Source organism: Rana temporaria, chromosome 2, assembly GCF_905171775.1.
Source record: "Rana temporaria chromosome 2, aRanTem1.1, whole genome shotgun sequence".
In the NCBI taxonomy this organism is placed as follows: domain Eukaryota; kingdom Metazoa; phylum Chordata; class Amphibia; order Anura; family Ranidae; genus Rana; species Rana temporaria.
In genome coordinates, this window is record NC_053490.1 from 231,002,052 (window position 1) to 231,074,140 (window position 72,089).

General features: G+C 45.2%; 1 protein-coding gene across 1 annotated transcript; it reads right to left on the minus strand.

Annotated features, from left to right (window-relative positions):
• Positions 1–16,496: 16,496 nt before the first annotated feature.
• LOC120926541 (putative uncharacterized protein DDB_G0271982) lies at positions 16,497–51,010 on the minus strand. Its single transcript, XM_040336600.1, has 3 exons — positions 49,630–51,010; positions 23,173–23,237; positions 16,497–16,862 (listed from the first exon to the last, which is right to left on the minus strand). Exons 1-3 carry the CDS (start codon positions 49,782–49,784, stop codon positions 16,522–16,524), a joined length of 561 nt encoding a protein of 186 aa, XP_040192534.1. The 5' UTR covers positions 49,785–51,010; the 3' UTR covers positions 16,497–16,521.
• Between the last annotated feature and the right edge of the window lie 21,079 nt (positions 51,011–72,089).

The window sequence follows — 72,089 nt, forward strand, 5'->3', positions numbered from 1 at the left end:
GTGCCCTCCTTGCAGGCCAGGAGAGCCAGGTACAGAGCGTAACCCTCGTTATAGCGCACACTCTTCTGCATGATCCCGAGCCATAGGATACTTGCTCGAGTATCACGCAACGGTGCAATCAGTGCCCGGCACCCCGCACCGTCTGTCCCCGCTGATCATTTTGGGACAGTGCTGTGCCACCAATCGCTGCACAAGTGGCCCCTGAATCTCCTGTTGCTGCGCTGTCACTCAGTCTTCAGTGCAACAGTGGTATCGCTAGCTTTCATAATTAGGGATTTAGGGGGGGCACATGGGGGACAGGAACAAAAGTAAGGGGCCCAACTATAATATATATATATATATATATATATATATATATATATATATATATATATACACACACACACAGTGCCTTGAAAAAGTATTCATACCCCTTGACATTTTCCACCTTTTGTCATGTTACAACCAAAATGTATTTTATATGGATTTTATGTGATAGTCCAACATAAAGTGTCAGGTTAGGTGATATACAGTAGTGCCAGGTTAGGGTGGTAGAGTGCCAGGTTAGGATGGTAGTATTATGGTGGCAGGTTAGGGTGGTAGTGCCAGGTTAGGGTGGTAGTGTTAGGGTGGCAGAGTGCCTGGTTAGGGTGGTAGAGTGCCTGGTTAGGGGGGGTAGAGTGCCTGGTTGGGGTGGGTAGAGTGCCTGGTTAGGGGGGGTAGAGTGCCTTATTAGGGTGGGTAGAGTGCCTGGTTTGGGGGGTAGAGTGCCTGGTTAGGGGGGGTAGAGTGCCTGGTTAGGGGTGGTAGAGTGCCTGGTTAGGGGTGGTAGAGTGCCTGGTTAGGGGTGGTAGAGTGCCTGGTTAGGGGGGGGTAGAGTGCCTGGTTAGGGGTGGTAGAGTGCCTGGTTAGGGGGGGGGGGGAGAGTGCCTGGTTAGGGGTGGTAGAGTGCCTGGTTAGGGGGGGGTAGAGTGCCTGGTTAGGGGTGGTAGAGTGCCTGGTTAGGGGGGGTGGTAGAGTGCCTTGTTAGGGGGGGGGTAGAGTGCCTGGTTAGGGGGGGTAGAGTGCCTGGTTAGGGGTGATAGAGTGCCTGGTTAGGGGTGATAGAGTGCCTGGTTAGGGGGGGTAGAGTGCCTGGTTAGGGGGGGTAGAGTGCCTGGTTAGGGGGGGTAGAGTGCCTGGTTAGGGTGGTAGTGCCAGAGTAAACACATGACAACATGACTAGATAACAGAATACTGGTTCTATTCTCCTCTTTCTCTGTCACCTGCATTAAAAGCACAAATCTATGACTGCTGCTGTAGAACCTCCCCCTCCCTGAAGTAAACATAAAGAAAAAACTCACATGGCTGCTGCTGGCACACTGAGGACTAATTCTGGGCTTCTTCTTCTTCATGGAGGTGGAGTCAAAATGTGGCGGGTGGGAGGAGCTGCAACTTGGGTAAAGTATTATTGGCTGAGGAGAGGAGATGCAAATATCCCCCTCCTCCCTGTGATAGTCGGGACACTGAAATATCATCATGTAGCTGAGTCCATAGCTGAGCCCTTCTCCTCACAGTACGGAGCGATTCTCTGTGTGTCTATCCCTCCAGCAGCTGAGAGCTTACAGGAAGGGAAGGGAGACACACAGAGACAATCGCTCTATAATTGGCACGACTCTTGTTGTAATTGGGGGGGGGGGCACAGCTGTGCATCAACTCTATTCTTCTCATGTGCAGTAGCTTCCTCATGCTGCCCACCCGTGTACACTGCACGGCCACGGAGAGTGAGCGCCCACCACCCTGCAAGGTGAACATTGGGATGTGCCAAGGGGGGAGTCACCTGACCCACACACTAACATGCTTTCAGAGACCTTCCCTGAAAGCAGAGTACTGACTCTGTGCTTTGCTGGGGGTCATCTCTGAGCCGTGTGTAGACTGCCAGCCACTCACCAGCGCCCCCTTTACATGTCGCCCATGGCACGTGCTATGCCTGCCATACCCTGGATACGCCACTGATTGTCGCCGGCGACGCTGCCGCCCACTATTCAGGGGGTCGGACCCCTGGCGAGCGCCGGCATCTGAATAACGGCAGCTGGTTGGCTGTGTGGAAGTGTCTATCAGAGCCACCGGCTCTGATAGGCTTTCTGATTACAGCCTATGGGCTGTAATTGGCTTCCAAATAGTTAACCAGGGGAAGCACGGTGCGTGCATTCCCTGGTTAACACTGACACGCATCTCCGCCAATCAGGTTCACCGGATCTGGTTACCAGTAACCTGATTAGCTGAAGCAACATTGAGGGCGGGAGAAGACATCGAGGGATCGTGAAGGAGGATGGCTGACGAGAAAGGTAAGTGCCGGGCGGGGGGGCAATCTGGCGTCATTTTAAGGGGCAATCTGCCGGTAATTGATGGGCACAATGGCATGGCACAGTGGCTGCGTTTGGCATGGCACAGTGGCGACAATGGCATGGCACAGTGGCGACAATTGATGGGCACAGTGGCGAAAATTGATGGGCACAGTGGCTGCGTTTGATGACATGGCACAGTGGCGACAATTGATGGGCACAGTGGCTGCGTTTGGCATGGCACCATGGCATGGCACAGTGGCGACAATTGATGACATGGCACAGTGACGACAATTGATGGCATGGCACAGTGACGACAATTGATGGCACAGTGGCTGCGTTTGATGGCATGGCACAGTGGCGACAATTAATGGGCACAGTGGCTGTGTTTGGCATGGCACAGTGGCGACAATTGATGGCATGGCACAGTGACGACAAATGATGGCACAGTAGCTGCGTTTGATGGCATGGCACAGTGGCGACAATTAATGGGCACAGTGGCTGTGTTTGGCATGGCACATTGGCAACAATTGATGGGCACAGTGGTGACAATGGCATGGCACAGTGGCGACAATTGATGGGCACAGTGGCGACAATTGCTGGCACAGTAACTGCGTTTGATGGCATGGCACAGTGGCGACAATTGATGGGCACAGTGGCATGGCACAGTGGCTGCGATTGGCATGGCACCGTGGCGACAATGGCATAGCACAGTGGTGACAATTGATGGCATTCAGGGTTTTTTTCCCCACATAACATTCAGGGTTTTTTTTTTCCCCCACATAACATTCAGGTTTTTTTTTTTCCCACATAACATTGAGCCCAGGTTCACACTGGGTACGATTTGAGATGCAATTTCACATGTGAAATCGCATCTCAAATCGGCGGCATTTGCCGGCAATGACACTGTCCTAATCGGTGCGACGCCGCATCTGCGGCGCTGCACCGATTTCAAAAAGTAGTTCCTGTACTACTTTTTGCGATTTCTGGCCGCGATTTACATTGACATCTGTGCAGAAACCTGCACAGATGTCTCTTAAATCGCGGCCGAAATCGGGACTGCCAGCGGGAGTGAAATCGTGCGAGTTCAGCTGAACTCGCACGGCTTCACTCCCGCAGCCCAGTGTGAACCAGGGCTCAGGGTTTTTTTTTTTTTTTTTTTACCACATAACATTCAGGGTTATTTTTTTTACCACATAACATTCAAGGTTTGTTTGTTTTTTTACCACATAACATTCAGTTTTTTTTACCCACATAACATTCAGGGTTTTTTTTTCCACATAACATTCAGGGTTTTTTTTTTTTTCCACATAACATTCAGGGGTTTTTTTTTTTTTTCCACATAACATTCAGGGTTTTTTTTTCCACATAACATTCAGGGTTTTTTTTTCCCACATAACATTCAGGGTTTTTTTTTTTCCACATAACATTCAGGGTTTTTTTTTTTTCCACATAACATTCAGGGTTTTTTTTTTTTCCATATAACATTCAATGTTTTTTTTTTTTTTTTACCACATTCACCTCATAACATTGCACTGGCAAAATGCGATCTCACCGCTGCTGTGCCGCTCTCCTCAGAGTGACTGACGACTCCACCCCCTCTCCCCCCGGAGCAGGGAACTTCAGCAAGTAGCCGCTCGCGGACTACAGCTCCCATGAGCATTAGCGGCGGCCGTCTCAATGACGTCACCTGACGTCTGACTCTGATTCAGCGCCGCGGGCGGCCAGTGTTTAGGAATCAGACGCCGATACACAGCTTCCCAGCGGGGCCCCGAGTCAATCCGTGGGCCCTACGCAGCTTGCGTAGTCTGCGTATAGGGCGGATCGGCCCTGTCTGGTTTTATAGGTCAGAACCCACAACATGACTTACCGGTAGTACCTCTACTACTAATGAGGAGGGGTATTAATGACAAATGTCTGTCATTTTTATTATGAACTTGAGCTTTGTTACAGACTATTCAAAAAGTAATGGTTCAGCTTGGACTGTTGTATCCATGTAGATCCGCTTAAGGACCGCCTAACGACGATATATGTCGGGAGAGCAGAACGGCTGGGCAAAAGGACGTACAAGTACATCCCCCCTTAAGAGCCCAGCCGTGGGTCGTGAGGTCCACAATCGGGTCACAGAGCTGAAGAACAGGGAGAGATAAGTGTAAACAAACCTTTCCCCGTTCTTCCTAGTGAGAGTGCCACTGATCGTCTGATCCCTGTCATAGGGAGTGACGATCAGTGATGTCACACGCCACCACAGTAATAACCACTCGCAAGGGAAAAAAAAGAAGGAAGAAGGAGGAAGAAGGAAGGAGGAAGAAGAAGGAATCATGGGTTGTCAGCACCAAGGCAAGACAAGTAATTTGCGCCCCTAACCCACGGATATTTAGCGCGCTCCGAGTCCCTTCCACACATATAGTATAAAAAACCCTTCTAGTACATTTTAGGATGTACCACTCTCCTCCTTCATTTCCCTTTTTAACTCTCTCTATACTAATTTCTTGTTTTTTCCCCCATCCCTCTCTCTAGCCATGTTTTTTGTTCTTTCTCCTATTCTTTCTCTCCCTTTTTCTTTGTTCCTCCCCCTTTTTTTCCTCTCCCATGTATTCTCAATTTTTTTTAACAGAAGGATGTATTCTCTAGTTTTACTCTCTTACTCCTTGGTGGGGGGGTGGGATCAGGGAGAGTGCTGGTGGGGGGGATGGGATGAGTGGCAATGCTGGGTGGAGTTCTCATTAGCCAACTTAGGTGCTCTTGATCAAGGTCATCTGCTGATCTGAGAACTGTTGTGGAGACTTTTAATGGCAACTATAATCACAAGTAGTGTTTCTCACTGTGTCTCTGGCATTACTTTGTCTTCTGTATAGCAGAGACAATCCGCGCTATCCCCATAACAACAAAGTGCACTGGTGCAAATTTAAATTAGTGAACAAAAAGTGAAAACAATTAAAAAAGTGACGGTGCTGCACCTAAATACGAAAGCCTAATACTGGGCTTTAGACATGTATGAAGGAAAAAGGTGCGCTACCAAAATGGGCAATGAAAATGGCATAAAAATGTTCAAATGCAGAAACAAGCAAAATAATTAAATCAAGTGTCCTTATTCCTGTATCAAATTAGGTGAATGAGTGAGTCCTTGCGCAATCGCATCGATGCGCTGGCTCATATGCGATCTCAATCCTCCATTAGGTGACTGAATGGATGCAGGTAACTTTTGAACAAGAAATCCACACGCATAAATAAATGGATGGCCGCTTACCAGATCCGTCGGACCCCCACAGGGATCAGAAAGACTTCAGAGACTGAGGCCCCGTACACACGGCCGAGGAACTCGACGTGCCAAACACGTCGAGTTCCTCGTCGAGTTCAGGGATGAAGCCGCCGAGGAGCTCGGCGGGCCGCCTTCTCCCATAGAACAACGAGAAAATAGAGAACATGTTCTATTTTCTCGACGAGTTCCTCGGCGGCTCCATCGGGCCAAAAGTGTACAGACGACAGAGTTTCTCGGCAGAATCCGGGTTTGACCGAGTTTCTCGGTGAATTCTGCCGAGAAACTCTGTCGTGTGTACGAGGCCTGAGATGTCCTCGGCTGGATCAAGGCAGTTATTCCCGGTCTTCTCCTCTATTGGAAATCCCGGAACAGATCTGCCGTTGTCTCTCAACTGTTATTCCACGGTAAAGTAGCCTCACAAGGTGATGTGGGAACGTGTAGGTTAAAGGGAGAAAAAGTACTTCATAGTGCAGTATTTCGTTAAAATTTTACTCTTTATTTCACTTGAAGGAAAAAAAAGGGAACTGACATCTAAAAACTGCACTAATTACAAAGTATCAAGATAAGACTTGAAAGCATGTACAAAACAAAACAGCCTCGGCTCAGACCGATCAGCTGTGGGCGTGGTAACGTCAGCAATTCTCGCTCCACCCGACGCTGCGTTTCTCCCGAATGGGCATCGACAGAGAAAGGAGGCTGTCGATCTTCACCTTGTGAGGCTGCTTTACCGTGGAATAACTGTTGGGAGACAACGGCAAATCTGTTCCAGGATTTCCAATAGAGGAGAAGACCGGGAATATCCGCCTTGATCCAGCCGAGGACATCTCAGTCTCTGAGCCTTTCTGATCCCTGTGGGGGTCCGACGGATCTGGTAAGCGGCCATCCATTTATTTATGCGTGGGTATTTTTTGTTCAAAAGTTACCTGCATCCATTCAGTCATCTAATGGAGGATTGAGATCGTATATGAGCCACGCATTGATGCAATTGCGCAAGGACTCACTCATTCATAGCACACCTAATTTGATACAGGAATAAGGACACTTGATTTAATTATTTTGCTTGTTTCTGCATTTGAACATTTATATGCCATTTTCATTACCCATTTTGGTAGCGCACCTTTTTCCTTCATCACTTTGTCTTCGACTTTGTGGTGTCCCGCAGCAGTGACACCTATGCCGAAATCAGGAGATAGGGTCTCCTCCAGACCCTCCCACTTCACATTCCTCACCAGCCAACTGACATCTAGTCTCTAGGCTGCGAAGAGGCTGAGTGAGTGGCCACAGGCTCCAGGAACAGCCCTGCTGGGCAGCCATGAAAAGGCTGAGAGAGCGGTGGTGGATTCAGGAACAGCCCAGGATTTGTGACCCCTGGCAAATTGTCATTCGAAACCCAGGTTGAGAACCACTGCTTTAGAGTAGAGCTGCACGATTAATCGCGAATAGATTGCAATCTCGATTATAAGCTCCGTTTCGTGTTGAAAATAACTTTAAATAAATACATTTTTGAAAATCGTGATCTTCATTTTATGCAAAAGAATCGCGATTCTCATTTTTCTTCAGAATCGTGCAGCTCTACTTTAGAGCAAGGCATAAGGATTTTAGGACAACATGCTTGAGGTGGATTACTTAAACCACCCCGAGGAGAAAGGATGGCCTTGGAGTGCAAGCAAACTTGTCATTTTAAAGTATGAGAAAAGGCACTTAACAGGAAAGGGCTGCTAGTTTGAAACATTTCTGACTAACAGGATGGCAACCAAAAAGGCTACTTTATAGGAGAGCCTATGGTACAGGGTTTCAACTGGAGCTCCACAAAATCCTGGGGTTTCACAATTAACAGTTACGGTGGATGCAGGGCTTTTTTTTTTTTTAGTCAGAGCATGTCAGGACTTCGTTCTACTACCTCCAGCACTTGCACTGTGCTCACCACTTACCACTGTTACTTGAACACAGAAGCTTGACTTCTGAGTTTACAAGCGACGTTGCATCTCTCCCAGTGGTTCTCACAGAATCCTCCCTGCCCCTGTATGCCGGGTAAGGACAAGGGAAGGACAGCTGTCCCAAGCATAACGTGTTTATGGGCTGGAGAACGGTGTTGCGTGGTAAGCTGCACCCTCCATAATCCCCATCTCTTGCCTGGTGCTTTACTGTTGGCCAAGTAGGAGGGGAACAACAAATAAGTGTGCAGAGGTACTAGAGCCAGGCTGGGTCTTTTTTTTTTTTTTTAGTTTGTAAATGGATAGAAAACTGGCTGAGAGACAGAATTCAGAGAGTCGTGGTTAATGATTCTTACTCTGAATGGTCCAAGGTTATCAGTGGTGTACCCCAGGGTTCAGTGCTGGGACCCTTACTTTTCAATATATTTATAAATGATATTGGGTCTGAGATCAAAAGTAAAATTTCTGTCTTTGCAGATGACACCAAGCTATGCAGTGGAATAACGTCCTTGCAGGATGTCGCCAATTTACAAGCCGACCTCAATGCTCTGTCAAATTGGGCGACTGAGTGGCAGATGAGGTTTAATGTTGATAAATGTAAAGTTATGCACTTAGGGAATAAGAATATGCATGCATCATACATGCTAGGGGGAGTACAACTGGGGGGATCTGTAGTGGAGAAGGATCTGGGGGTCTTGGTAGATCACAAGCTCAATAATAACATGCAATGCCAAGCCGCGGTTTCCAAAGCGAGCAAAGTCCTTTCTTGTATTAAGAGAGGTATGGACTCCAGAGACAGAGATATCATTTTGCCCCTGTACAAATCATTAGTAAGACCTCATCTGGAATATGCATATCAGTTTTGGGCACCAGTTCTCCAAAAGGATATCGGAGAACTGGGGAAAGTGCAGAGAAGGGCAACCAAACTGATAAGAGGCATGGAGGAGCTCAGCTATGAGGAAAGATTAGAGGAACTGAATTTATTCACTCTTGAGAAGAGGAGAATAAGGGGGGATATGATCAACATGTACAACTATATAAGAGGTCCATACAGTGGACTTGGTGTTGAGTTATTCACTTTACGGTCAACACTGAGGACAAGGGGGCACTCTTTACGTCTAGAGGAAAAGAGATTTCACCTCCAAATACGGAAAGGTTTCTTCACAGTAAGAGCTGTGAAAATGTGGAAGACTCCCTCCAGAGGTGGTTCTGGCCAGCTCAGTAGATTGCTTTAAGAAAGGCCTGGATACTTTCCTAAATGTACATAAAATAATTGAGTACTAAGATTTGTAGGTAAAGTTGATCCATGGTAAATCCGATTGCCTCTCGGGGGATCAGGAAGGAATTTTTTCCCCTGCTGTAGCAAATTGGATCATGCTCCTGCTGGGGTTTTTTGCCTTCCTCTGGATCAACTGTGGGTATGGAGTTGGGTGTATGGGATTGTACTGTGTTTTTTATTTTGTTTGTTTATTTTTTGTGGTTGAACTGGATGGACTTGTGTCTTTTTTCAACCTGACTAACTATGTAAGCACATGGAAGGTGGAAGAGCTTTTAAGGGGAAAGGAAGGATGGAAAAGATGATCGCAGTGGGCAGTGGAGAGGGTTTGTGCAGAGGTCAGAGCAGAAGAGGAGTGCAGACCCGAGATGTGGATATGGGGGGGGGGGGGGGGGGGGGTAAAGTAAGGAGGGCTAAACCCTGCGTATGATGCACTTGTGAACCTTAGCACTGTGTGTGATGCACTTCTGGTTTTATTTTATGCCACCTTAAGATGCACCGGCGTAAGTGCTACGTGAATCCGGGCCTAAATCTTTTCTGACATGTGCTGCTTACAAGTAAAAACTCATAGGTAGATTCACGTAGGGGCGCCTAAAATTAGGACGGCCTAGCCAACTCTTTTTTTAGGCTACACCGCTGTAAATTATTTAGGTTAGTAGTGATTCTCAAACCACTTACCTTCAAATTTTCGGCGGCGCAGCCTAAAACGAGCGGGCGTAAGCGCGCCTAATTCAAATGACTGGGAGGGGGGCGTGTAGTATTAAAAAGAGGCTTGACCTCACGTTTTTTACACTGCACATGCGCCGGGCGACTACATTTCCCAGTGCGCATTGCGGATAAGTAGGCCATACGGGCCTATTGATTTCGACGCGGACGTAAACGACGTAACTCCCGATTGACTTGCGCAAACGACGTAAAAAATTCGAACCTCGCGGCGGGAACGGCGGCCATACTTAACATTGTTATTCCACTTCATAGATGGAATAACTTTAGGCGGCCTATCACATACGGAAACGACGTAATGCGACAGTGTAGGCCCGGCGTACGCTCGTGAATCGGCGTATCCCCTCATTTACATTTACATAATCTAGGCTGGCCGCAATGGAAGCGCCATCTAGCGGCCAAAAGAAACATTGCAATCTAAGATAGGCTGGCTTGCGCCGTTCTATCTTAAATATGTTTAAGTGTATCTCTGTTTGAGAATACACTTAAACATAGGCCGGCTTAGATTCAGAGTTAGGTCGGCTTATCTGTAGATAAGCCGACCTAACTCTTTGTGAATCTACCTATCAGTATTTTCTGCTAGGAAATCACTTAGAACCCCCAAATTTTTTTTTAGCAGAGACCCTAGAGAATACAACGGCGGTTGTTGCAATATATTATGTGACACTATTTGCGCAGCGGTCTTTTAAACACAATTTTTTGGGGAATTTTTTGGGGAAAATATACACTTTAATGAATATTAAAAAATAAAAAAAACACTAAAAACAGTAAAGTTAGCTTATTTTTTTAATTGAGTTTTGATTACTTGTTATTGTGTATTTAATATTTAAAGCGGGGGTTCACCCTAAAAAAAAATTCTAACATTACATTCAGCTCACTACCAACATTGCAGATATGCAGATCTTTTTTTTTTTTTTTTTTTTGCCGTACATACCTCGTATAGCTATTTTCTTAGTCTGCTTCCGGGTAGTGAATCCCGCGGGAGTGGGCGTTCATATGCAGCAGTTAGTGATTGACGTGATGACAAAAACTACCCACCCCGTCGCATAAGGAGCGTCACGAGTTGCCGAAAGCAGCCGAACGTCGAGTCGGCGCCTGCGCACCGACGTTCGGCTTCTTTCGCCAACTTGTGACGCTCCTTATGCGAGTGGGTAGTTTTTGGCATCACGTCAATCACTAACTGCTGCATAAGACCTGGTTGACCTCTTTAATGAAAAAGACAATCAGATGCGCTTGAGCAGGATAATGCCTGCAGACATATAAATGGACTGGAGCATGTACGATACCTCACCCTCGGAATGTTGAGATTTTAGAACATGGAATACAAACAGAGAGCTTCCATAGTGCAACGCTATTTTATTAAAATGGAATAAAAACACCAGCCAATTGGCTACTCACATAAAAAGTGCCCTTCTCCCGGCACTGGGGCTGCAAGCTTTGATAAAAAAACACTGGCTCTCCCACCTCCGTGGCGGCGTGCGTTCCACCAGCTGCTGACACTATCCAGACAATCGGGAAGTGACGAAGGACATAGTACACGTGACCAGGTTCCACCGCCAACGTACATTTCGTATAGTTACGTTTTCAAAGGGCTTGAAACGTACGTCGGTGGCGGAACCTGGTCACGTGTACTATGTCCTACGTCACTTTACTAATTATCCAGGTGGTGGAAGATCAATTAAGTTTGCACGACCGGAGACGGTTTTTGTATTACAGCAAGAAATATATCTAGAGGATATTCGAGCATTGATGTTGTATCTTTGTTTACACCAATGGGACTTTATTATTTACGATTGATTTATCACGTAAAACAGGACACATTTTTATTAATTTACTTGTTGTTGCATATTATAGGATAAGTTATTACATATTACTCCATAGCGCCCCCAGTACACTTTTTAGCACGCATTAGATAGAAGTCACATACACGTCATCACTTTCTAGGGGAGCAGCTTAGCACACATTGTGTGTTTGGGACCTTTACATGGGCACCCAAATTATTGTTTAACCACTTGCCGCCCGCCAATGACAAATTAACGTCGGCAAAGTGGTTGTAGAATCCTGACTGGACGTCATATGACGTCCTCAGGATTCTGAGCCGCTGCGCGGCGATCGTTGTTGCAGGGTGTCAGTCTGACACCCCGCAACACCGATCAAGGTAAAGAGTCTCTCACGGAGACTCTTTACCACGTGATCAGCCCTGTCCAATCATGGCTGATCACGATGTAAATAGGAAAAGCCGGTAATCGGTAATCTGTCAGACGTGAGTAGAGGAGAGGAGAACGGCTGCTCCTGTGACAGGGGGGGTTTGTGCTGATCGATTATCAGCACAGCCCCCTGAGGATGCCCACTGGACCACCAGGGATGCCCACTGGACCACCAGGGATGCCCACTAGACCACCAGGGATGCCCACTAGACCACCAGGGATTAAAAAAAGTATGCCACCCTAGACCACCAGGGATGAGGACACAAAAAATGGATGCCAATCAGTGCCCACAATGGGCATCACTGATTGGCAGGCATTGTTTGGCACTGATTGGCATCCATTAGTACAACACATACAATAGTGCCCATCCGTGCCACCTATCAGTGCCCATCCATGCCGCCTATCAGTGCCCAGCCATGCCGCCTATCTGTGCCACCTATCCATGCCGCATATTAGTGCCCATCAATGCCACCACATCAGTGCCACCTCATCGGTGCCCATCAGTGCTGCCTTATCAGTGCCCGTCAGTGCAGTACCATTAGTGCCCATCAGTGAAGGAGAAAACGTACTTATTTACAATGTTTTATAACAGAAACAAAAAAAATTATAAAAATTTAGTTTGGGTACAGTGTAGCATGACCGCGCAATTGTCATTCAAAGTGCAACAGCGCTGAAAGCTAAAAATTGGTCTTGGCGGGAAGGTGTATAAGTGCCCTGTATGGAAGTGGTTAATAATATATATAAATATTTTTTTTGGGCGCGGAATTGTTTTTTTATAAATGTCACAGTACATGTTGGCATTCATGGTTCCCTCAATGAACTGTAGCTCCTGTGACAGGAAGTCAGGTAAATCTGTGGGTGTTGTCACAGACGGAACATACATTTCTGCCTTGTTTAGACGATACACAGATGGTTATCGGGCGTCGGCTACAAATGTGGCCAGGAAGGCTAAGGGCCGTTGGAAGACTCCAGCTGTTCAGAGTGAGGCAATTAAAGGCCTCTATAAGAAGTCCAAAGGATTACCACAAATTGGCTGCGTCACTCCTAAGGCTGTGTGAGTAGGAGAGCAGTGCCAGAAGGTCTTCTGTGAAGGTGAGAAGAGGATTGATTTTTCTGTGTGATAAAAATCAAAAGACTATTGTTTTGTGCTGTATGACCAGCACTGTCTACCCAGCAGTAGGCTGTGAGTGGCTAGGATTTATTTTATGTTTGATTTTGTTTATGCTGTTTGGATGCTTGCAATTGTTTTCCAGCAAAATGGAAAAATAAACCAAGAACTTTGTTTTCAACCGTCTTCGACTGCCAGTCTGTATAAATTCAGTGTGTGGTGAACCCATCCAAGGGGTCACACACCCCACTACCGAGCTAACCCCTCACACTCCCCAGACCATGACACTCCCACCACCATGCTTGACTGTAGGCAAGACATACTTGTCTTTGTCCTCCTCACCTGGTTGCCGCCACACACGCTGGACACCATCTGAACCAAATAAGTTTATATTGGTCTCATAAGAACACAAAACATGGTTCCAGTAATCCATGTCCTTAGTCTGCTTGTCTTAAGCAAAAGGTTTGCAGACTTTGTGCATCATCTTTAGAAGAGCCTTCCTTCTGGGACAACAGCCATGCAGACCAATTTGATGCAGTGTATGGTCTGTGCACTGACAGGCTGACCCCCCAACGCCTTTAACCTCTGCAGCAATGCTGGCAGCACTTGCACGTCTATTTCCCAAAGACAACCTCTGGATATGATGCCGAGCATGTGTATTTGACTTCTTTGGTCAACCATGGTGAGGCCTGTTCTGAGTGGAGCCTGTCCTGTTAAACTGCTGTATGGTCTTGGCCACCATGCTGCAGCTCAGTTTCAGGGTCTTGGCAATTTTCTTATAGCCTAGGCCAGTGATGGCGAACCTTGGCACCCCAGATGTTTTGGAACTACATTTCCCATGATGCTCAACTACACTGCAGAGTACATGAGCATCATGGGAAATGTAGTTCCAAAACATCTGGGGTGCCAAGGTTAGCCGTCACTGGCCTAGGCCATCTTACGTTACAATTTTTTTTTCAGATTCTCAGAGAATTCTTTGCCATGAGGTGCCATGTTGAACTTCCAGTGACCAGTACGGGAGAGTGAGAGCGATAACACCAAATTTAAAACACCTGTGCCCCATCCACACTTGTAACACCGAGTCACACGACACCAGGGAGGAAATATGGCCAATTGGTCCCAATTTGGACATTTTCACTTAGGGGTGTACTCAGTTTTGTTGCCAGCAGTTTAGACATTAATTGCTGTGTGTTGAGTTATTTTGGGGGGGAAATGTACACTGTTATACAATCTGTACACTCACTACTTTACATTGTAACAAAGTGTAATTTCTTCAGTGTTGTCATATTAAAAGATATAATAAAATATTTACAAAAATGTGAGGGGTGTGTTCACTTTTGTGAGATACTGTATATCTTTAATCGAAAATCACCTGCTAGAAGTCTGAGCATGTCTGTGTACCAGGATCTTCTGGGTCAGTTTAGTGCAATTAGAATAACTGTTTTCTTCTGCAGAAAAGGCATAAAACTAGACTAGAACTGAAGGCTCTAGGCAACAGATAGCAGTAATTTGTTGCTGAATCTGGAGGCTAGGATGTTCACATCCGAAATCGCCCATTTTTGGCATATCAAATTGACATGTGGATGAAGATCCCTTTCCCCTTGATCCAAGCAACGGTGGTTGAGATAATCTGCTTTACAGTTATCCATTCCTGGGATGTAAACTGCAGAAATAGCAAGACAGAGTCTGGTTTGCTTCATTCAATGCAACCAGATTTCTGGTGCCCCCCATTGGCTGATGTAAGCCATAGCTGTGGCATTGTCTGACTGTATCCTTATTGGGTGCCCCTTCATAAGGTTGGCAAGATGTTTAGCTGGAGCATTCATGAATTGAATAGGGTAAATGTTACTGCCGCAGAGGGAACCATTAGGCCTAGCACTCCCAGAGATTCTCATTGTGGGAGGTCTCCTGCATCTTAATTCTCAAGTATGTGCTCTTAGAGAAAGAAATTTCTGAGAGAACATTTTTTGCTTGGGGTGTCCAGGACCAGACCCTAGTATTCAAGGCAAAGCAGATTTGTTAAAATTGTTCAGCTAGGGCCCCGTACACACGAGAGGATTGATCCGCGGACCGGCTCCAGCGGATAGATCCCCCGGTATGTACGATCCAGCGGATCTGTTTCCGCGGATTTTTGTCCCCGGGGATGGATTTCCAGCGGATCAAAATTTCTAGACATGCTAAGAAATCGATACGCTGGAATCCATTCCAACGGATTGATCCGCTGGTCTGTACAGACTCAACGGATCAATCTGTCCGAATCCATCCCCCGCATGCGTCGTAATGATTCGACGCATGCATGGAATTCCTTATATGACAGCGTCGCGCACGTCGCCGCGGCGAAGGCACGACACGTCACCGCGGACGGAATTCCGCGGGGATTTTGATCTCATGGTTAGTACAACCATGAGATCAAAATCCGCCAGAGGATTTATCCGCGGAAACGGTCCCCCGGACCGTTTCCGCGGATAAATCCTCTCGTGTGTACCAGGCCTAAGTGTTTGGAGCAGCAAAATTGATCTTGTGGGCATTTTTTGACAGCTGCAAGGGAGAGGAGGCCAGACTCATGTATTCCAGACAAAAGGAAGGCTGCAGAACAGATTTGTTGAAATTATTCACCCAGTCACCCTGCTGAACTGTCTTGTGTACATTTTATTCTAAAATATTGGAATATGCAGGTTTAAAGACTAGAACAGGATTTATACATCTATTGGGCTTTAGTACTTTAAACGAGTTTGAGTAGAATCCTTGGAATCTTGTTGAGGTAGTGGCACAGTGACTCAAGGTGATATGATTTGGGGCATTTAGCAAATCTTGGGCAGTTTTTGGTTGATTTGAAATAAGGAGGTTGTGCTGGGGTTTTGAATTTTTGAAACCACAGGTCTGGGATGTCTCTGACCCAGATAGGCAAACTGTAACGGATGTCCTCCCACTATTAGGAGTAAGGGCCCACTTTTATTGTGACGAGTACTTCGCAAAAGGCTTGGTGGCTTTTGCGGGCCAATCCCCATGCTGAAAGAAAGGGCTGAACTTTACGCTTTTAGGTTAAAGACCTGTAAGAACAGACAGGTCCTTTGTTTTGGGTGCTCCTGAGGAGGATGGGGGGGCATTGGGTATAAGGTTTTTCTTAGGTGGCATTGACCCTGATTAAGAACGCAAAAGGGAAGAAAAGCTAGTTAAGCCAATCCAATAGTCATTTCTTTGTAAAGGGGAAGAGGTCCATACCAAGAAACTGATAACTCACAAAGTGGGTTAGGGTTATAGGAGGAACGCTCAGAGGGCATTGGACCAGTGTCCAATCACCTGAAGGTGCCGACCTATAAATCAAAGGTCTGCTTGATATTGATGAATATATACAAGTGAATTTCAACTCAACACAAACAATTAACTATGAAAAGTAGATGAAAGATGGATAGCCGCACTCCAAAAAAAAAAATGTGCAGGTTGTCTTTTATTCAAATAAACAGCAAATACATCACCGAATCATAAAAACAGAGAGAACAATTAAAGAAAGGGTAAAGCATTAACTATCACACAACAGTCTCTTCCCAATAATAAAACATGTAAAGCTTGAAACTTGGTTTTCCTATCTTCATGGGCATTTTTCTCGCTCCCTTTCATGTTGTCGTACTCTCTCTCGCGCTCTTCCCCGTTCTCTCGCTCGCTCTTCTAGTTCTCTTTCCCACTTTTTTTCTCAAGCTCACAAGCTCTCTAACGTTTAGAATTGCGCTCTTTTTCTCTCTCTTTCCCCCTCTGTTCTCTCTCATGCTCCCTCTCCCTTTGTCGCTCACGCTCTCTAGTTCTGTCATCCCTCCTATCATCTGCTCTTCTAGTTCTCTTTCCCACTTTTTTTCTCAAGCTCACAAGCTCTCTAACGTTTAGACTTGTGCTCTTTTTCTCTCTCTCTCTTTCCCTCTGTTCTCTCTCACGCTCCCTCTCCCATTGTCGCTCATGCTCTCTAGTTCTGTCATCCCTCCTATCATCTGTTCGGTCAACTCTTCGCTCATCTGTTCTTTCTTCTCTGTGAGGTGCTGGAGATGTTGGTCTTTGATCTAAAAATGAGAAGACAACTGAAAATGTACTTTGTTGGTTGTCTGTAGAAATTTCCTTGACTACATACTGGGGGAGATTTACTAAAACTGTTGCACACAGAATCTGGTGCAGTTGTGCCTAGTAACCAATAAGATAACTTCAACTTGAGCTTGTTCAATTAAGCTTTGCCAAAAAAAAAAACCTAGACGGCGATTGGTTACAAAGCACAGCTAAACCAGAATCCGTGTGCACCAGTTTTAGTACATCTCCCCTACTGACTGCTTAAATTAAAGCGGTCACACAGAAAAATAGGCATACACAATTTTAAGGGATGGAGATCTTCTGGGACAAGGGGAGGGAGAGTGTCTCTGTACAGAGGATCCAGACTGTGATGATGGAGAATGATGTCTTGATGACATGGGAGAGTGATGACGTGCAGCAGGAGAAACTGACCTAACAAATGTAAAATAAAATAAAAAAAAAATTGGAAATTGCACATAATTTTTCCAACCACCAACTCTAAGACCCCTTTCTAACTGGAGGAGTTTTCCAGGCACTTCAGCGCTAAAAATAGCGCCTGAAAAAATGCCTCAGCTGTAATCCCAGTGTGAAAACCCGAGGGGTTTCACACTGGGGCGCTGCGCAAAAGTCCTGCATGCAGCTTCTTTGCAGCGCTCTAAAGCGCCCCTGCCCATTAAAATAAAAAAACGGCAGCACTGCCGAACCGCCGCTTTTAACCTTCATTTTGGCACTAGCGGGGGTTAAAAGCGCCCGCTATTGGCCAAAAAGCCCTGCAAATATGACGGAAAAGCACCGCTTTATCGCTGACGCCTGGACGCTGGCAGTGTGAAAGTCCTCCAAGTTAGCGCCTTTAGCAGAAGATAAAAGGATTAATTATTCAAAGCAGAACTGCTACTGCTGGTTAAGACTAGAAATATTTTATATTCATAGCCAGTTCAAATAGGACTTTATACTGTAAAGACCTTTTCTTGCGGTTGATTGAGGGATGCTGGAAATAGTAAACTTTTGTGGTATACGGTCACCTACATAAAATCGGACACTGACCCCATCCCCTCCTACTTTCAGCATGCCTCAGTGCCAAAAGTATGAACATAAACACACAGGGGAAGGACAGCAGTGTCTACCCTATGTTGGTAGCATAGGGGTTATTCTGGGCTTGCCTATAGTTTACCAGTGTCAAATCCTGAGTTCCTAGACAACTAGACATAAATAGAGTCAATTCGTATTTAATCTCCACATCAAATTTGTTCTGTTCTTACAGACAATCAGGGCTCAAGTCCTGCGGGAACGCGTGGGAATGGAGTTCCTGCACTTTTTTCAAAGCAGGAACTCAGTTCCCCTTGCAGGACTAGAGCAGCCGAGCTGCCCGAGCCAATCCTTCACTAAGCAGCGATGCCCAGCTCGTGTTACTGTCAGGGGCAGGCGAACCTTAGTAATCCTTTATGTTACTGGCCACTTCTTGTATATGGATTCATCGGTTAGTGTGCGGGTATTCTGTCACTTCCTCGATGCTGCAATGTCTCTGGGAGCTTTTGTCACTTGTTTCCAGAGACATTGCGGAGGTCTGCCACGAGTTATCGCGGGATTTAGAAAGAATACCCGCACACTACCCAATAAATCCATAAACAGGAAGTGCCCAGTAACATAAAGGATTACTAAGGTACAGTGGATCGAAAAAAACAAAAACATACGGTTTAGTAATTATGCATATGAGCGTATCATTTCTTTTGTTTTTTGGTTAGGAAGTGGATTTCGGGTGGGAGTTCCCACACTTTTTTCCCCCAGGACTTGACCCCTACAGACAATCATCTTGAAGAAACTTGCAATTGTTGTGATCTAACCCCTAAATGAATGACATTTAGCTTCCTGGAGCAGTGCATCAAAATAATTGCCATTTAATCATAAAAAAATAAATTTTCACACAATTTCAGAGAGATTTGAGGTCTATGAATTTGAACTCACATCAAAGTCTGACCAAAGTACTACAGGGACTACTTTGAAGTCATACAAATATGAATGGTTGTCATTGGGAAATCATGGGAACTACTTGTCCTGCTACTTTGCGTCCAATTCGTGGGACAAGTCGTACAAGTGTGAAAGGGGCCTTAGCCTACTTTAAGATTTTTTTACATACATGGTTGTTTCTTTATATCACTTTCTATGCTGAGGAGCCCAAACCAAGGTTTTAACCCAATAAATCCTAATGAAAGAATGACCAGAACTCCCAAGCCTGATATCACATCCTGTACACACATGAAAGCCTGACAGATGCATCATTTGAAAGCACAAACATGCACGCTATATAGCGGGTCATTTTACAAAAGCTACTCTTTAGCCCAGGTTCACACTAGCGCGATCTTAGACATTGCATGCTATCTTAGCTTGCAATTTTTTGGATGGCCGCTAGGTGGCGCTTCCATTGCGGCCGGCGTAGATTGTGTAAATGAGCTTTTACGACGATTCCCGAACGTACGCGAGCCCGCGCAGTCAATTAATGTCGTTTCCGTAAGGCCTTAGGCGGCCTAAGTTATTCCACCTATGAGGTGGAATAACAATGTTAAAGTATGGCGCCGTTCCCGCCGCGAGGTTCGAATTTTTTACGTCGTTTGCGTAAGTCGTCCGCGAATCGGGAGTTACGTCGTTTACATCCGCGTCGAAATCAATAGGCCCCGTACGGCGTACTTAGCCGCAATGCGCCCTGGGAAATGTAGGCGCCCGGTGCATGCGCAGTAAGAAAAAAAACGTCAAAAAACAAGAGGTCAAGCCTCATTAGCATTAAACACACCCCCCAACCCATTTGAATTAGGCGCCCTTGCGCCCGCCGTGTTTACACTACACCGCCCTAAGTAAGGAGGTAAGTACTTTCTGAATCATGTACTCTCCTCTCTTACTTAAGGCGGTGTAGTGTAAACACCAGGGCTGTGGAGTCGGAGTCGAGGAGTCGGGGCAAATTTTGGGTACCTGGAGTCGGAGTCGGCAAACAATGCACCGACTCCGACTCCTACTAAATTTAGATTGGAATTAAAAAAAAAAATTCCAACAGGAGTTTTATAAAGCACTAAAAGAAGTTGAAAAGTATGATCGCTCATCAAAACTTACTGTTGAAGAAGCCATCCTTGTTTATCCAGAGATCGTTAGTGATGTGGCCAGAATAGTTACTGCAATGCCACCCACCCAAGTCAGTGTCGAAAGATTAATTTTCAGCCCTAAAAATAATAAAGTCTGACTTAAGAGCCTCTATGAAAGAGGATCTGGCAGAGGCAATTCTCTTCCTTAGAACTCTACATTGAATTGATTTGCATTTGCTAAGCCTATAACTACATTTCAAGATTAATATAAACCATTTCTAGGTTTTACAGATTTTGTTTTTGGTTCATTATAGATAAGCTTTGTTTTTGTTCTAAAACAACCAAATAATGTGATTTGTATTTTTGAACTGGTAAAGATCCTGTTCCTGATGTTTATGCCTGCTGCTACTATCCAGCCACTTGATTGATTAATATTTTTTTTTTTATAAAACTTTGTTTTCATTGTGTTTGTCTTTTGCTTAAACTGTGCAATACAGTAGACTGTTGGCTTCCCAGCCAGTAGTCCTGTGGTAGGCAGGGCCATCTTTTCCATTGGGCACGCTGGGAAGTTGCCCGGGGGCCCCGCTTGCCTGGGGGGCCCCACCGGCTGCCCAGCAACCCCAGTAAAAAATTATGGAGAGTGACGGGTTAGAACTGCCCATGCCCAGTTCGCGGAAATCACAGAGAAGATCCGGTCCTCCACGAGTGCGGGGGGGTTGCTGATGTAAGGGGGGAGTGAATGCAAAAATGTAAGGGGGCACTGATATAAAGGTTCCCCCTCCTATATTAGTGACCCCCCTTACCTTAGTGTATTTAATCTAAGGAAGGTGGTCTCTGGTCACCAGAGTACCCCCCACATCAGAGTCTGCAGGATTCCCCCTTACAATGCAAGGGGGAACTCAGTCTGCGGACCCTGATGTAAGTGGGAAAGAGAAAGCAGTGGACTCTGATATAAGGTTGTCTCTGGTCACCATAGCCCCCCTCCACATCAGAGTTCCCCCCTAGATCATGATCTGCAGCGTTCCCCTTTACATAAGAGTTCCCCTTCACTGTAAGGGGGAATCCTGCAGACTCTGATGTAAGAGAAAACTCTGTGCTGGCTGGGTTATAGTAACCTGACCTTCATGTCAATGAAGACATTTTTTTTTTTTTACTTTTGTTTAAATTAAACACATTTCTAATAGCACTAGCTATATGTTTATAGTTTAAATACTGACATTTGCATTGTTGGGCACTGAAAACTGTAATTTTAGGTACTTTTCTTGCAGTGGCAGTAAAAAATGTGGTACTGCCAGTAAATTTTATGATTTTTGTCAGTAATTCTCGTGCATGATTGTGTAGACAGGGCCCCAGTGCACTGTATTGCCCGGGGGCCTATAATGCTCTTAAGATGACACTGGTGGTAGGTTGCGTTTCTTTCCCTCAAGGAATGTATAAAATACATTTGCATATTAATACAGAGGAGTCGGAGTCGGAGTCGGAAGTACATAAAACTGAGGAGTCGGAACATTTATCTACCGACTCCACAGCCCTGGTAAACACGCTAGGCTACGCCGACCTATTTTTAGGCGCCCCTACCTAATAATGTGCAAAATAAATCTCAATGCAGAAATGTTCCAGGTATAGATGCTAATTGCTAAACAATATGGAACAAAATGCAATACTAATGTCATAAAAAAACACTGCCTGTGAGAAAGCAATCTCACAGGCAGTCTCACATAGGGTCTCACAGTGGCGGAGTGTGGAGAGGATGAGAAGGAAGCCCAATATAGTGTAGTACTTCACGTTTACTCACATTTAAAAAGTAAAAACAAGCATAACAGATACGAGCACCGAGCTCGTCCACGTCACCTCCGGTGCCTGTGTTGTCCCTACGCGTGGCGTCATCAAACATGTGACTTCATCAGGGGATGCATCCCCTAATGAAGTCACGTGTTTGATGACGCCACGCGTAGGGACAACACAGGCATCGGAGGTGACGCGGACAAGCTTGGCGCTCGTATCCGTTATGCTTGTTTTTACTTTATAAACGTGATTACAATTTTTTAAAATTTAATAAACGCGAAGTACGTAAATACTACACTATATTTGGCTTCCTTCTTATCCTCTCCACACTAATTGGAAACGCCACTGTGAGACCCTATGTTTTTTGAAGATGTTTTCTTGGGGACACACAGGTCAATCTAACTAGTGTCCCCAATAAGCAAATTGCACTCCAGCACTGCTGTGTACAACCCAAATGATTAGTTAGTTTGGGGTTTAGTAAAGGCAAAGCCACTCTGCAGTACAAGCGTAGTTGCTGGAAATCTGAGGGGAAGCGCTGATGATTTTAACATCCAATCCTGTAGAAGCAATTTTTATTTATTTTTTGTTCTTTTCTTCCTTGCTTGTCCACTTGTAGTGCAAAGCGGATTTGCCTTTAGTAAATGGACCCCAAAGTCCAAGATCCCTAATAATTTGGGGTGTACACAGCAAAATGCTCTGAAAAAGGTTAAGTTAAAATTTTCTTCTTCCAATTCCCAGACCTGGGAACCCCCCCCTCCAATTCCTTATGAAACCCCTCTAACCAGAATAACTTGATTACTTTTTATGCACTCTATTATTCAAATATGACGATATGTGTCAAATATGACACAGTGAATGCAATTTTTTATTTTTAGTTCAAGTTTTATTACCATGTTTCCCCAAAAATAAGACAGAGTCTTATATTAATTTTAAGAAAACACACAGTAGGGCTTATGTAATGTGTTGTCTTCTCTCCCCCCTTGACTTTCCTTTGTTACAGTGCCGTGACCCGCTGGAGCTCTCTTCCCAGCTCCGAGCACTGCAGGGGGGGGGGGGGGTGTTGGGGGGTGCCGAGATCCCATGCTGACAGCTGGGAGGAGAGCAGCTGGAGGTCAGCTGAGTGCCACTGTACTGAAGGTATTTGGCAAAATTACAGAAAAACACACATTGTACATTATAGAATACTGTAATAGAGTGAATTATAGGATTTTACAAGCATTTTAAACTAGGGCTTATTTTCGGGATAAGGTTTATATTGCAGCCCTCCTGGAAAATAACAGTGGGTCTTATTTTCAGGGAAACACGGTAGTTCAGTCGTTTCTATATACAGCTACAGGGTCATAATATTTTGGACTTCAGTGCTCTGCAAAAAAAAAAACACAGTACGAATAAAAATTCCCGATCTGGCATTTAAAAACACACACAGGACTCATGAAATTAAAAATCTTAAACTGACCTGGTTGGTAAATCTGGATTTGAAGACTTGCTAGGTGAGGGAGAAATTTTTGCTTCAGGTGAAATCTACAAGAAACAAATGAATGTTTACAAGCATCCAAGTCATGGGGAATTGAATCGATAAATAAAGATGGAAACCTGGCTACTAGTGCACAGGAAAAAAATAAATAAATATAGGATTTTTGTACTCACCGTAAAATCCATTTCTCTGAGTTCATGGACGGACACAGCAGCATTGACCTTAGGGTTATATATCCTTCCTTTCAGCAGAGACTAGGCAGAAAAAACAGCACTTCAAGTGTTAAAACACTTCTCTCAGTACAGCACCTCCCAGGGGGCGGGTCCCCCGGGTACATCCCACTTTCTGCATCATGCAGCTCCAATTCGTAAACAAGCAGTACAAACAAAGGAGGGGAGGGTGCTGTGTCCGTCCATAAACTCAGATAAATGGATTTGAGTACAAAAAACGGAAAATTGTATACTCACCTTTCCGTAATTTTCCTTTCCTGAAGCATCTTCATGGCAGCACACACTGGGTTGTGACTCCGCCCCCACAACCTGACAGGATTGGTTAGCTATAAATTCGAAGAGGAGACACCCGGCATCATTCTCCGTAAATATCATCATCATTGAACAACAGGGTGGGCAGTTGTGTGCTGCCATGAAGATGCGTCAGGAAAGGAAAATTACGGAAAGGTGAGTATACAATTTTCCGTTTTCCTGACGCATTCATGGCAGCACACATTGGGAAATAACTCGCTAGTCGGGCGGGTTCAATGCAAAAGTATTTTATTTCCTATAGAGCCGAAGAATTGGCCCTGAAGATAGATCTGCCAAATTCGGAAGTTGCCAACAGAGCGGCGTCCACTCTGTAGTGGGTGATAAAGGTATGCCTGGAAGACCAGGTTGCTGCTCTGCAGATGGTCTCTGAAGAGACTCCACAATATGCTGCCCAAGAGGTAGCCACTGCCCTGGTTGAATGCGCTTTAATGCCCTCTGGGATCTCCAGCTGTTGAGTGGAATATGCTTTTTCGATAGCCTTAACTAGCCAAGAGGCGATGGTTCGAGAGGAGGCTGCCTGACCTCGTCTGGCTCCGTGAGGTATAATCAGGAGGGCGTCTGTTGACCGAAGGTAGATAGTGGCCGATAGGTAGTTAGAATTGCAGACTTAATGTCCAAGGCATGCGGTTCACCATCTTCGTTAGAAAGGCATGGCAAGACGATGTCCTGGCCGTAATGGAAGGCCGAAGTAACCTTGGGAAGGAAGCGATCCGAAGGCCTTGGTACCACCCTGTCGGGCAGGAAAACTAAGTATGGTTCTTTTGACATAAGAGCTTGCAACTCCGACACTCTCCTAGCCGAAGCAATGGCAATGAGGAAGGACAATTTTAGGGTCAGGTCCCATAAGGAGATTGAGTTGAGTGGGAAGAAGGGAGGATTGGACAGCGCCTCCAGAACTACTGAAAGATCCCAAGCCAGAAAGGATGGTCTCCTGGGCGGCGTAATTTTAATACATGCCTTCATGAACTGAATTATCAACGGGTGCAGGGCCCATCTAGTGCCTGTTTTGGCAGACAGAGCGGAGATCTGTACCTTCAGGGTGCTTGAGCTCAGGCCTTTGTCAATTCCTGTTTGCAGGAATTCTAGGATTTGGTAAGGATCCGGAGAGACGTGATTCCAACCTTTGAATTTTTCCCAAACTCTGGTGTAGACAGTGTTTGTGGTGATCTTCCTGGCCTGCATTAAGGTTGCTATAACTGCCTGGGAACATCCCTGTTCCCCAAGTCTAGCCCTCTCAACCTCCAGGCTGTCAAGTGGAGCCTGTCTGGAGCCGGATGGAGGAGCTGACCTTGGTGAAGGAGGTCTGCTGAGACCGGTGGGTGGATTGGAGGTCGGGTATTGAGCTGTAGGAGAGTCGTGAACCACGGTCTCCTTGGCCAAAATGGTATTATTGCGATCACTGTGGCTGATGACCTTCGGAGCCGGGATAGAAACCTTGCTATCAAGGGAGTTGGGGGAAGATGTACCCCAGATTGAAGTCCCATGGATGAAGAAGGCAATCTGTCCCCTCCGCTGTCGGAAAGGGTACTCTGGAAAGAAACCTTGAGCATTTGGCATTTGCTGGTGTTGCCGCTAGGTCGATCTCTGGAGTCCCCCATGCCTCCATCAGAATGGAGAACTCCCGGAGGTTCAGAGACCACTCGTTGTTTGAACGAAGTTCCCTGCTCAAGAAGTCGGTTAACGTGTTCTGTGCCGCTGGAACGTAAACTGCTCTCAGGTCTAATAGGTGAGCCTGCGCCCATTCCATTATGGGGTGAACCTCCTCTAGTAGAGTGTGGCTTCGGGTACCGCCCTGTCTCTGGACATAAGCTACCGCTACTCTGTTGTCCATCCGGATTAAAACTGACTTCCCCTGTAGCAGAGGCGCGAAGGCTAAGAGGGCCTGGAACGCAGCTCGGAGCTCCAGTATGTTTGAAACTGTGCCCCGAGCAGGGAAGTGCCACGGTCCCTGGGCTGTCTGGTCCTGATAGTGGGCCCCCCAGCTCTTCTCGCTGGCATCTGAAGTCACGATCTCCGGGCTCGGAGGAGCTATAGGTCTGGATCTCCTGAGGTTGGGAGGATAAGTCCACCACAAAAGAGCGTGTCTCACTCGGCTGGGAATCCTGATGTGTTTGTTCATTGAAGCTCCGTCCCACTGTTTTAAAAAGGTGTTCTGGAAGGCTCTCATGTTCCATTGGGACCACTGTATCATGGGAATGGTAGAAGACATCGAGCCCAGTATGCCGAGGCAGGTTCTGGCTGACGCAAGTTTGGAGGACAGTAGGTTCCGTACCCTCCGAACTAGAGGTTCCACCTTCTCTAGGGGCAGCTGTACCCTGTTCCGTTTTGTGTCCAACTCTGCCCCCAGGAATATCATCACTTGTGACGGTTGAAGGCTGCACTTCCGCCAATTGATCAGCCAGCCAAAGCTCTGAAGGGTAGAGATCAGAATCTCCCGCTGGAGGAGCAACGTCTCCTGGCTCGCTGCCAAGAGCAGGATGTCGTCCAGATAGTGATGCACGCGAAGTCCCTTTTCCCTGAGGAGTGCTATGAGAGGTAGGAGGACCTTTGTGAACGTTCTGGGTGCCGAAGAGATGCCGAACGGTAGGCATCGGAATTGGAAGTGCTGTTGGCTGATGGAAAAGCGTAGAAACTTCTGGAACGCAGGATGAATTGGCACATGGAGGTAGGCGTCGGAAAGATCCACTGACAGCATCCAATCCCCTAGATTCACTGCCAGAAGAATAGACTGGAGACTTTCCATTTTGAAAGCTTCTATCTGAATTCTCCTGTTGAGACGCTTGAGGTCCAGAACGGGCCGAAGGTCCCCTGACTTCTTTCGGACCAAAAATAGAGGGGAATAGAATCCCCTGCCCCTTTGATGCGAAGGAACTTCTATGACTGCCCCCTTCAGAATCAGCTCTGAAATATACTGAACGAGAAGCTTCCTTTTGTCCGGAGAAGATGGAATCTTGGTGGGTTGGAAGACGGTGTGAGGCAATGCCCCCATAAAGTTCCACTTGTGACCCTGATCGATCGTAGAAAGAGTCCCTGGGTCCTTTATGTGCTCTGACCACACTTGTGCAAAAGCCCTGAGCCTGGCACCCACCTGAGCTGGGTGGGCAGGCAAAGCTTCAAAAGGACTTTGGTTGGTCCCCCGCGGTGATGGCCTTGGTCTTCTGAGCCCTTGCAAAGGGAGGGCGAGTAGTTCTCCAATCTCTCCTAAACTCCCTGGAATAAGCCCCGACTTTCCTCCAGTGACCTTGGAGATCGCTGAGTCCAATTTAGCGCCGAACAGGTTTGCGCCATCGTACGGTATCTTGCACCAATTTGACTTCGATGTTGTGTCAGCGACCCAGGGTTTCAACCATAAGGCTCTGCGGGCCATCACTGAGGCTAACATGGATCTAGCCGAGGAGCGAATCGCATCTACTGAAGCCCCTGCCACAAAGTCGCCAGCCAGTCTGATTTCCAGTAAAGTGGAAATCACCTCCCCCTGATCGGTACCTTCCAGGAGGGCCTTTTCAGCATTGGCTGCCCGTGTGGAAATGGCTCTGGCGACAGCTGCCGTGGTAATGGCTGGTCTGCATGCTCCCCCTGCCGTAGAGTATGCCTTCTTTAGCTCCAAATCAATTTTGCGGTCAAGGACATCTCGGAACGAGACCGCGTCTTCTATAGGCAGCGTGACATGCCTGGCGAGCCGCATTAGGGATAAATCAACGATGGGGGCGTTGATGAGGGAGGAAACTTTAGACTCCTTCAGAGGGTATAACTTAGCTAGTTTATTGGACAGACCAGGCCGCTTGTCTGGTTTTTCCCACTCGTCTTTGATGAGGTCCTCCAATTCCTCAATGAAGGGGAACAGTTCGGGGTCCCTTCTTAATTCTGGGAAGTATTTCCCAACCTTCGGGGGATCCGCCACAGGTTCTTCCCAGCCAATGGCCTCCTTAACCGAGCGTGCAAATGGTTCGACCAAGCTAAAGTCAAACCCTGATATCATCTCCTGTTCCTCAGGATCGGGAAGGGTTCCTGGTAGCTGGGCATACGGACTAAAGGCCGAAGAGGTGGCCGGAGTGGGGTCATCGCAGGCTAGAGGGGCCACGGCCCAGGCTGCTTCCTGTGCCGGCTCTCTTGGACGGTCAGAAGAGGCTCTTACATCCATCTCCCTTTCCTTCGGTGCTTCATTAACGCAAGAGTGACAGGCTAGCTTCCCTGGCATTGCAGTAGCACCGCATACCCAGCAGGCGTTTGCTGCAGGACGGGCATGATAATGTTCACGGTGCAATGAGGGAGACCGTCTGCGATGGGAACGGCTGTGGCGTGATCGGCTATGCCTTGATCGGTGGTAACGGGAGGATGATCTTGACCGACTCTTGTGAGACCTTCTGCTTGATACATGCCTGGATCTCTCCCTGCGCCGTGGGCTTGCGTCTCTAGGCCTGGTGGGACTGCAAAAAAAAGGCAGTGTTCAGTGGCCGGCTCTCTTTTTTCTCTTCAGTACTTACCCGTCAAATGACGGCCTCCATACCTCGTTTGTTGGTAGTGGTCTGCTAGGGCAGTGGGCTCCATGGAGTAGACAGCAGCAGATATGGGAGCTGGAGAAGCAAAGGAATGGTTAAAGGTGGAAAAAGACAGGATGAGGTAAGCCTGGCAGAGGAGAAGAGCTAGGTACCTTGCAGGAAAAATTTCCAGGAAAAACGGCAGAGCAGCAGCTTGGGAAAAGGAGAAATCAAAAAAAAGACACTTTTTAAATTCGGCGCCGCCGTCGCGGCGCTGATGACGTCATTGCGCATGCGCAGTAGCGCCGCGCGCATGCGCAGAGCAGACGGGGAGCACGGTGAGCGGAGGGGGAAGCATGGGACAACACAGCCCAGCAAGCCTCAGGAAAAAAAGGTAGAAACTTCACAGACAAGTTTAAAGGCACATATATATATGTATAAAGGCATCAAACAAGGCATACAAATAGTGGATAAAGGCATACAGGAAGCAGCTAGCCAAATACCTGAAAAAGAGGGAGTCCCACTGCCAGGGTTCCAAGCTCATTTAGAGCTTGTGGATGCCAGGAAATTTTTCCGGGATTTAGCCCCTGAGACCACCAGAGCGGGGATCCCCCCATATAGCTCTATTAGAGACTGTACAGGGGGGACTTCCAAACAGGAGAGGCTGAACCTGCTGGGGCGATAGCGGTAGGAGGCAAGCTGTACGTCCACGTCCTGTCAGGTGAGGATAAAAAAAGAGAATGATGCCGGGTGTCTTCTCTTCGAATTTATAGCTAACCAATCCTGTCAGGTTGTGGGGGCGGAGTCACAACCCCAGTGTGTGCTGCCATGAATGCGTCAGGAAAAACCCTTCCATGATCATCTCCTCCCAGACACCCCCCGCTAGTAATTACATGGCTCCTCTTTCAATCGAATGCTGTGCCCTTCTGCTCTCGCTCCCTCTTCACTCAGGACACAGAGGCAGCAGCAGGAACCATTGGCTCTTGCTGCTGTCAAATCCTTAGAGGAGGGAGTGGGGGACAGGGCCAAGCCACCCATAGACACCACAGGGGTTGATTTAGTAAAACTGGAGAGTATAAAATCTGGTGCAGCTGTGCATGGTAGCCAATCGGCTTTTAACTTCAGCTTGTTCAGCTAAGCTTTAACAAAAAAAACCTGGACAACGATTGTTTCTATGCAGAGATGCAACAGATTTTGCACTCTTCAGTTTTAGTAAATCAACCCCAAAGTGTTTAAATCTAGTAGCAACTGATAAAGAAGAGCGGTACAGACATTAAATTGTGACAAAACACAGCTACTCAGCCCCCTCACAAAGATAACCAAGTTATGCTGTGTGAATAGGGGTATGCAACAAATATAAAAGTAGGTGTTATCCCAATTTGTCTGAAACTGTGGAAATACACCAAGTTTTCTTTTTCTCATATGTATTTTAACTTGGGTTTCTTTTTCCTCTTGGATCTTTATGTGCAATTTATCATGGTAAAAACGGAACTCTTTACACTGGCTTTTAATAGCATATTATATATTTGTAGCGGGGGCATTTTTGCCTTTTAATCTTGTGTTAATATTTCATGATTAATGCTATAAATTGGTATTTGGCACCATCTAGTGGCTAAAATGTGAAATGGACTTCATTTATCTTTGTTGTTTTTCAGGAACATGGTGAGGTATTATGCAAATAACCTACCCATGAACACTCGGGGCTGAAGTGCATGCTGGGTAGGAGATAAAAAGCCCTGTGGTGGCCATCTTAGGTCTCTTGTTCCTGGGACGCGTGGCATGACAGCAGAGCTCTGTATGTGTGTGTTCCACAGAGCTCTGGCCTACATTGTGCTGAACAAACCAGCGACCTTTGGAGGAGGTAACTGAGGTCTCCCGGTCGTCTCGGAAACAGTACAGCGTGACAGTGTGTTCGCAGCAAACAGACTGAGATCCTGTGGAGAGGAGGCATCCATCTGCCTGGACCTCGTGTGGTGAGAGGGCTGATGCCCAGAACTTTGTACTGCTTTTCACACACCTACACTGAGTGCATAGTATTGCTGGGGCCGGTAGTTCCACGGAACAGTTCAGTTCAATAGAGTCACATGTGCATAGGCCTCAAGCTTGGATTGATTGTTTGGTGACTGCTGCTGAAGGTGCGTTTCTAGGAAGAAGTGCACAGATACTTTTCACAATTTAAACTACAGTTCTATGTTGTTCTACATTGCTTATTGATCAGAAAGCCTTTTGGATTACAATCTTTGTCTCACAATAGCTAGCAGAAGAAAGAAGACCAGAGACTGTACTGTATTCTCAATGCAAGGCCTTGCAGTGCTGTTACCGCTTACTAGAGACTGTAAGGGGGGAATATTGAGTTAATTATACTGTGATATATCATTCTTGCCAAATACTGTGTGCCGAATAGTGGGTTTCATAGTGTCTACATCTGTTGTGAGGCTTGTTAATTCTCCAAGCAGGTGTAACAGTGCATGCCCAGGTGACACCACAGGTAAAGTGAATATAATCTGTGTCTATTTACCTGTCTTTTATTATTGAGCTTCATATCAGCACTGCACCACAGCTGTGTCAAGGGGAGTGAGACCAAATTATTGGGGGGTGTTAAAGCAGAGTACAGGCCCAATCAATTACCAGCGGCTCCTTTGGGGGTAGCACTACATGGGGGGGCTCGTCCGGGATCCTGTCACTCTGCAAGTAAAACCCGCCCTTTTGGTGCTAGTATGGACCCCCTTACAGTGGTTCAGTGGTGCGAAGTGGAAGGCGCACGCCCAGAAGCGAGTGTGGCGGTTGAACTCCCTGGTGAGAACTGGGATGAAGAGGAGGTCAGGACCATTGTAAAACATTTATCTCCTCATAGGAAAGCATGGGTGATTGCCCTCAGGCCAGCTCGTGGGACCGACCGCACCCATGCACTATTGGAATGGAGAGAGAAAGTACCAGGGAGTTTCCGTAGGAAGAGTGTGCAACTGACTGACAAGATGAAGATTTGCATAACACATCTGCAGGCTCCAGACAAGAGCCCTACCAGTTTAAAGCAGGGGGAGTCAGCTACAAGGAAAGTGTACTCCCGGCCAACTCCGACCACAAGTGGGCTAGACTTCGTCACACCCAGGAGGGACAATGATGAAGTACCAAGCACCAGCAAGAAAGATCCCCAACTGGAACAGCAATTAGCCACTTTAAAGCGTCAATATTGCATTATACAGGAGGAGTTCCAGGAAACCTCTAGCATGGTTGAGGAGCAGGTAAAAGAGCTAAGTACTAAGAGCAAGGGCTCGAGCGACAGCTACCTAAAACAAAAACCTGTCTTAGTTACTCGAAGACTTCCTCATCTTGACTTGCCAGAAGTAACAATGAAAAAAGGACTTTAAGATTGCTGGCCAGATAGGCGAAAAGGAACAGAAAGACAAGCTGTCCTATACAAAATAGTTAATATGCAAATACAGTGATACCTATTATAAATAAGGTGCCAAATGTGATATTAAACAGCGCTCAGAAAAATAAATGAAAATGTAAATCAACAAATATAATATTGGTACAGTGACATAGTGAAAAATAAATAAATAATCCACCCTCTAAGTGAGTCAATATATAAGTGTCCAAAAATCCGTGCAAAAATTGCATCAAAAAATACCAGGTTGGCAAATAAAGTCCATAAACTGCCTAAGTGAACAAAAAAATATATATATATATAAATAGTTCATAAATGGAGAACAAAGGAAAATAAAAAATCCTTCCCGATCTTCAATAAGTGCTTTCACCACACCACAGTGACTGCGTGCTTCCACCACCCATCAGAAATGCAAACTCACCGCAACAAATGGCCTGACACTTTCGTGTTTAGGCACACAGGCTTGTTAACTGACCCCCTCAGTTTAGTTGATAGAACTCCTTCTTTTCATATAGAGTGGAGCATTCAGTTAAACAGATGGAGATCCGAAGCAAAAAGAAAACTCCAAGATAACAGCCATATGCAAATAAGAAAAAGAGAGCACAATAGTGTGATACTGTAACACAACTTTTAATAACACACTACAAATCTCCCAAAGAATGCACTCACAAAGGTAACTCTTGTTACAAGCAGTGTATAAATCCAAAAACTGACACGGTGTAAAACAAAAAATAAAGATATCCTCCAGGTGAACTAGTGGTCACAGCGGACCAACGAATAGCCCAAGTGTTACTCACAGCCCTTGTGCAGGTGTACTGGAGCTGCTGCTTAGGTAATTGAGCTGGTGGCAGATTAGACCATTCCACGTTCAAGCTTAGAAAGTTTAAGATGTGCGGTTGTGACTTTAGTAATCACTCCCCGACATGTTTCATCGAAATGATTTCTTCATGGGGTTACTTACCAGCTGTCTAGTGCCGCTTTATATAGTTGCCAGGGTCCTCCCTCCCCCCTTGTGTTGATGCGTGCCTTCTGATGTTAACAAGCTACAGCTGAGTGGGCTTACGTTCCTCCCAGCCATGCTAACATGCAGGTGATCCGCTCATCCAATCAGAGCAGCATCATCGTCATGACGCTGTAGCTGGCATTCTTCCAACGTGGTGGAGGCCCTCAGTGGCGACATCGGTGTATTACACCACATCCCACTGCCTAGTATCGAATGTAATGTCTAACCCCGATGGTTAAACTGGGGTATGACACTCAACCTGCCTGCAGTGTATTCCATAATGGAGGGATGAAAACCAAATATTGCTGACTGTCAGCTTTTCGGATGTCCCTATGACCACAAGTTACCTCTAGGTCTATGCATACAGAGTATAGCAGTATAAATTCAGAAACACAGAGTACATTGGCTCTCATTATTTAAGCACAAGAGCCAGCCAATTAATGGTGTGTATAGTTATGAATGACATGTATACATATATATTATATAGCACTCTAAAATCTACAAACACATCTCTAGACAATAAGTGTATATACAAAATATAAATGATATTCTAAAAATTGTATATAAAAGAGTTGCAGATATTATTATCCATATTGAAAATGCATAAAAATATTAGTTAAAAGATATTAATAGGAATAAAAAATATATATAAAATAATACATATATTTTTAAAAAATGTTAAAATTATTTAAAAACATTATATTAAAATGAATACTGGAAAAAGATATTAAACTGGGCCATGAGCTGTAAATGACATGTGTATAAATATACGTTAGTAAAACAAATAAATGCTCTGGTTTAGACGTAAGTGGGTGTACTACATCATCCCCATATGCATGCACTCATCAAAACTCTGATCATGACGGGTAGCCCAGTTGTTTGGCCCCCTTATATAAACATAGCTCATGATCATCATATATATATAAAAACACATGTCTCAAATCTATTGCTCATAATTTAGGCATTGCTAATGAAGCAATTCACATCCAGTTCTATGTTTAGTCCCCTCGGAAAATGGCTTTTTAACAGGAAGATCCATTGAGTTTCGCGCTGCGACAGGTCTCTCACCCTATTTGAGCCTCTCCACGAAGGGTACACACAGTCAATACCGCAGAACTGAGCTAACGAGGGATCTTGGTTATGTTTTTCTTTAAAGTGGACTGACACACTATGATACTCGAAGCCTTTCTTAATATTCGCAAGGTGTTCAGCCACTCAAATCCGCAATAACCGCTTGGTTCTCCCTACATAAAGTAGCCCACAGGGGCACCAGATCAGGTATACTACGTAAGAAGAGTTACACGTAATAAATTCTTTAATAGAAAAACTCTTCCCATCACTACTCATGACCTGTTGTTTACCCCTGTTACTTGTTTGTACAGTTCTACAGCAGATGCATTTCCTACAGGAGAAAAATCCTTTAAGATCTATTCTGAGGGCCTGTTGGTCTGGGGGATCTAAAATCTTACGGACCACCTTATCACCGAAATTAGGAGCCCTCCTGTAGATGAATCGTGGTTGACTCGGAAGAATTTCGGCAAGGTGTCTGTCCTTACCCAAGATGTGCCAATGATTTTTAAACTACCTCCCTATATTGGACATGAAACCCAGACAGGAATCCGCATTGGTGTTGATTATTGTTTGGCTCTTCTGCCTTCTTCTCCAAGCATTTATCTCTAGGGATAACAGCAATGTCTTCAATCATAGTATTCAAAGCTGGCTCATCATATCCCTTTTGAACAAATTTATTCTTGAGTATTTGTGCTTGTGAGAGATAGTCAGTAACATCTGAGCAGTTGCGTCGAACTCTTAAAAATTGCCCCTTAGGGATATTTTTAATCCACGCTGGATGGTGTCCACTATTAATGGACAGGTAACTGTTCCGATCAGTGGTTTTAAAATACACTTTAGTCTTTAATTTATTTCCTTCTCTTTGAATAGTCACATCCAAGAAATTGACAGTATTTCCACTGATCGTGTATTCCAGTTTAATATTATTGGAATTATTATTGAGTTCTCCCAGGAACTGGAGTGCTTCTTGTTGTGATCCTTCCCATATAAATAAAATATCTTCTATAAACCTCCGATAAAATAATAATTGGGGTCTCCGGTTATGAAAAACATGCCTGTCCTCCCACTCAGCCATAAACAGGTTGGCGAGGCTGGGGGCAAACTTGGCCCCCATAGCCACGCCAACCTGCTGGGAAAAGAAAGAGCCATTGAACCAGAAGTAGTTATGGGACATGCAGAATTCTAATACATGTCCCATAAATCTCTTCTGAATGTGCGATAAATCATCCCTCCTGCTAAGAGCCCAGTTCAATGCCAGTGCGGCATCATCATGCTGAATGATAGTATAAAGTGACGCCACGTCGGGTGTCACCAAAAAGATGTCTATATCAGGCTTGATGCTCACTTTATCCAGGGACTGTAGCAGGTCAGTGGTATCTTTCAGATATGCCTTGGTGGTCCGCACACTCAATTGAAGAAACCTATCGAGATATTCTCCCAGTCTGGCTGCAACTGATCCAATCCCGTTGACTATTGGACGAGCAGGTGGAATGGTTTCATTCTTATGGATCTTCGGCAAAGTATAGATCACCGGTATCCTGCACGCTGAAGGAGCTAAGTATTTTTTCTCTTTAAGACTTAAAGCTCCAATGTGATATCCCCAATCTACCAACGCATCAAGTTGTACCTTAAAAGGTTCAGTAGGATCTGATGGTAATTTTTTATATGTGGAGGTATCGCTCAACATATGGGATAATTGGGTACAGTAGAACTCCTTGTCCAGGACTACCACCCCTCCCCCTTTGTCCGCTGGTCGGATCACAATATCCTTCTTATCCTCCAAAGATTCAATACCCTCTTTGATGTAACGGGGGTTAACCCCTTTTTTCAGAGGTAATTCCTCAATATCTTTGAGTACCAACTGTTTGAAGACCTCAATAAAATGATTATTGGAAATCTGGGGATTGAATAATGATTTATTCTTAAGTCCACTATCTACTTTCGTTGTCACAATGGTACTATTCATAGAAGACGTTACAGGGTGGCTCAAGAAATATTTCTTTAAATTAAGAGTCCTGATGAATTTCTGTGTGTCCATGTTCACATCGAATTTGTTCATCCTTTTTCTAGGGGCACATTTTAAATCCGTATTGAGGACATTGAGCTCTTTCGGGCTCAACGCTACCTTACTCAGGTTAAATATTCCTATGCTTCCACTTCCCTCATTCGTTTTCTGGGATTGTTTCCTTCGCCCTGCCCTGCATCCCCGTCTTCTCTTTGATTGATTTCTGGTCCTCTTTGCGGAAATTTCGGAGTAGCATGCTTGTCTCCTCCCTTGTTGTTCCTGGTCTGTGGGTACCTCTTCGGCGTCCCGCCTCTCCCTCCCCTCCCCCGATGCCCTAAAAAAGGCTGTTGAGAGTAATAACCATTATGGTAATCCTCTGCCAAGGGTTGGAATCTGTTACCCATATGTCCATATTCAGGTCCTGGATAATATCCCAAAGGGGGCGGGTGATGAGGCCACTGTTGGTAATTCTGATGTGGGGGATAGTCCCACTGATCCTTCCTCCCATAAAATTGTGGAGTCCGAGGGGACTGATATTGGTGACCATATTGTTGGCCATTTCTCTCCTGCCTTGAAGGTCCAGGTGATGCCTGTTGAGAGGCATAATGATCTTTTTTACCAATATTCGTACCAATACCTCGAGCTTGATTGGATGAGCTCTGATCAAGCTTTGGTTTTTTACTATTGGTACTTTGTTTAATAGTATCCTTCTTTGCTATGACTTCCAAGGTTCTTGATGATTGTTGTGAATCCACAATGGCTTCCTCATCCATATTATTATTGGTGATTCCTGTGCTCTGCCAAGCATAAATTTTATTATTTTTAAAATCCTCAGAATCCCTGTTAAATTTAACTTTCCTTTTCTGTGTTTCTCTATCAACTTTTTCCAGTTTCTTTTTCATATTAACATTAAAATCCTTCATTAAACTGGTTTCCTTAATTGGTTCTAATTTATTCTGTAAAACCTGAATTTTTTCATTCAGTAAAGATAATTTAAATTTCTTTCCTTTTAAGTACTAAATTCTGCAACTCTTTACCTACCCTATTGAAAAAATTTAACCATTCGGTCATGTACTTAGTGTCGGTTAAACCATCTTGAGGTGTCACCTCCCACCTCAAGCTTCTGAAAATAAGTCCCTCCTTGTTATAGTGCTCAAAGGTGAACACGTCCCACCAGGCTTTGACCTGTTTTTCTAACAGGTTCTCTAAAATTTTCAGAGTTCCTGGATAATCTTCCTCACACTCAGCCATTTCCTGGTTGGTGGAGAAAACTGATTCTGCATTAATCTGTCTATTCGACAGAAAATTAATGGCTTCCATAGCAGCAATGAATAAAGTTATAAATATGGAAAAAAGGGGTGGAGATAAGGGCCGTCTAATGTGAGCCACCCTCACTACGCGTAGCTGGAGAATAAATGTGAACACTGGTGATATTTATAAAATAAATGAATACATTAATAAATATACAAGAGCTGCTGCTTTAAAAATTATAGAATCCAAAATAGTTAATATGCAAATACAGTGATACCTATTATAAATAAGGTGCCAAATGTGATATTAAACAGCGCTCAGAAAAATAAGTGAAAATGTAAATCAACAAATATAATATTGGTACAGTGACATAGTGAAAAATAAATAAATAATCCACCCTCTAAGTGAGTCAATATATAAGTGTCCAAAAATCCGTGCAAAAATTGCATCAAAAAATACCAGGTTGGCAAATAAAGTCCATAAACTGCCTAAGTGAACAAAAAAAAATATATATAAATAGTTCATAAATGGAGAACAAAGGAAAAGAAAAAATCCTTCCCGATCTTCAATAAGTGCTTTCACCACACCACAGTGACTGCGTGCTTCCACCACCCATCAGAAATGCAAACTCACCGCAACAAATGGCCTGACACTTTCGTGTTTAGGCACACAGGCTTGTTAACTGTATATATGTATACATGTCATTCATAACTATACACACCATTAATTGGCTGGCTCTTGTGCTTAAATAATGAGAGCCAATGTACTCTGTGTTTCTGAATTTATACTGCTATACTCTGTATGCATAGACCTAGAGGTAACTTGTGGTCATAGGGACATCCGAAAAGCTGACAGTCAGCAATATTTGGTTTTCATCCCTCCATTATGGAATACACTGCAGGCAGGTTGAGTGTCATACCCCAGTTTAACCATCGGGGTTAGACATTACATTCGATACTAGGCAGTGGGATGTGGTGTAATACACCGATGTCGCCACTGAGGGCCTCCACCACGTTGGAAGAATGCCAGCTACAGCGTCATGACGATGATGCTGCTCTGATTGGATGAGCGGATCACCTGCATGTTAGCATGGCTGGGAGGAACGTAAGCCCACTCAGCTGTAGCTTGTTAACATCAGAAGGCACGCATCAACACAAGGGGGGAGGGAGGACCCTGGCAACTATATAAAGCGGCACTAGACAGCTGGTAAGTAACCCCATGAAGAAATCATTTCGATGAAACATGTCGGGGAGTGATTACTAAAGTCACAACCGCACATCTTAAACTTTCTAAGCTTGAACGTGGAATGGTCTAATCTGCCACCAGCTCAATTACCTAAGCAGCAGCTCCAGTACACCTGCACAAGGGCTGTGAGTAACACTTGGGCTATTCGTTGGTCCGCTGTGACCACTAGTTCACCTGGAGGATATCTTTATTTTTTGTTTTACACCGTGTCAGTTTTTGGATTTATACACTGCTTGTAACAAGTTACCTTTGTGAGTGCATTCTTTGGGAGATTTGTAGTGTGTTATTAAAAGTTGTGTTACAGTATCACACTATTGTGCTCTCTTTTTCTTATTTGCATATGGCTGTTATCTTGGAGTTTTCTTTTTGCTTCGGATCTCCATCTGTTTAACTGAATGCTCCACTCTATATGAAAAGAAGGAGTTCTATCAACTAAACTGAGGGGGTCAGTTAACAAGCCTGTGTGCCTAAACACGAAAGTGTCAGGCCATTTGTTGCGGTGAGTTTGCATTTCTGATGGGTGGTGGAAGCACGCAGTCACTGTGGTGTGGTGAAAGCACTTATTGAAGATCGGGAAGGATTTTTTCTTTTCCTTTGTTCTCCATTTATGAACTATTTATATATATTTTTTTTTGTTCACTTAGGCAGTTTATGGACTTTATTTGCCAACCTGGTATTTTTTGATGCAATTTTTGCACGGATTTTTGGACACTTATATATTGACTCACTTAGAGGGTGGATTATTTATTAATTTTTCACTATACCAATATTATATTTGTTGATTTACATTTTCACTTATTTTTCTGAGCGCTGTTTAATATCACATTTGGCACCTTATTTATAATAGGTATCACTGTATTTGCATATTAACCATTTTGGATTCTATAATTTTTAAAGCAGCAGCTCTTGTATATTTATTAATTTATTTTATAAATATCACCAGTGTTCACATTTATTCTCCAGCTACGCGCAGTGAGGGTGACTCACATTAGACGACCCTTATCTCCACCCCTTTTTTCCATGTCCTATACAAACCTTATGCGTCAGATCGACATGGGGCTACAGAAAGGGTATACTGGAGTCCGAGATTGTGGAAGCCGTGGTAGAAGCCATTAGTCCTGGCCTAAGCCTCAGAAATATGCTGGAAATGAAGAATGGACTAACCCTAGTGCAACTTAGGAGAATATTAAAAAGACACTTCAAGAAGGAAAATGCTTCTGAACTTTATCACCAACTGATAAATCTGCCACAGGACAGTGGAGAAACTCCTTAGAATTTCCTGTTCAGGGCTATTGAGCTGAAGGACCGCCTGTTGTTGGCCTCACAGGGAGAAGACTCGGATGAACACTTCGGGACTGAACCGATCCAAAAGAAATTCCTGAGGACCGTGACCACAGGGCTGAGGAGTGACTGTGTCAAGTTTCAGCTAAGGCAGTATCTAGACGATCCTTCCATTCCAGATGAAGTACTCATAGAAAAAACTGGCGAAGCAGCTAATATGGAGGTGGAAAGGGAGTGGAAGCACAAGTCAGAAGTCTGAATCTGTTGTGGGAGTCAGAATGGTCAACACAACTGATAGCGATTCAGAGATCGGGGGTCTGAGGACTGTCCAGAATAATGGAGATGGTGACCGATGCATTGGATGTCAGGTCTGAGATAGCTGCACTGAAGATACAAGTAGCCCAGATGCTGGAGGCGATTAACCGGCCGACAACAAAACATACTGAGCTATCCGACAATGGTGCCAAAGGGCAGAATGTACCCCCAATCTCGTTTGCTGCACCTCGCCAGGGGCCAACAAACCAAGGTGTCTGTTTTAGCTGTGGAGGTGTGGGTCACTACCAGCGATTATGTGATAGCCCGAGGGAAACAGAAGACTGGTGTAGACCTCAAAGAAGTGACCCAAGGGTAGAGAGACGATCTGGGCCTTCAAGAAGTACATTCCCTGAAACTGAGAGGGAGCAACGGAGAAGACCCACAGTTTATGTCATCTTAGTGAGCAATGCTTATCGGCCCTCCAAGCGACGCCAGAAAAGGCATCCCCAACGCCAGAAGCTGAAGGAAGCACGAGTTCAGTCATGCCAGCCTATTGTTCCAGATGCTCCCAACAGGCTTCCTGCCCAGTTATTAGGCCCTTCGTCCATAGTGCCTGTCCTGGTTGAAGGAATCTACACTAGAGCCCTCCTCGATTCAGGTGCTCAAGTAACCTTGTTGACCAGGGGCTTTTACAAGAGGTATTTGTCATACATGCCCCTGCAAAAGTTGGAAGATATGGAGATTCAGGGTATTCAAGCAGAAGATTACCCTTGTGACGGATATCTGCGAATCATGTGACCCATTGAGGAATGGGAAGCCTCAGGACTTTGACACGCTAGTTATTGTGTGTCCTCGGTTGCCAGGGTCCCCAAGCAGTCCGCTAATCATAGGGACAAACACAGATCTGGTAAAGCAGCTGTTAGCCCCTGGTGTCCTCAGATGTAATCCCTTATCTTCTCTGCCAACAGAAAAGCCAGAGATGCCTCCCTCTTCCATGGTGGATGGAAGAGGATCCACAACAAAGACAAAAGCAACTAAACTGCATGAGAAGAAAATGGCTAAACAGGAAAAGGTGGCCAGTGAGCCTTCGGTGTCAGCACCAGTGAAGCAAAGGAAACAAAGAGTAATTTCTCAATCCAAGAGACCGACCTATGACCAGCTGGAAAAATGCTCTAAAGAGATGTGCCCTGCTGCAAGAAGAAATTCTGAGATGCCTGGTGCTTCTGTTGCTGATTCAGAAAGCCTCGACCACATCTCACCCCTTGACACATCTGTACTAGATTCAATAGTGAAAGCTGCGAGTGCACAGAACAGCTCCCCATCACATGAGAATTGGTGGGAGGCTCCTCTGTCAGACTTATGCAACCGCCTAGAGGCAAAAATGTGTAACAGAGACAACATTTTGAATGTCTTTGGGGACCAAAAAGTCAAAGCAGGGGGAGTTTGTAGCGGGGGCATTTTTGACTTTTAATCTTGTGTAATGATATTTCATGATTAACCACTTAAGCCCCAGGCCTTTAGGCAGCTAAATGCCCAGGCCAGGTTTTGCGATTCGGCACTGCGTCGCTTTAACAGACAATTGCGCGGTCGTGCGACGTGGCTCCCAAACAAAATTGGCGTCCTTTTTTCCCCACAAATAGAACTTTATTTTGGTGGTATTTGATCACCTCTGCGGTTATTTTTTGCGCTATAAACAAAAATAGAGCGACAATTTTGAAAAAAAATTCAATATTTTTTACTTTTTGCTGTAATAAATATCCCCCAAAAACATATATAAACATTTTTTTTTCCTCAGTTTAGGCCAATACGTATTCTTCTACCTATTTTTGGTAAAAAAAAAAAAAAAAATCGCAATATGCGTTTATCGATTGGTTTGCGCAAAATTTATAGCGTTTACAAAATAGGGGATAGTTTTATTGCATTTTTATTAATTTATTTTTTTACTACTATTGGCGGCGATCAGCAATTTTTTTCGTGACTGCGACATTATGGCGGACACTTCGGACAATTTTGACACATTTTTGGGACCATTGTCATTTTCACAGCAAAAAATGCATTTAAATTGCATTGTTTATTGTGAAAATTACAGTTGCAGTTTGGGAGTTAACCACAGGGGGCGCTGTAGGAGTTAGGGTTCACCTAGTGTGTGTTTACAACTGTAGGGGGGTGTGGCTGTAGGACTGACGTCATCGATCGAGTCTCCCTTATAAAAAGTATCACTCGATCGATACGCCGCCACAGTGAAGCACGGGGAAGCCGTGTTTGCATACGGCTCTCCCCGTTCTTCAGCTCCGGGGAGCGATCGCGACGGAGCGGCTATAAACGAATAGCCGCGCCGTCGTTCCGGATCGCTCTCAGAGGGAATCCGCCCGCCGCACGCAGTGGAGGGGGTCCCGATCGGACCCCCCACCCGCTAGAAGGCAAGGACGTATATATACGCCCTTCTGCCTGTACGTGCCATTCTGTGGACGTATATAGTCGTGCGGCGGGCGTAAAGGGGTTAATGCTATAGATTGGTATTTGGCACCATCTAGTGGCTAAAATGTGAAATGGACTTAATTTATCTTTGTTGTTTTTCAAGAACATGGTGAGGTATTATGCAAATAACCTACCCATGAACACTCGGGGCTGAAGTGCATGCTGGGTAGGAGATAAAAAGTCCTGTGGTGGCCATCTTAGGTCTCTTGTTCCTGGGACGCATGGCATGCCAGCAGAGCTCTGTATGTGTGTGTTCCACAGAGCTCTGGCCTACATTGTGCTGAACAAACCAGCGACCCTTGGAGGAGGTAACTGAGGTCTCCCGGTCGTCTCTGAAACAGTACAGCGTGACAGTGTGTTCGCAGCAAACAGACTGAGATCCTGTGGAGCGGAGGCATCCATCTGCCTGGACCTCGTGTGGTGAGAGGGCTGATGCCCAGAACTTTGTACTGCTTTTCACACACCTAGACTAAGTGCATAGTATTGCTGGGACCAGTAGTTCCATGGAACAGTTCAGTTCAATAGAGTCACATGCGCATAGGCCTTAAGCCTGGATTGATTGTTTGGTGACTGCTGCTGAAGGTGCGTTTCTAGGAAGGAGTGCACAGATACTTTTCACAATTTAAACTACAGTTCTATGTTGTTCTACATTGCTTATTGATCAGAAAGCCTTTTGGATTACAATCTCAGTCACACAATAGCTAGCAGAAGAAAGAAGACCAGAGACTATACTGTATTCTTAACGCAAGGCCTTGCAGTGCTGTTACCACTTACTAGATACTGTAAGGGGGGATATTGAGTTAATTATACTGTGATATATCATTCTTGCCAAATACTGTGTGCCGAATAGTGGGTTTAATAGAGTCTACATCAGTGGTTCTCAACCTGGGGGTCGGGACGAATGATGATTTGCCAGGGGTCACCAGATCATGGGCTGTTCCTTAAGCCCGCACCACTCTCCCTGGAGCCTGCGACCGCCAACTCGTCCTCTTAGCAACTGCCCATTCAGTTCATGGCATGGCTGGGGGGCAGAAACTAGAGGTCAGCTGACTAGTGAGGAATGTGAAGTGGGAGGGGCTGGAGGAGACCCTATCTCCTGATTTGGGCATAGGTGTCACTGCTACAAGACACCACAAAGTTGGAGACACAGTGAGTAACGCTACCTGTGATTATAGTTGCCATTAAAAGTCCTCACTACAGTTCTCAGATCAGCAGATGACCTTGATCAAAATCACCTAATCCACTTATCCCATTTCCACCAAGGAGTAAGAGAAGGAACAAAAATAGAGAATACATGGAAGGGAGAGGAAAAGAGGGGGAGGAACAAAGAAAAAGGGAGAGAAAGAATAAGAGAGAGAAAACAAGAAAGACTTATAAGGAAACCTCTCAGTAAAGAAAGAAAAGCATAACATGAAAGTACCATCATCCTATCATAATTTGAATAGAGGTAAGATGTATCTGGGACCCCAGAGACCCAGAAAAACCAAGGGAAATGGGCAAGGGCTATTGGACTATGTCGGTACTTAGGTAAATCAGTTATCAATAGAGTATGATAGAGGTAAAAAAGTTCAATTTATTAAAACATAAATAACTTGAGAAATACACAGTGTTTTAAAATTACAGAGATGGTAGTGTAGAACAATTGATTATACGATCAACCAACACCTAATGAAGATGGTATAACGGGCCCTAGTTTGCGGGCAACGATCAGGCGGAGGTGGTCATATAGATCAGGCTCTCAACTAGTTTCGCTACTCAAAGGTAGCTTCGTCGGGAGATTTGGGTCTAAAAAATGATGACAATATATTGTTATTAACATTACAGGTTGTGTGCATATGGGTACATATGCACAGAAACACTCAAGCAATTAACAAACATATATAGCCATTAAAAGAGAATATGCAACATAGAATTCAAGGGGACGATGCGAAGACTGTGCAGCTTACCTGTGAATACAGATTCACTCCTCGGAGGAGCCTAGGCCCCACGTAGAGACAAAGTCTCACGTAGGTTGTGGATGGTGGAAACGCCCCCAGCATGGTGAGGATCTGTATTGACTATACATAGAGCAATAATTAGTACAGTCTGAGTGGGAAGTAAAAATAAGGGGGAGGGGGGAGGGAAAACAAGGGCATAGAATGGGGAACATAAAAAGATAAAGGAAATGGGACCAGCAATGAAGAAACAGGGGGGGGACGGACCAAAAGGGGAAAGGGAAATGGAAAAATAAAGGAAGGGCAGATTAAGGGCAAAAAAAGAAAAGGCAAAAAGGGGGGGGGGAGACCAAGAAATGTGAGGAAGAAAGGGGAAGGAAGAAAGGGAAAAGGGGGGGGGGGAGGAAAAGAAGGAAGGGGAGATGAAGGAGGGGGAGAAAAAGGTGGAAAAGAAGGAGAGGGGGGAGGGGGGGAAGGAAATGGTGAAAAGGTGATGTTGGGATAAAGATAAAGATTGAAAGGAAACATAGAGCAAAATATTTGCAAGGTAGAGGGTGGGGGGAGAAACAGGGGAAGGGGGGGGGGGAGAAACAGGGGAAGGGGAGGGGAGAAAGGTTGAAAAGGAGGGAGGGGAAGGGAAAGGTTGGTGGGGGAGGGGAGGGGAGGGGAGGGAAAGGGGATGAGGAGAGGAAAAAAAAGAATTGGGATAGGGGGAAGGGGGGAAAGGAAAAGGTGGAGGGGGGGGGCGGAAAGGGGGGGGGGGGGGGGAAAGGACGGGAAAGGAGAGAGAAAGAAAAGGGGGAAGGGAGAGAGGAGGCTGGGGGGGGGTCCAGGGGACTGGAAGGGGGAGGGGGGAGAGGGAAAAAGGGGGGGGGGGGGGGGGCGGGAAAAGAGATAGAAGGACAAGGCATGGTGCAGAAATAGTGATTGTGCCCAGTGCTACAATTGTGGTAAAAGAAATATAAGTAAACAAAACAGGTGATCATACCTGTATATAATGTCAAAAAACTTAAGTGCCCTGGGACCTAATTAGTAGTGGGCGAGGACCAACCAAAGGAGCCGCCAAGAAAACCACTTCTGGGAGAGCCCAGTTAAGGGATGCCAGCAATGGAGGTAGAAAGTTAGGACCACCTATAGGGATGGATCAGTAAGTCATAATTAAGCCATAGTTAGTGACCCTATCTGCAATAGCATCCAGACATGGAGTTTACTTAGTTGAATAGGTAGATCAAGCAGCATGTCCCAGGGCCGGGTGTGTATCACCCTGAACGCCGGGACCCATGTCTTTAAATAGGGCCAAATGTGTGATGTCACAGGACGGCGCCTATGGATGACATCAATATGGGTATTACACTGGTGTGAATTGAAGGTGGATGGATATCAGCTGAAGCACACAGCTGACCATCCACACGTGAATCAATCAGGCAAAACAGCCTGGAAAGAGACGATGAGGTGGGCGGTACCTAACAGGAAGTGAAACGCCCAAACCAAAGCCAATTATAATAAGGTGTGAAAAAAGAAAGAGGAATTGTGTTGTGTAACAGGAGTGACACCTATGGGACAGAACTAGAATTGCTCTATTCAAGTCAACACAGAACGCTGTAAGGGCAAAAACAGATCATATAACAATCCAGGGAATAAATGGGACACGGGAAGAGAAAAGCCGCACAATGATCGCTATTCTTCTTCTTTTGCCCTTAATCTGCCCTTCCTTTATTTTCCCATTTCCCTTTTGGTCCCCTGCTCCCCCCCCTGTTTCTTCCTTGCTTGTCCCATTTCCTTTATCTTTTTATGTTCCCCATTCTATGCCCTTGTTGCCCCCTCTTCCCCCCCCCTCCTTCATTCTTCCCCCCTTTCCTTTCGTTTTTCACTCTTTTCCTTGCCCATCACTGTGTCTTGGTGTTCAAGTCTTAATTTTTCCCCTGTTCTTCATGTTGGGGACTCTGGGGATAGCTTCACTATCTCTTACCTATTTTTGGGTTATTGGCGATAACCTTCACTCAAATTCCTCACATTTCCACTCACTTTTTTCTGCACTCCCATCACGGTGGTCCTTATAGCGCAGTTTATTTTTATTTTTACTTCCCACTCAGACTGTACTAATTATTGCTCTATGTATAGTCAATACAGATCCTCACCATGCTGGGGGCGTTTCCACCATCCACAACCTATGTAAGACTTTGTCTCTACGTGGGACCTAGGCTCCTCCGAGGAGTGAATCTGTATTCACAGTAAGCTGCACAGTCTTCGCATCGTCCCCTTGAATTCTATGTTGCATATTCTCTTTTAATGGCTATATATGTTTGTTAATTGCTTGAGTGTTTCTGTGCATATGTACCCATATGCACACAACCTGTAATGTTAATAACAATGTAATGTTAATAACAATATATTGTCATCATTTTTTAGACCCAAAATTCCTGACGAAGCTACCTTTGAGTAGCGAAACTAGTTGAGAGCCTGATCTATATGACCTCCTCCGCCTGATCGTTTCCCGCAAACTAGGGCCCGTTATACCATCTTCATTAGGTGTTGGTTGGTCGTATAATCAATTGTTCTACACTACCATCTCTGTAATTTTAAAACACTGTGTATTTCTCAAGTTATTTATGTTATGTTTATGTTTTAATAAATTGAACTTTTTTACCTCTATCATACTCTATTGATAACTGATTTACCTATGTACCGACATAGTCCAATAGCCCTTGCCCATTTCCCTTGGTTTTTCTGGGTCTCTGGGGTCCCAGATAAATCATACCTCTATTCAAAACAAGAAAGACGGCTAGAGAGAGGGATGGGGGGAAAAAAACAAGAATTTAGGATAGAGAGAGATAAAAGGGAAAGAAAGGAGAACAAAGAGAAAGAGTGGTACATCCTAAAATGTACAATAAGGGGTTTTAATGTTGTACGAGTGGAAGGAAGCACTAAATGTCCATGGGTTGGGGGCGCAAATTACTTGGGTGCTGACAATCCACGATACGAAAATAATTTTACTGTTAGGGGTCCCCACAACTTGGGAAATTTTATGAAGGGGTCACGGCACTAGAAAGGTTGAGAACCACTGGTCTACATGGTTTGCTGGAAGTGGGAAGGTGCTCAGTGCTGAAGTTGTTGCCTGAGCATAAGTCCCACTAGGAGACACTCCTGCTGAAGCAATACAGGAGGCTCTCAGGCGATTGCAACTTATAAACTCTTGTCTCATGGGTGTTACCAATTGTGATCCCATGTTAATGATAAAACCTGTTCTAGTAAAGTTACCTTTTGCTTTAACACAATCTGTTGTGAGGCTTGTTAATTCTCCAAGCAGGTGTAACAGTGTATGCCCGGGTGACACCACAGGTAAAGTGAATATAATCTGTGTCTATTTACCTGTCTTTTATTATTGAGGTTCATATCAGCACTGGACCACAGCTGTGTCAAGGGAAGCGAGACCAAATTATTGGGGGGTGTTAGGAACCCTTTCACATTGAGGGGTTGAAAAAACGCGGTAATAACGCTATATTTTTTTACCGCGTTCGCGCTAATTTTAGCGCTAACGCCCATGCGTTTTAATGGCGTTTTTACCGCGTTAGCGTCAGCTAATAGACATACCCCCCATTACATCACATCCTGTTCACTTCCTGGTTTTTCGTCAAGGAAGAAGGACTTAGGAGAAGATGGAGTTTCATGAGCTGCTGTTATTTGTGCTACATGTTTGGGAACATATTCTACAACAACAGAGGTCACAACGTCGCTTTTGGGTTCATCCCATCCATCAATTGCACTCAGATAGAGGGCAATTTGTGCTACTCTATCATGACCTGAGAGAGCACCCTGAGAGAGCATTCCGAAATTACACACGTATGACCATTGCAACGTAAGTATATCCTAGTTTTATATTGACACTCCAAATGCCAGTCCCCCACCCCTCCTAGTCCACAACTCTCACTCCTCCATGCACAATACTCCTAACCGTAAAATCCCACTCCTCCATGCCCAATACTTCTAATCAACCATAATCCAACTCCTCCATGCCCAATACATCTAACCCTAATCCCACTCCTCCATGCCCAATACTTCTAACCCTAACCCCACTCCTCCATGCCCAAAACTTCTAACCCTAATCCCACTCCTCCATGCCCAATACTTCTAACCCTAATCCCACACCTCCATGCCCAATGCTACTAACCCTAATCCCACTCCTCCATGCCCAATACTTCTAACCCTAATCCCACACCTCCATGCCCAATACTTCTAACCCTAATCCCACTCCTCCATGCCCAATACTTCTAACCCTAACCCTAATTCCACTCCCCCATACCTAATACTTCTAACCCTAATCCCACACCTCCATGCCCAATACTTCTAACCCTAATCCCACTCCTCCATGCCCAATACTTCTAACCCTAACCCCACTCCCCCATACCTAATACTTCTAACCCTAATCCCACTCCTCCATGCCCAATACTTCTAACCCTAATCCCACTCCATGTCCAATACTTCTAACCCTAACCCCACACCTCCATGCCCAATACTTCTAACCCTAATTCCACTCCTCCATGCCCAATACTTCTAACCCTAACCCTAATTCCACTCCCCCATACTTCTAACCCTAACTAACATTTTTTATTTCAATTTGCAACATTTGTTATTAATATGAAAACATTCAAGATATAATTCTTAACATGTTTATTATATAACTCTTTATTTGCTAAATAAATTCTGACCATCAAGACATTTTCAGTACAAAACAAATTATATTAGGAAATCTTTCTTAAAAAGAAATTCACAAAAATGCAGTAAACAATGTACTAAAAAGTGTAATAAATGATCAAACTAGAGATCTTGGTAGTAGGGGTAATGGTTCAAATCTTCCCTAGAGGTGCTGGGCTGAGGAGTAGTAGGAGGGGGAGGAAGAGGTGAAGGATGATGAGGAGCCTGATTGGGAGGAAAATAATTCGGGGGTGTGTCATATGTTGCAGGATTAAATCTGGGGTTAAATTGGGGTGTATTTGAGCTGAATTGACGATAAGCAGATTCCGCCCACTGATTAGTGTACCGAATGGGTTGGGTCAGGCTTTCCAGTTGTTGGATCATGTACACTTTGAGCATGGCTTCTCTGCTGATAGCTTTTTATTATCTTTAGAATATCGATTCTGAGGTCGCATTGCAATTCCTTTTTTACCTCAGAAATTTGTGGGATTAAACTCTTTGTGAAAGCAGTAATTTCATTGTTTTCTGCTTTCTGGCTGTCTATTAGATTCCTGACTACATTGATAAATTCTTGAGTGTAATTTTTCTTATTTTTTTTTCCTCTTGTGGTTGATCGTCTCTGGGGCTCTGGTGGTTCTTGGTCTTGTAAATCTTCTTCCGCTGGCTGAATATCAGTGGGAGTATTTCTATCCTGATTTTCAGATTGAAAATCATCGTCGCTGTCACTTGAGAAATTGTTCTCACAAAAAAAGAATGATATACATGTATTATGAAAAAATGAAATTCTTACATAATAAATAAAATGTTACTACTTACTGTCTCTCTTGCATTACTGGTTTCAAGAACTCCAACTCGTAGTAGTGGCAGTAGATCCTTGATTTTTTGGAGCCAGACCCACTTTTAATTTGCTGTTGTTTTAAAAGTTCCCTTTTAAAATTGTCTCTTAACGTCTTCCAACGTTGTTTGATCATTTTCACTGAAATATAGAATTATATGTTTTTCAGATATCTTGCAACGGGAAATACCTACTCCTCACTACAATATGAATTTCGGATAGGGATATCAACCATAAGTAAAATTGTAAAGGAAACTTGTGATGCAATCTGGAATCTGAGAAGTTAATTTATGCCTATTCCAAATAAGGAAAAATGGGAAGATGTTGCCCAGCGATTTTTGAACAAGACAAATTTTCCAAACTGTTTAGGAGCTATTGATGGAAAACATATTAGGCTAATAAAACCATGCCATAGCGGTAGCCAGTATTATAATTATAAAAAAGTATGTTTCTGTTTTAATGGCTGTGGTCGATGCAGATTACAAATTTATTTTATAGGATCGTTTGGGAGCAGTGCAGACTCTGCCATTTTCCAACATAGTAAATTTGGAAAACGTCTTGCTTTTAATGAATTGGATTTACCAGTTAACCGACCATTGCCCGGAACAGAGGGACCCGATATGCCATTTGTCTTTGTAGCAGACGATGCTTTTGCTATTCATGAACATCTCATGAAACCATATTCACTGAGAAATTTAGATACGCGAAAGAGGATCTTCAATTACAGGCTGTGTCGGGCACGTAGACTTGTAGAATGTGCTTTCGGTATAGTGGCCAACAAGTGGCACATTTTTCTAAAACCAATTAACCTTAACATAGAAAACGCATGTAAGGTAATCAAGGCCGCGTGTATATTACATAATTTGGTGAGAGAGGGATGGAGTAAATTTTGAGGATACACTGTCACACAATATTGAACCAGCCGAATTCCTTCATGTATGTGGACCTATAGTGGGATTTACAATTAGAGATGCTTTTGCAGACTACTTTATGAGTCCGGCTGGGGCACTCAGTTGGCAAGAAAACATGATCTAAACTCCCAATTTACATACTTTACTATCTTTGAGAATAGATATTACCTTCATAATTTTGAATGTTTTTTTTCCATTATAGGCATGGAAGAAATCACCAATTTTATATGCAATAATAAAATGATTATTGAAACATTGTTTTGAGTCAGTCATATTTGTTAGATTCAGAAAAAATTAAAACAATAATTTAATCATTACATTAAAGTCAAATGTACAATGATACGATTAGGAAGGGGGTTTGGACTATCAGTGATGGTATAGTGTTAAGAGTGTTTGTAACGGAGGAGTGGGATTAAGGTTATAGATAGAAGTATTGGGCATGGAGGAGTGGGATTAGGGTTAGAAGTATTGGGCATGGAGGAGTGGGATTAGGGTTAGAAGTATTGGGCATGGAGGCGTGGGATTAGGGTTAGAAGTATTGGGCATGGAGGAGTGGGATTAGGGTTAAAAGTATTGGGCATGGAGGAGTGGGATTAGGGTTAGAAGTATTGGGCATGGAGGAGTGGGATTAGGGTTAGGGTTAGAAGTATTGGGCATGGAGGAGTGGGATTAGGGTTAGAAGTATTGGGCTTGGAGGAGTGGGATTGGGGTTAGAAGTATTGGGCTTGGAGGAGTGGGATTGGGGTTAGAAGTATTAGGTATGGGGAAATGGAATTAGGGTTAGAAGTATTAGGTATGGGGGAGTGGAATTAGGGTGAGGGTTAGAAGTATTGGGCATGGAGGAGTGGGATTAGGGTTAGAAGTATTGGGCATGGAGGAGTGGGATTAGGGTTAGGAGTATTAGGTATGGGGGAGTGGAATTAGGGTTAGAAGTATTGGGCATGGAGGAGTGGGATTAGGTTTAGACGTATTGAGCATGGAGGAGTGGGATTAGGGTTAGAAGTATTGGGCATGAAGGAGTGGGATTAGGGTTAGAAGTATTGGGATTAGGGATGGGGATGGGAGTTTGGTATTATGAGGGGTGATATTCAGGATAAGGAGTGCAGGATTATGAGGGGTGGGATTAGGGATGGGAGTGCAGGATTATGAGGGGTGGGATTAGGGATAGTAATGGGAGTTTGGTATTATGAGGGGTGATATTAGGGATAGGGATGGGAGTGCAGGATTATGAGGGGTGGGATTAGGGATAGGGATGGGAGTTTGGTATTATGAGGGGTGATATTAGGGATAGGGATGGGAGTGCAGGATTATGAGGGGTGGGATTAGGGATAGGGATGGGAGTTTGGTATTATGACGGGTGATATTAGGGATAGGGAGTGCAGGATTATGAGGGGTGGGATTAGGGATAGGGATGGGAGTTTAGTATTATGAGGGGTGGGGGTTTGGGATGAATAACGGGACAAGGGATAAGGAATTGGAAATAGGGACTAGATTGGGATTTTAACTACTTACATTTTTCAGCTTTTCTTTTGGGAGATAATGTCTTCCAATCAGCGATGTGATGATCAGCAACATCATCCCACCCAGCCTTTTTCTTCAGCCGGTTTGAGTACCATGTGTGCTTTTTGTCCCAGAGTTCAGGGTGCCTGCGCATGGTATCAATAAACTCCTCTGGATCTCCACTACCAGAGGTTTCTTCTGTAGCTGCTCCTGCAGCTGATGGCTGAATCACAGCAGCTTGTTCCTCCATGCTGTACTGACTTGCCTTCTCTGTATTACTCCCTTCTCCCCACAGGATTTCCTGGTTTCCCAGAATCCTTCACACTACTGCGGTCAGGTGACCTTTCCACAGCTTTGGGCATTATTTAAAGCGGTATTACCGCGGTTTTATAGCGGTACCCATTCATTTCAATGGGAATATGCGTTTTTACAGCGCTATTTCCCCCCCCCCCCCCAAAGATGCTCCAAAAAAGCGGTTTGCAGGATTTTTTTCAGCGCACAGCCAGCGCAACGCCTCAGTGTGAAAGGATACACTGATACATGGCAGGCATTTTTAATGCGGTATTTGTGCGGTAATTTTAGTGCTAAAACGTGGTAATAACGCCTCAATGTGAAAGGGGCCTTAAAGCAGAGTACTGGCCCAATCAATTACCAGCGGCTCCTTCGGGGGTAGCGCTACATATTTATATACTATACTTGCCCACACAAATGCCCCCATAGTGCAGTTTGCTATACGGGGACACGAAAAAAAAATGGGGAAGCAGAGTGTGAGGGCTTACCTTGAGTGGAGTCCATTTTGCAGATTTGTAAGCTCACCCTTGCAGGTACACACAGCCCACGGTAATAAGGTAAGACACTACCTGGGCTGTGAGTCTGTGCACGGGGCTAGATAGGGATTAGCCAAGGATAGTCAAGTATAGCCGTGGCCCAGGATTCCAGAATTCAGAGTAAGGTCAGAAGCCAGGGTCAGTCTTGTAGCTGAGCAGACGGGGTACACTGATGACAGCTGAGGGTCAGGTAACTACTGACGGAAAGTTCAGGGTTTGCAGACAGGAACCAAAGACAAGTCCGGGGCACAAGCCGTGGGTCAAGGGCTGGAGAAGGCAGGGAAAGTCTGAAAGTACAGGCTGGGGTCAAAGGGCAGGAGACAGCAGCATTCCAGGGTACGTAAGCCAAAAGGGTCAGAAGCCGGGGTCAGTCTTGTAGCTGAAGACAACCACAGGAACCGTTGGCACAGACAAGACAATCAGAACAATGAACTGACACCTCCCTCATAGTGAGGCAGGGCTTTATACCCTGGTTGATTAGGAAACCTGCCTCAGCTGGACCAGGATAGACAAGTGCAGATTGTAGGGAGATCCAGAGACAGGCAATCAGCACATAGTTCAGAACCAGGCTCCGACGGACAGCAAGCAGAATATCAACTTGAGAAGTGGCTCAGAGGCAAAGACCTGGAGCTGCAATGGAGAGGTCCTGGGTTCAATCCCACCCAGAGCCACTTGGGGCGTGACCACGCCTCGCTGTCTGTTTGGCACGGTAGCGATCGTGACACAGAGCATCGATGGGGGACCCCAGCAGAGGGCACAAGGGGCCACTCTGCACTACCATTGAACACAACAGGCAAGTATAACATTGATTTTTTTAAGAAGAAAAGATATATGCCCTAAAGTGGATGTAAACCCTCCATATACCCAGTGAAGTGAACCACCTCAGATGACACAAAGATGAAACAAATCTCTATACATAGGTTTTACATGTATATCTGTTGTCTTCACATTTATATACTGTTTAGAAAGTTGAGCTCCCGTTAGGAGATTTTCTCTTCCTGTTTAACACAGAGTGTGATGTCTGGCCATAAAGCCAAGATAGCTACAATTGTTGATTGGAGGAAAGGCACAAACCCCCTCTCCACATGGCAGAGACTCTCAGAGGTGTTTTGTAACAGGGTCAGCTCCCTGCTAATCTATTTCAGCAACCTGCCCTGACAGAAATGTCAGGCTGCTTTTATCTGATGTGTCAGAGGATTTGTAAGGATTTATCTGGCTAACAGAGGAACTGTTGTGACTTAGCTCTTAAGAGACATAACAAAATACTGCAGATATATGTGCTCAGCTCAAATTTCAGGAATTAGGTTTACATCCACTTTAAGTACCGATTCACGCTGATGTGGTGCGCGAAACCGCATGCAATTCAGACAGGAATCACACCAGTCTTGTTGGTTGGAGGCTATACAGTGGAGACCTTGAGTGGAGTGTGAACACGTTTTGCTTTTGACTACTGGGTTGCATTTTAGGTTCTTGTTGGGTTTTTTCCTTGCAGCTTTTTAACACCTTTTTTTCTGGCACTTTAAGGCTTCATTTCCACTGGCGTTTTTACAGCCACTGTTAGCATTTTTTACAGCTTAAAAACGCCTGTCCATGTTTATTTTGTAAAAAAAAAAAAAAAAATTTTTTTTGTGAGCTGCAGCTTTAAAAATGCCGCGGTCGCGTTTTTGAGCGTTTAACGTCTGGCGTTTTTACAGCTCTACTCTGGAGCTTCAGAACGCCCTGGTCCTGCGTTTTTTTTACAGCTCAAAAACGTCTATGCCACTTGCAGCTCAAAAACGCCTATGTGGGAATGAAGCCATAGAATAACATGGACAGGCGTTTTTAAGCTGTAAAAAACGCTCAGAAACGTGGCTGTAAAAACGCCAGTGGAAATGAGGCCTTAAACAGCCTTTTATTTTCTTTCCTTCAGCCTACTAATTAAGGGGAGTGGTTAATTGGTCACAGGTACTTGAGGCCTATATAAAGTCCTGTCAAGCTCATTTTGAGCCTGCTCATCTTGAGTTTGCTGGAACTCTCTCCAAGTGGAACTGGACTAAGTGGTGAGTTAAAATCAGGAGGTTCAAATCAGGGGTCATAGTACCTGTGTAGGGCGAGTACCTGAGTGTTGTCCGAGTAGTGTGTGTGGATTAGGGATGAGCTTCGCGTTCGATATGAACGTATGTTCGACTCGAACATCGGTCGTTCGTCGAAACTCAAACAAAACGGGTCGTTCGTGCCAAATTCGAGTGAAGCAAAACGTCCCATAATTCACTGCGGCGTTGAGCGCTGATGATTGGCCAAGCATGCTGTATGTCCCGCATGCTTGGCCAATCACAGCGCGCAAAAAACAAAGAGCCATAATTGGCCAAAGCCAGGGTGGCTTTGGCCAATTATGGCTCAGGGGGATTAGTACACACCCCACACTATAAAAGGCAGCCTGCACGGCGGCCTCGTGTAGTGTGTTCCGGCTTTTGTTAGAGAAGTCAGTCAGTCAGTCAGTCAGTCAGTCAGTCAGTCAGTCAGTCAGTGTGAGAGAGAGAGAGAGAGAGAGAGAGAGAGAGAGAGAGAGAGAGAGAGAGAGAGAGAGAGAGAGAGAGAGAGAGAGAGAGAGAGAGAGAGAGAGAGAGAGAGAGAGAGAGAGAGAGAGAGAGAGAGAGAGAGAGAGAGAGAGAGAGAGAGAGAGAGAGAGTCTTTTCTATCAGATAGATAGATAGATAGAGCAGGAAGGCTAGTCAGTATAGTTAAATCTACAGTTTGTAGAGAATATATTCACATCCCTAGGAGTTGTCAATATATTTATAAACTGTATAGCTCAGCTAGATCTGCTATTAGTATCTGTCAGGCAGGAGATTGTTCTTCATGCAGTGCTCTAACGTGTTGTATTGCCTGCATTAGGGATTAGCTTAAACATAGTACTCAGTGTTATTCATGTGTGCTAGTTAATTGCATATACACGCATTACCTGTTACTGCACGTGTGCAATTTATTTGCACAGAAACGCAGTCGCTGTTAATGCAAGTGGGCTATTGAATTGCACAGAAACGCAGTCGCTCTTACTGCGTGTGTGCTGTTTAATAGCAACTAAACGCAGTTGGTGTCACTGCGTGTGTGCTGTTACATAGCACCTGAACGCAGTCGCTCTTACTGCTTGTGTGCAGTTTACCAACACCTGAACGCAGTCGGTGTGACTGCGACTATTTTGTTATATAGCACCTGAACGCAGTCGCTCTTACTGCGTGTGTGCAGTTTACTAACACCTGAACGCAGTCGGTGTCACTGAGACTATTTTGTTACATAGCACCTGAACGCAGTCGCTCTTACTGCGTGTGTGCAGTTTACTAACACCTGAACGCAGTTGGTGTGACTGCATCTGTTTTGTTACATAGCACCTGAACGCAGTCGCTCTTACTGCGTGTGTGCAGTTTACTAACACCTAACACCTGAACGCAGTCGGTGTGACTGTGACTATTTTGTTATGTAGCACCTGAATGCAGTCGCTCTTACTGCGTGTGTGCAGTTTACTAACACCTGAATGCAGTTGGTGTGACTGCGTCTGTTTTGTTACATAGCACCTGAACGCATAAATATGGCTGGAAGGACAAAGAGAGGCAGAGAGTCACAAGGGCAACCAGGCTCTGCATCTAGAGGTAACGCTGGTGGTGGATGTGGTGCATCCTCTTCAGCACGTGGTCGCTTCGGGAGCTGGCCGTGTTGAGCCTCAACATGCAGAGAAATTAGTGGAGTGGATGACCAAGCCGTCCTCATCCTCTCTCACACAGACTGATCATAGTTTGTCTGGCAAAGCAGCTGCCAAGGCGTCCTCTTCCCTCTGCACAATGGCATCACACAATCCTTCCCTAGTCCCACTGTGTCCTCCTGAGGACTCCCCCGAACTGTTCCAACACAGTGTTGGGTACATGCTGCATGAAGATTTCAGCGTTTTGAAGACTCTGATGACGGAACACAGATAGAGGAAGGCATTGATGTGAGCCCAGGGAGAGGGGGTGGCCGAGAGGGACAGCTGGAGCATACTGCCAGGTTGTCGACAGTGATGATGAGGAGGGAGGGGATGATGAGGTCACTGACTCTACCTGGGTGTCTGATAGGAGAGAGGAGGAGGAAGAGGAGGAGGAGGCACAGGCACATCTCCAAAGAGGCAGGATGCCCTCCAGGGGTCAGCTTAAGGGCAGCACACCAACGGCATTACGTGGCACTGCTGTGTCTCAACGGTACAGCAAAAGTTCTTTGGTGTGGGCCTTTTTTGAAACATGTCCATCAGATCATACCTTTGCTGTTTGCAACATATATCTCAAGCGTATCTCGCGTGGCCAAAACATCACCCGCTTGGGCACCACATGCTTGTCCAGACATATGTCGAGCTGCCATGCAGCTCGTTGGCAAGCATACCAGAAAGACCCACACCAAAGACCAAAGCGTACCTCCCCTTGCCCTTCTGTGACCTCCAACCCCACTAGACCCCCAGTCCTCTCTGAAGCCTGCACTGAAGTTGTAGAAATAGGTGTGTCACAACCTAGTAGTGGTAGTACATGCGGGCAATCTACTGATAGTACCAGACAAATTTCCCTGCCCCGGCTGCTGCAGTGCCGAAAAAAGTACACTCCCAGCCATCCTCATGCCCAGCGGTTGAATGCTAGCTTAGCAAAATTGCTAGCACTTCAACTGTTACCTTTTCAGTTGGTAGATTCTGCCCCCTTCCGTGAGTTTGTGGAATGTGCAGTACCTCAGTGGCAAGTATCCAAATGCCACTTTTTCTCACGGAAGGCGATTCCGGCTCTCTACCGGCATGTGGAAGGCAATGTCCATGCCTCGCTGGACAGGGCGGTCAGTGGTAAGGTGCATCTTACCGCTGACTCATGGTCCAGCAGGCATGGACAGGGACGTTACCTGTCTTTTACGGCCCATTGGGTGACTCTGCTGGCAGCTGGGAAGGACGCAGGGCAAGGTACAATAGTTTTGGAGGTTGTTCCGCCACCACGCCTCCAAAACTCTACTACTGCTTGTGACACACCTCTCTCCTCCACCCCCTCCTCTTCTTCCTCTGTGGCCTCTTCCTGTGGTGATGTTTCCTCAGAACCAGTCGTGCTCCGTAGGCGTACGAGGGGCTACGCAGGAATGCAGGCCAAGGGATGCCATGCGGTGCTAGAGCTGGTGTGCTTGGGAGACAGGAGCCACACTGGGGAAGAGGTTCTTTCAGCTCTGCAGGGGCAGGCTCAGAGGTGGTTGACGCCACGCCAGCTGAAGCCTGGAATGGTGGTCAGCGATAATGGCACCAACCTCCTCTCTGCCCTGCGACAGGGAAAACTCACCCATGTGCCCTGTTTTGCGCATGTTCTCAATTTGGTGGTGCAGCGGTTCTTGGGCAGGTACCCGGGCTTACAGGATGTCCTGAAGCAGGCCAGGAAAGTCTGTGTGCATTTCCGGAGGTCATATAATGCCACTGCTCGGCTGACAGACCTCCAGAGGGAATACAACCTGCCCAAGAACCGCCCAATCTGTGACATGCCCACCAGATGGGACTCTACGTTGGCCATGCTGCAGCGGCTGCACACGCAGCAGAGGGCCATCAATGAGTACCTGTGCCAATATGGCAGCAGAACTGGCTCAGGGGAGCTTGGGGTTTTTTCACCACGCCAGTGGGCCTTGATCAGGGATGCATGCACTGTCCTGTCACCATTTGAGGAGGCCACGAGGATGGTGAGCAGTGACAGTGCATGCATCAGTGAGACAGTCCCGCTTATTCACATGTTGGAGCACACCCTACGTGGAATAATGGACAGGGCCCTTGAGGCAGAACAGAGGGAGGAAGAGGAGGACTTCCTTACCTCTCAAGGCCCCCTTTATCCAGACACTGTTCCTGCTTGCCCACCTAGAACACAGGAAGAGGAGGAGGAGGATGAGGAGGAGGATGATGATTGTATCAGCAGCATGGAGGTGGAGCCTAGCACTCAGCATCAACAGCAGCAGTCTTCAAGGGATCATTTACAGTCCCAAGGAACACGTGGACTTTTACGTGGCTGGGATGAGGTGGCTGCGGATCCTGTCGTCCTCAGTGACCCAGAGGACTCTGCCCCGAATGCCTCTGCAAACCTACGCTGCATGGCCTCCCTGATCCTGCAAAGCCTCGTAAGGATCCTTGTGTACGTGCTATCAAGGAGAGGGATCATTACTGGCTGGCAACTCTCCTTGATCCACGTTACAAGAGTAAGGTAGCGGATCTTATGTTGCCATCGCAGAGGGAGCAGAAGATGAAACTTCTGCGGGAGGCCTTGCAGAAGGGTCTGTGCAATGCGTTCCCAGAACCGGGGGGATTACCAAAACCTGGCCCTGGACAACGTCTTGCTGAGGCTTCGGTGAGTCAGAGAAGGAGCGGTGGAGAAAGTGGCCGTCTGACCGATGCGTTCAGACAATTTTTTAGTCCGCAGCCCCAAGGTCTGACCGGTTCCAGCAACCATCGCCAGCGTCTGGTTTACATGGTCCGGGAATACCTAGCGGCAAGATCCGACTTGGACACCTTCCCCACGGAAAATCCTCTGGCTTACTGGGTCTTGAGGATGGATCACTGGCCAGAGCTTGCACAGTACGCAATTGAGCTACTGGCTTGCCCTGCATCCAGTGTTCTTTCAGAACGCACATTCAGTACTGCTAAAGGCTTTGTGACCGATCACAGGGTGCGCCTCTCCACCGACTCTGTTGATCGACTGACCTTCATCAAAATGAATCAGGCTTGGATCAACACCAGCTACCAAGCACCTGATGCTGATGTTACTGAATAAGAATTTTTTGTTGAAATGTCAGATCCCTTTGAGACTGCTGATGCTGAGTGACTGTCCTGTTATGCTGATGATGGAATACCCTTCTCCTCCTCACTTTTCTTGCTGATAGCTAGTAAGAAATTTTGTTTTTCTGTGCTCCGCCACCAGTGCCTAAGGCCTAATTTTTCTGCCCCTGTTTAACAGGGGCACCTAATAACAATTTTTGATGCAATACTTTGCACGTGGCTCTTTGTTGCGCTCCAATTACAGTATGTTTGAGGGGTGCCCTTTTTTCTACAATTTTGCTTTCACAAAAAAATAATGGCCCCCCCCACCACCCCTAAAATAATCGAGATATTGTTGCCACACAGCACGTGCGCAAGCAGTATTAAATTACCTTGTTCTTATAATAATTTCATGTTGTGCAGGGACATTTCTAAACACGTGCCACTACTATAGACACACAGCAGGTGTGATATTTGAAGGAATTTTTCATTTTTTTTTTTTTACTTTAAGCATCATTAAAATTGCTGCTCCGGAAAAACGGTAGTTTTAAAAAAAAAAAAATTCCATTGATACATGTTCCCTGGGTCAAGACCCGGGTTCTGAAAGACGTTTTTCAACATTAAATTGAATATTGGTCTTTAAAATTAGCGTTTTTGAATTCGAACGTTCGAGTCCCATAGACTTCAATGGGGTTCTAAATGTTCGTGCGAACCCGCGGTCTGTTCGAACGTTCTGGTGCGAACCGAACCCGGGTATGTTCGGCTCATCCCTAGTGTGGATCAGTAGTACCTGTGTATTGTGGGTGCACGCTGGTCTGCGAGTGCACGCTGGTCTGTTGGTCTGCGAGTGCACGCTGGACTGTTGGTCTGCGAGTGCACGCTGGACTGTTGGTCTGCGAGTGCACGCTGGACTGTTGGTCTGCGAGTGCACGCTGGACTGTTGGTCTGCGAGTGCACGCTGGTCTGTCTATGAAGAAACTTCGCTCTGAACACTTTAAAAATAGTAATACCCTATTAAATAATATGACAGAAATAAAACAAACTCAATCCCCAGCAGAAATTCTTAACGCCATTAACAAAGCTTTGCTGCAAACCGCAGATATAATCGCCACAAAACAAAGAGCCCTTATCGGTAAAAACAACTCCAGCTGGTTCAATGACACTCTCACGTCATTGAAACAAGAACGCAGGAGAGCGGAAGGCGCCTGGAGAAGAAACTCCACTAAAGAAAACCACGAAAAATATAAATTAATCACTGATACCACCACAAGAGATACCACAAGGAAATTTTCAAAGCAAAAAAAAGAGCATTTTTCAAATGCTCTCGCAAAAGCCCAAAATCGCCCCCAAGAGCTCTTCAACATAGTCTCTCAACCCATGAACCCAGCCTGCCTAGAAGCTCCAAAAAATGAAACACAAGAATTCTGCAACAAATTATCGGATTTTTTCATCAATAAAATTGAAAACCTTTGTGAAACAATTCAGCAAAATCAAATCACCAACTTCACCCGCACTAATCAAAAAGAAAATACAAATGTTCTTCGATCCAAAAAAATTATATTAGCGCCAATCTCCATCGATACCACTAAAAAAATCATCGTAAGTCTCCGAGATAGTACATCCCCCAATGACATCATTCCCACAAATGTGGCAAAAGAATATGCCGATATTTTGGCACCCGCAATCACTCACCTCATAAACCAATCATTTAAAAAAGGCATAGTTCCAACCCCCTTAAAGCAAAGAATAATTAAACCCCTTCTAAAAAAAAAAAACAATTCAGACCCCAAAGATCCAAACAATCGGCGACCGATAACCTCCCTCAACATTCTTTTCCAAGATGTTCCAAGATATGGAAAAGGTAGTAGTACAACAACTACAACACCATTTTGATACAGTAGATCACAAACTGTTGCTAACCCGGCTCACAGAGATAGCTGGAGTGGCAGACTCGGATCTACCATGGTTTTCATCATTCCTGGAAAATCGATCCCAGATAGTGAAACTAGGACCTTTCACATCTGAATCTCGCAGCGTGTCTTGCGGAGTTCCTCAGGGATCTCCCCTATCATCAGTGCTATTCAATATTTACCGCCGCCCACTCCTAAAAATTATTAGTAATCACGACCTTCTCTATCACTCCTACGCGGACGACATGCAACTTTATTTTCGTATCAGCGACAAAAATAACAAAATATCCCGCATTGGAACAATGCCTCACTCAGATAGACATCTGGATGACGGAGAGTCACCTCAAACTCAATGGAGCAAAAACAGAAATCATTCAACTCCATGCAAACAGGAGGACACTGGCCAGGACTACCTGGACTCCTCCACCCATTTTGGGACAAACCATCACCCCTAGCACCAAGATCAAAAGTCTAGGAGTCATCTTTGACTCGGACATGACAATGGATGCACAAATAGGATCAGTAATTAGCGGATCGCACCATCTTCTACGGCTCCTACGAAGAGTGGTCCCCTTCATCCCTAAAGAAGACGTAGTGGTAGGGTCAATCATTAACTCCAGATTGGATTATGCAAATGCCCTTTACCTCGGACTCCCAAAGTACCAGCTCGCCCGGCTCCAAATCATCCAAAACATGGCAGCTCGACTGGTAAGGAAAAAAACCCTGGGAACCAATCACCCGTCCCTGAGATACCTTCATTGGCTGCCCATAAAGGACCGAGTCACTTTCAAGGCCTTATGCCTAACGCACAAATGTGTACACGGAAGCGTGCCCGTATATTTAAGTGAGAAAATAAAACAACAAAACCCAAATCGAGTTCTTAGATCAACTAACCAAAAATTATTACAAATTCCTAAAGCCCGATATAAGACCAAAGGAGAACGTCGTTTTTCAGTTCAAGGACCTCGACTATGTAACGCTTTACCAACTAATATCCGAATGGAAATTGATCACCTGGCCTTCAGAAAAAAACTAAAGACCCATCTATTCTGAGGGTCAAACTGAAGGAAAATGGATGCCAAGCGCCTTGAGGTGATTTAGTTTGCATTTGTATACTATATCAGTAATTCACTCACTCATTCCTGTTAAAATCACAGTGCGATTTGAGCCCATTAATTTTGTATGGTTCAAATCGCACCACACCCGCACAGAAAAAATGCATGCAGTTTTTGCCACACTGGAATTAGATCACATGGGTGTTCACACCCATGTGATCCAATTCAGCCAATCGCACTGCATTAAGCAACCCATATTTGGGGTGTCGTTAACACTGACACTCAGTGGTTTGCATGAACGGAGTGAGATTGATGTGGTGCATGGAAACACACAGAAATCATTGCGAATCCCACACATCAGTGTGAACCAGGACTTAGAACTGCTTGATAGTGCAAGGTCCTTTAAATACATCAGGTCCCACCCCCTGTCATAAATTGAGGTTTTACAGTTCACAGGAAATACCTAAAAAAAAAAAAAAAAGTTAGTACAAATACTTTACCTCCACGTTTCCTGATTACAGAGGTTAATGACTCGCTGCTTCGAGTGAGATCCCAGAGAATGGCGAGTAACAAAATTTCACAAGGAGACACTCCAGCTCAGTGAAGTACGCTACTTTTGGCAAACATAACTGACAATTCATGACAGAAAAGCTGATATATTGAGGATAGTAAACTACACACATCCTCTCAACGCAATAAAAAGCAGTAATTTAAAAGGGTAAAATAAATATGCAAATTACCTTCTGTAAGATCCACTAAATCCTTTTTCCTCTTGGTGAATGAATAAATCTGCAATTATTACCATAAGAACAGTTTCCAGTTGCCATCCAGTTACTACACTGCGTCTGTAAATATGGGAAGTATGGAATCAGATCACGTTTAGCTGAAATAAAAATAAAATGCTTTTGTTTAGAAAGGATTTCTGCTCTTACCTCTGCACTGCTACCAGTGCTAGGCCCAAGCCTCTCAAAAACACTTGGTCTACGTGATGTGCCATCCGATATGGTCTTGGTAACTTCTACTGTAACCTTCCGTCGAATTTTGGACATCTTGTTCTTTTTCTTAACTAGAAACATATCAAAAATGATTTTTGTAAATTCAGGACCAAACACATTAAAACTTACAACGTAACAACAAAACAGACAGCTCACTATGAACCTGACAGGGCGGACTCGGCCAAGCAGATCTGTCTGCTCAGCAAGGGACTCGTCTGCTGATCCCCACAGAGCAGGCAGATGACAGGTCCTTGTCTGCTCCGCTATGCAGAGCAGACACAGCTCTTTTCTATGGGGCGGTCGCATGGAAACAGACTGCCTGTCCATTTCCATCAGACTGTCATCTGGAGAGCAGATCCCCAACTGTTTTTAGCAGACCGGATTGGATGCCGGTGGGTGTCAGCAGACACATAGAGAGCTATGAGCAGTCCAATCAGGTCTGCCTGAAAAAAAATCAATGCATTCATTTTGTGACTATCAAACACAATCATTCTTCGATCAGGTTTTTGCAAATGTGCTCCAGCCACAAATGTCAAAATGACTGGTCTTTTAGACTAAGACCCCATTCACACTAGCCAGACTTCTGTGTTTCTGTGTTTACAAGTGATTGTGGTAAGCAGGCACCAAAGGGTCTGAGCCAAAGGTGGTGGAACCAAGTTCCCCCCGAAAAAGAACCCTTTGGCCATACCATTCGATTCACCACCAAGTTTCACACAGAACACAAAAAAATGGAGTTCTAAAAAAACACTGGAAAATACTACTTGAAGATCCTCAATTTCAACCCCTTCCTGATCAACCGAAGTTACATACAGGAGAGCTCCCAATCTCAAAAATAAAATATCCTCCAGTAAGCTAAAATCACAACGAAGCACTGCATCTCCTCGGCTTTGCCTTATTCCCATTATAGGCATGTACAGATGCAAAAAAACATTATGTAAAACCTGTGATTTTATAAAACATAGAAAAAAAAAGTTTAATGCAAAAACCCACAAATTTAAAGAGTTTTATAATTGTTCCTCCGACCATATAGTTTATTGCTTAAGTTGTCCTTATAATCTACTATATATAGGATGAACCAGGCATCCACTAAGAGAAAGGTTTGGAGAACACCGCAGATGGATAGAAAGAGGTATATATAAACAGTGTTCCTCGCCACTTTGACAAACATCATCAACAATCATCTTTCCCAAAGTTTGAAAATTTGACATTTTGACTTTGCACCACTAGGAGGCCATATTTCTCCTTTAAAGGGGTTGTAAAGGTTAGTTTTTTATTTTCTAAATAGGTTCCTTTAAGCTAGTGCATTGTTGGTTCACTTACCTTTTACTGCAAATTCCCTTCTAAATGTTTTTTTTCTTTGTCTGGATTTCTCACTTCCTGTTCCTCCTCAGTAAAGTTTTCAGTAAGATGTTCTAAATGACTTTCCACCGCTCGGATGATGGTGGAAAGCTTACTGAGGAGAAACAGGAAGTGAGAAATAAAAAAAATAAAAAAACATTTAGAAGGGAAATCGAAGGAAAAGGTAAGTGAACCAAAAATGCACTAGCTTAAAGGAACCAATTTAGAAAATAAAAGACGAAACTTTACAACCCCTTTAACAATATAGCCCATAGCAATTTTATACTTCCCGCAACTAGATGGTAGCACTAGTAGAACATAAATACTGCACATTTATTTCTGTATTACTTGTTCGAGAAAGGAGAGCGCATTCCTCCCACCACCAGGGTGCGCCTGCTCGGAAACGCGTTTCAAACACGCCAGTGACGTCATCACGACAAGCACTGTGGTCCAGAGTGTGTTCCACCCCTCTCTCTTGGCTTTCCTCCTACACACCACCATCTTGCCAGTCAGGACGACTGCAGATCAAGTGCCATGGATGCATCACCGAAACTTTTCACACCTAACATGTGCCTGGTATTGAGTAATTAAAAGTGAGTTTTTACTTTTGTGATTCACAATATATGCAACAGTCCATACTCCATACTCAGAGTTGCATGCTTTTTTTTCTTCTCTGAAATCTGTTTTGGACCGAGTGCATGTTTATCTCACGTCTACTAAGGCCTGGTTCACGCTTATGCAGATTTTTGGTGCTTTTTGCAGAAACGCACTACAGTCCATTTAACATGGTTTCCTGTAGGACACGTTCAAATGTATGCTTTTAATTCAGCCGCTGCGTTTTTGGAAAGGGTCAGGGACTTTGAATAAAACTCAACAAAGACGACACAGAAAAGCCGACTTCAGTGACAGCGGACTGCTGCCCCCCTCCACTCCTCTGTCTCTCCCTCCCCGCAGCGCTCACCTGGGGGGAACAAAAAAGCAGGGGGGACGACAGAGGAGCATGGGGGGGGAGGGGACAGACAGCTGACTCAACAGCTATGGCCTGGGAGTTTCTCACTTCTGCCTAATCTTGTCCCATAAGAGGGCACCAAACTGATTCTTTGCCCCGGATGAAATAATGTCTAGCTTCCCCACTGGTACTGCCTATAAGAGTACCAGCCGTTCTACTCTAATAAAGTAGAACGGCTAGTGGCTAGTGAAGGGGGCTTAGGTGGCCGGGGGGGGTGGGGGTTGGTGCGGGAGTTGTCCGGCCGCCATGGGAGAGACCCGTCAAAGTGGGCCAGTCTGGATGAAGTCCAGGGACAAATTTCTGTCCCAGTCCATCCCTGAGTGAGCCTGGAGCGCTGGTGGGGGAAGAAGAGGATTGGGGCTGCTCTGTGCAAAACCATTGCACAGAGCAGGCAAGTATGACATGTTTGTTATTTTTATAAATGATGAATCAGATCAGACAGGGAGCACAGCAAGAAAAAAGTACACTAAGGAGCAAAATGGTAAATATCATCCTGGTGGAAGAATGGTCACAAAAAAGGGGAACAGGACAGCAGACAGGCAAATTAATCCACAGGTGTGGTAATGAGAATGTGAGAGAGGAGACCTGGGGGGGCGACTTAAATGGTAACCTTTTTTTGGGGGGGGGGGGGATAGCAAATAAAATAAATAAAGCATATAAGAGGGGTCTTCAAAACGTTTCTGCACTTTTATATTTTGAACTTGGTTTAAAAAAAGTGCACAAACTTTTTGAAGAACCCTCGTACAATTGCTACACAAGTCCTATTGTAATTGAATGTTATTAAAAATGACTTTTTCTTTTCAATCTGCAGCGCTGTAATTTTCTGTATAATGCAATGCAATATGACAACTTGCAGGCATTCTATACACAAATGGTGAGCAATCTCATTTCCTGCTTGTGTGATTGGCTCTAGTTTCCCAGAAGTCTGCACTAAGATACAAGTCAGATTTTGGGCATCCTCTTCAACAAGAAATTCATTTCTGGTGAGACTTCCAAAGGGATATCACATCTAAAGAGATTCAGACACTGCCACTTTGCTCATTAGAACCCTACAGCAGATGATTGACAATTATAAAGTCATTCCCTTTCACATTCACATGGACACAGACAAACAAACAGCAATGTCTTTAGAATAACAAAAGGTAGGAAGATGCAACAACACTTGTTAAAATCCTTGCCAAATACATAGATCAGCCAGAGGGAATTGTTTTTTTCCCCAACAAGTTACTCTTTAAAAGTGAATACTAAAGCCGCGTACACACGACCGGTTTTCCTGCCAGGAAAACTGCCAAGAGAGCTTTTGGCCGGGAAAACCGGACGTGTGTATGCTTCCTAGCAGTTTTCCCATCAGGAAAACAGATGGGAATCCCGACAGGAAAATAGAGAACCTGCTCTCTATTTTCCTGTCGGGATTCCTGGCGTTTTTTTTTGCCGCCAGATTTACTAATACTCTATGGGAAACATTGTGAGGCAGTACTCATGGAGCATACACACGGCTGGGATTCCCGGCCAAAGCTCCATGGCAGTTTTCCTGCCGGGTTCTCGGATTTCCCCTCAGTTTTCTCGGCTGACTTTTTACCACTGTGAAAACCTAGCGTGTGTACAGGGCTTTAGAGACCAGATAGAGAGAGGTGCTATTTGCTGCTTGAGGATATAAAGCTGAATGTGGCTGAGAATCCTCCAGCACATCTGACAGGCGATAGGAAGTGCCTATTAGGGCCGGCCTTTGGGGTGTGCGAGCTGTTTGCCCGCACAGGGTGCCATGGCCAACAGGGGGCGCCGTGCGGCCAGCACAGCTCGCAGAATGTGAGTCACCTCTTCCTCCTCATTGTCGCTCCCCAGGCTCCCGGCAGAGGATAGAGGGGCCCCGGACAGCAAGGCGCTCAGTGCGGGTGTTATTAGGTGCAGAGTGGTGTGCAGCTTTCTCCCTCTCCCTCCCACGGCTTTCACATGCTGGAGGGAGAGGGACAGACGAGTGTGTCAGGCAGCCAATAGAGCTGCTCTTCTGAGTGGGAAGGCGTGACTTCTAGGTTGCCATCACCACCCTCTTAGCCAATCAGATTGACCAGCCCGCCACATTTGATCAGGAGAAGATGATGGTGACTCGGGATGCAGAGGATCCGACATACCTGAGAATGAAGAAGGTATGATCATCATGTCACTCTCTCTCTCACTGGTAATGCAGAAGTCTAATGATCGGTGTGTTCTGTCCTGTGTGTAGATTAGACAATGATGGAGGGATGACTTCCCCTCCATGTCTTCTCACACTGCTTCTTATCTGTGCTTTTATTTACAATGCACACAGCACTTATGATTAGACTTCTGCAAGATGGCTTCAAACTTATGCCACGTACACACCATCACTTTATGTGATGAAAAAAAAACGACGTTTTTAAAAACGTCACTTTAAATGACCGTGTGTGGGGGAAAACGTTGTTTTATGTCTTGTGAAAAACGACAAAAAAAAATTGAATTAAGTTTCAAAAACGTCGTTTTATTTCATGATTTAAAACGTCGTTTTTTTTCATCACAAAAAACGACCGTCTGTACGTGGCATTAAGCTGTTTCTAAAGCTATGTGTGCAGAGTTGGGGTCAGCTATCCCTGATTTATCTAACTTTCATTGTTATCTTTGAAGGAACTAGCTGGTCAGGCTGGGAGCTTCACAGACCTGTTAACCATTTACTGTCCTCCTGTGCTTGAGAAATGACTGTTAGAAAATATTTTTTTTATTTTTTTGGCACTTAAAGCGAATGTCCCCTGAAAAAAAAAAAATATTAAAAGCCAGCAGCTACAAATACTGCAGCTGCTGACTTTTAATATTAGGACACTTACCTGTCCTTGAGTCCAGCGCCGTCCGCAGCAGAGGATGAGCGATCGCTCGTCACTCTGCTGCCCCCACCACCATCCTCGGTGAGGGAACCAGGCAGTGAAGCGTCCCGGCTTCACTGCCTGGTTCCCGCTGTGTTCTGGGAGCCGAGTGTTCCCAGGACACAACGGGGGGGGGACGGGATCTGAAGTCCTGCCCGCAGTCTACCCGCAGACTGTGTGGCCGGAAATGTGGGTGCAAATACCTGTTTTTAGACAGGTATCTGCACCCCCCTGAAAGGTGTCAAATGTGACACCGGAGGGGGGGAGGGTTCCGATGAGCAGGAGTGGAGGTGGAGCTCCGCTTTAAAGTTATAGCTTGTAAACTCCTGTTTGCAGTGATCAATGTTTTTCCACACTGGTCACTGCTAGGACACACTTGTATAATGTCTGCAGTCTCTGACCATCTCCTGTGTTATGACCACAGTCTCACCTTCTCTTATGTTATATCTGCAATCTCTGACCCTCTCCTGTACCATGTCTGCAGTCTCTGACCATCTCCTGTACCATGTCTGCAGTCTCTGACCATCTCCTGTACCATGTCTGCAGTCTCTGACCATCTCCTGTACCATGTCTGCAGTCTCTGACCATCTCCTGTACCATGTCTGCAGTCTCTGACCATCTCCTGTACCATGTTTGCAGTCTCTGACCATCTCCTGTACCATGTTTGCAGTCTCTGACCATCTCCTGTACCATGTCTGCAGTCTCTGACCATCTCCTGTACCATGTCTGCAGTCTCTGACCATCTCCTGTACCATGTCTGCAGTCTCTGACCATCTCCTGTACCATGTCTGCAGTCTCTGACCATCTCCTGTACCATGTCTGCAGTCTCTGACCATCTCCTGTACCATGACTGCAGTCTCTGACCATCTCCTGTACCATGACTGCAGTCTCTGACCATCTCCTGTACCATGACTGCAGTCTCTAACCTTCTCCTGTACTATGTCTGCAGTCTCTGACCCTCTCCTGTAGTATGTTTTGCAGTCTCTGACCATCATTTGTAGTATTTCTGCAATAAAGGGGGCTACAGGCACAGAAGGTGGTGGGGGAAGGTGTACCTAGGCATTCTGGATAGTGAGGGATGGGGGGCCCAGGCATGTTGGGTTTTTCCCTCTTTGTGTATGTTTAGGTGACCAGGGGTGAAGATGGGGGGGACAGGGCGCCTGAACACCTAAGGCCGGCCCTGGTGCCTATCTTTCTTTGTATTAGGAATGTTTTCACCTACTAACCAAAGTATTTCCAAATGCAATAGAATACAAATATACTAAAGTCCAAATATGGATTAGATAACAGAAACATATAACTTTCATTTTCACATTTTGTACATCAGAAGCTAAAAAGATGTGTCTATGACTCCATGACTTTTTTTCAGTAAGAAAGTGCAATAAGACAAGCAAAGCTGCTAATCAAGCCTGATATTGTTGTTGTCCGTTGTTCACTCATTATACTTGGCTTTATTGAAGCTTTAACATATCACATTCTCTTATATGCCTTGTATCCAGTGGCGTAACCAGCGTTATGGGCGCCCGGGGTAGAATCCCCCCCCCCTTATATAAACATCCACTCTGGTTATAAGGATAATTAGCACACCAATGTCCCCATCAGCACACCAATGTCCCCATCAGCACACCAATGTCCCCATCAGCACACCAATGTCCCCATCAGCACAGCAATGTCCCCTTCAGCACAGCAATGTCCCCATCAGCATAGCAATGTCCCCATCAGCGTTGTGCAGCACATTTACCTCCTCTCATAAGCACAGCAATGTCCCCATCAGCACAGCAATGTCCCCATCAGCACAGCAATGTCCCCATCAGCACAGCAATGTCCCCATCAGCACAGCAATGTCCCCATCAGCGTTGTGCAGCACATTTACCTCCTCTCATAAGCACATCAATGTCCCCGTCAGCACAGCAATGTCCCCGTCAGCACAGCAATGTCCCCATCAGCACAGCAATGTCCCCATCAGCGTTGTGCAGCACATTTACCTCCTCTCATAAGCACATCAATGTCCCCGTCAGCACAGCAATGTCCCCGTCAGCACAGCAATGTCCCCATCAGCACAGCAATGTCCCCATCAGCACAGCAATGTCCCCATCAGCGTTGTGCAGCACATTTACCTCCTCTCATCAGCACATCAATGTCCCCGTCAGCACATCAATGTCCCCGTCAGCACATCAATGTCCCCGTCAGCACATCAATGTCCCCGTCAGCACATCAATGTCCCCGTCAGCAGGGCTGTGGAGTCGGTAGATAAATGTTCCGACTCCGACTCCTCAGTTTTATGTACTCCCGACTCCGACTCCGACTCCTCTGTATTAATATGCAAATGTATTTTATACATTCCTTGAGGGAAAGAAACGCAACCTACCACAGGACTACTGGCTGGGAAGCCAACAGTCTACTGTATTGCACAGTTTAAGCAAAAGACAAACACAATGAAAACAATCAAGTGACTGGATAGTAGCAGCAGGCATAAACATCAGGAACAGGATCTTTACCAGTTCAAAAATACAAACCACATTATTTGGTTGTTTTAGAACAAAAACAAAGCTTATCTATAATGAACCAAAAACAAAATCTGTAAAACCTAGAAATGGTTTATATTAATCTTGAAATGTAGTTATAGGCTTAGCAAATGCAAATCAATTCAATGTAGAGTTCTAAGGAAGAGAATTGCCTCTGCCAGATCCTCTTTCATAGAAGCTCTTAAGTCAGACTGAGCCTAGGTTCACACTGCTGTGAATTCAAAATCGCGGTAAAATGCGCGATTTTACCGCGCTTTCGCGGCTGTGATTTTGCCGCGATTTCGGCCACAATTTAATGTAAATCGCGGCCCGAAATCGCAAAAAGTAGTACAGGAACTACTTTTTGAAATCGCAGATGCGGCGTCGCACTGATTAGGACAGTGCCATTGCCGACAATTGCCGCCGATTTGAGATGCGATTTGACATGTCAAATCGCATCTCAAATCGTTCCAAATCGTACCCAGTGTGAACCAGGGCTTTATTATTTTTAGGGCTGAAAATAATCTTGCGACACTGACTTGGGTGGGTGGCATTGCAGTAACTATTCTGGCCACATCACTAACGATCTCTGGATAAACAAGGATGGCTTCTTCAACAGTAAGTTTTGATGAGCGATCATACTTTTCAACTTCTTTTAGTGCTTTATAAAACTCCTGTTGGAATTTTTTTATTTGGACACTTACTGGTTCTCCAACATGCGTTCCCTGTAAAAGCAGAACACAACACTATGGAAAGTATAAGTAT

Coding starts and splice junctions, on each gene's coding strand:
- LOC120926541 (XM_040336600.1), bottom strand. CDS start 49,784: ATGATCAAACAACGTTGGAAGACGTTAAGAGACAATTTTAAAAGGGAA. Junction 23,238..49,629: donor CCAGTAATGCAAGAGAGACA/GTAAGTAGTAAC, acceptor TGTTTCTTGTAG/ATTTCACCTGAAGCAAAAAT. Junction 16,863..23,172: donor AATCCAGATTTACCAACCAG/GTCAGTTTAAGA, acceptor TCTCATTTTTAG/ATCAAAGACCAACATCTCCA.